Genomic DNA, 60,400 nt, shown 5'->3' with positions numbered 1-60,400 from the left:
TGACACTGGCTGAGTCAAAAGTGGGGTGGCAGGTGGCCTTTTTTTCCGCTTTAATTTGGGAGTGAGCCACAAGAGACTCCAACAGTAGGGAACTGTCTCGTGGGTAAGACGTTGGCTAAGGGCATGTGGCAATGACTAATGTAAAGGTGGGAAATACCATGTCAGAGACCAGTTGCTAATGGAGATCGTCAGAGGTGGCAGTGATTAATGGTTGCATTAGTGATCTGAAACAAATACTCAGGGCATTATGAATGGCATCTGTTGATGCAACAAAGGTAGGAGGCACCATCCATAGAGGAAAGAATTGATGATGCAGTCTGATGCAGTCTGCGAAGAACTGAGTGAGCTTGAGGACTGGAGTACTAATAAACATATGATGAAATTCAGTACTACAACGTTCAGGGTCTTGCAATAAGAAACTGATGGCAAAAACTTTATAAGCTGGGAACTCATCTGCTAGAATTGAGAGAAGCAGAGAAAGACCTGTGCATATGAGGTGATTATGGGATGATTACATGCTGCCAATGTGATGTAGCTGTGTAAAAATAAAACAGGGTCTTAAGCAGTGTCAGGAGAAATACTAACTGTTGTAGGAAGTGACAGTGAAATGTCATCTCTGTGGTATACAACTGTATACCTGCTGAAGATAGATGAACGTGCACTGGGAAAGATGCAGCAATCAAGGGGGAGGAAAAGCCATCTTCTAAGGGGAGGCTCTGAGCATTCTGCCTTGCACAGCCTGGCGCAATGAAGGAATATGACTCTTACTAAATAAAAGAATGGAATGAGAAAGGAGCAGGAAAGGCTGGAAGGACTAACCCTTGCTGTCTGCCCCTTGTGAGCAGAAGCTTTATTGCTCTGCTCTTGTCAGGATCATTAATAGTTGCCTATCTTTGACCTGTGATAACAGTTTATATTTCTGTGTAGAAGTACACTTAGAAAGCATAAATTTAAACAGAGAAAACAAAACATCCTATTCATCATGGTATAACTTTTTGCCATCTCTTAATGAAAAAGATACCAGTAGGGAGAATAGGGAAAATTCAGTTTTCAGAAGATTTGGGAAGAGAATTCTGCATTTGTTAGTCATACTAAAACATATGTTGTCAAGCTAGCGCTCTTCTCAAGATGCTTATATAAAATATAAATATTGAAAAAAACCCCCAACCTGCTTAGTTTTACATATGGCATCAATAAAAGACAGTGGTTTTCATGTAACATTTTGCATTTTAACTTCTCTGCCCAGCTTGAATCAATCAGATTTTTTGTCACTTAGGATTGCCTTAGGTCATGCAATCAACAGATTAAAAGTATTACTGTCAAATCCTCCCAGTTTTTATACATTAATTTTATTAGATGTCTTGTAACAAACAAAAAAATGTTAAACAAACTTGTAAGGAATTCAGTAGTCATTTTAACAGTCAAAAGTCTTTCACTTTTCTGTGAAAGTGGAAGTCTAACATTTGAATGAACATTTCCTTTAAACCAGTATGCCTTCAGGTTTGTTTTGCTGCTGCAGCTGTGAGACTGCTCCATTTTTCTGTCTCTGTGGAAAGTGACCTTTATGAAATACCTGTCACTCAGTAGCTTTTTACTTTTCACTTCCAGGCAGTTTGCATTTCTTTAGCCTTGCAGGCCATCAGGCTACGATTGCTCATGCATCCTAGGGCATAGCAGACATGCACATCATCTCTTTCTTCCCTAAACTACCTCCTCTTTAAGACACTAATCAAATCTCTGCAGAACAGCTCTTCACACTCCAGATATCTAGCTGAGATTGTTCTGTATTGACAGGAGAGATTTCTCATCCCATTCACTGGAGTTCGGAGGAGCAGATGATATTATTTCATCTCTTCTTATAATCCAGAGAACGCAAGAGCAAGGATGGCATTTGAATGCAGATAACTCTCATGACAGTCAAGTGTATGATAAATACGCTACTGAGGCAGATTCACACATTGCAAAATTAAAACAAACAGAAATACTCCAGAGATTGGGGTGAATATCTAAGATCTTGTTAGATGGAAAAATTTGTGTTCCGTGAAGAGGCTAACTGCATTTCCTGCCATATGCCAGCACATTTTCTGTCTATCAGAAAGACTTGGCTGGAACATGAATGGAATTTCCTTGTGCACTTCCAGTGGCCAAGATTCCTCTTTTAACTGCTCCCAGCACCCGCCCCCTTCTCAAATGTTTGTATATATCCACACCATGGAAAGCAAAGCTGCTGGTGATTTTCAAAGCTGCCCATCTTGATTTTTTTGCCTAACCTAACAGCTTATTTTATTACACAAAGGTGTGCAGCCATTTCCGATGGCCCGTGCCCAGGCAGAGTGGTTCCAGGTTTAGGCGTAGGAAGTGATTATCGGTGTCGATACCCACCTGGTTCTGTGCAGCCCCATCAAGCATGGGCAGCCACTGAAATCAGAGGAATTTCATACAAAGTTATCAACCTGAAATACATTTCACTATGAGCACCAGTGTGTAACAGTCCTGGTCTACATCCCCATTTCTTAATCTTACAGTGCAAAATTCAATATTGACAGTTATCCTCACCTGCTACACAGTACTCCCCTGTTCCTCATTTACCCAAATAATCTTTCGGTCCATTCCAAGTGCTGGGCAAAGGATTTACAAAATGACAGTAAGAAAGCACTTAGTTCTAAAAGCTCAAATGTTTACTTTTAAGTGAAAATGAAGAAAAAAATGTTAGCACTCAAAAAGTCTTTAAAATCCAAAATCTTCACATCCTTTATAGAAACTCCAGTGCTTTTCCATTACAGAGCATGGTAGAAACTCCTCTTTACGTACCATTACTATCTCACGGAATTGAAGAAAATGCGTCAGACTTTCCATTGAGTTGAACTGGACAGAAGAGCCTGTTGAAACACGAATGCAAATGAGTACAGAGTGTGTATTAGAGTAATGGAAAGCAATCACTGGCACTATCATCTACAGAGGTGCTAACAGCTCATTGGAACCACATAGGGGTTTGTGTCTTAGGACTCCTGTAGGTTCAGATCCCGGCCCTCTTATCGGTATCTCTCACATGCACCCAGACTTCAGTGAGATGAGGGCTGTACTACACTTCAGTGGTGCTCAGGGTGAAAAGGCAACTGTCCCGGCCATTTCCAATTATGCAACAGGAAAATGCAGTTGCTCTTCAGCATTGCTTGAATTTCACATCTTGCCCACACAGGCATAAATTCAGTGCACTTCCCCAAAATGAAGGAATCCCTCTCATAGGGAATTCCCTTCCTACAGTCGCAAAAAGACTATATAAAAAGGAAAGCGTACACCTGTATACAAGAAACTACAGGACTGAACAATGGATACTTGCAATCTTTAAGTATGTGCTGGACTGAAGTAACTATTGCTATGCATAATTTTAAGGCACTTGTGTCAGTGCAGGAGAAGCTGAACTTCTAATTTTCCCTGTTAAAATCAGTAACAAATTACCACTGTAAAGATCCAGCAGTAAGAAATGTTACAAGACATTCTCTCCACAACAGCACAGACTCCAAAGGGCACTTGGAACTGTAGTTTTCAGAGTTACTTGCTTCTGTTCATCTTTTTGTCCACGCTTTCTCCCTTTGGTACCCTTGCACAAAATATAAGAGCTGCTGAGCTGCCACAAGAAGACCAACACAGAAACCACCAGTGCGGGCAGAACTGTCACATGTAGCAGATGTTATCAAGCGAGGGAGGGCTGTCATGAAAGTAGGGATGGCCTCTGTTTTAAAAAAAACAACCAAACACCCAACAAAAAACAGCATTCAGACACCATTCAAGCATCTCAAGAAGCAAAACGGGATGGGTGTTTCAGGATGATTAGGTCAGTCAAGATAAATACTTGTCAAAACACAGAGAAAACATCTTTGAAGTGACACCAGTTGGTCATTTAGCTTGCACTTGTTTCTGGGCTACTATGTGCCATCCCAAGAGTTTGTCTTTTTCTGTTACCAGAGTTTTCCAGTTGTGTCACTTACACTGATTCCCAAATGCAAAATATATTCACTGAACTGACAACATCGGTAGGTCCCAATGCAAAACAATCAGTGTATCCTGTAGGTATCAAAAAAAGAATCTTACTTTTAAATGACTTGGTAATAGCTGCTTCTCTTTGAGTGCACAGCAATGTTTTCACAACTTCTGTTTGTGGCAAGGACAGGGTTTTTGGCTGCACGTTGCTTGTGTCAGAGCTCCCATGAGGCTGAGCAATGGAGACAGTAGCAGGACTCTGATGGTGCTGGTTATGGTTGCTGGGGTCCTTCGTGATAAAATTCTTTCCTGAGAGCATAAAATATCAAGACAGCTTTGTTCTAAGAACAGTATCATTTAATCCTGATAGTTTCATGGCTTAACTTCCAGAGCAGTTAGGCTTTTCATTTTTCTTCAAGGTAAATGCAGAAATTTTCACTTAGCCTTACTCCACCTAACGTATGTAAGGGTAGACCTTCCTCTGCTCCTCTACCAGCCCAGCCGCAGCTGCTGTAAGTTGATTGATACATTCTTTTAAAAATACCTGTCTTCCTTGGCAAAATTACATTAGATGCCATACAAATTTAACTTGAAAAGTAGCCTACTAAATATAAGTGTGTTTCACTGCCTGCCTCAAGGGAAACTGAAATATATGATATCACATATGATCACAGCACAGCTATTCTCATTTGCTTTCATGCAACCTTATTGAGCTCAGCTGCTCATTTTATGCTAGATGCCTGAAGTAACACTAACATAAACCTTCTGAAACAGCTCCCACAGTTCATTCATTAAGAAATCACCTGGATTCCCTTAAAAACACGTGTGTTTATTCCACACAACTTTAGGGTATTTCATGAACTAAAAGTGAGCAAGAGTTGTTCTAATCTTTAAGGTGGGTAAAGGTTATTACAGGCAGTAAGGGATTGCCAGAGCACAAGAATTGCATTAGTCATGTTGTTTTCCAAAGACCATCTTCCTGAAATAGCAATCTGCAAAATGAGTGTACATATCACGCTTGCTGTAACAACTGGATATGCTTTTATTTTAAGCCACTTTGCTAGGATGTCAATGTGAAACATCTAACACGAACATCTGCTCTGTGACTGACATCTGCTTGTCACCTGACAGCTGCTTCTGAATCCTTGTTATTCTTGGTCATTTTTAGCAAACATTATGTCATTATTACATGTATCAGAAAGCACAGAGGAAGAAATTCCAAGACATATAATCACTGTTTCTTCTGCTTTCCTATACACAGATATTCTAAAAGCACTGTTTATTTTCTTCATGTTTAGTTCTCACTCATAGACTTGAATCCAGTAATTCCTGCTTTCTGCTACTGTGATCCTGTAAGAGACTGAAGGCTCAGACTCAAAGAAGGAGCATAAAGTGAAATTTAGTTTGTATTTAGATGACTTAATTCCAAAATTGCAATCCTTAAAGCTTCTGTTAAACACCTGCCTTGGTCTGGGACTGCTTTCTACATGGGATCTTCAAGTTTCTGCATTAACATTCCTCAGGTACCTAAAAATCTGCTGCTACGCAAACCTTGAAGCACCTTAGTCTCAAGCTGAAAAGCTGGGACATTTCTTATGCTGGCAGCCACAGAACAGCAACTCCTTTCCCTTCCTTGACTTCGTAGAGGTTCTTAGGACATGCTTCCTACATTGGGCTCTATATATAAAGTTCAGTGGCACCTGCTTCTTTCTTTTAAAAGATGGCCAGATACAGCCATTGCCTGTATCATTTTCTTCCCAGTTCCCCATCCTCTCCATACAGTACCTAACTGAACACTGATCCAAGATACGGGAAGCTAGAAGGAGTGTGGGGGAGGGGTATTTAAAATGATAGCATTCTCCTCCAAAAACTCCTCAAATAGCATTATCCTCCTCAAATTATCAAGCTCCAGTCTTCTTTTTTAACAGTGCTCTGGGATGCTCAGAAAAAAATTCAATTCATTAACACAGAATGAAAACAAGATGATTAATTCTTTACAAAAGCAGGATAAATTTCTACTATAAAATACACACAGGCTGTAAGTATATTAGAAAGAAGAGTACCCGGGAACGTGCCCAGGAAAATGGCACCAAATAGCTAACATCCACACCAGCAAACTTTCAAGCAGGTTGGCTGCAGGCAAAGTGCCTGCTGGGAACTGCCCTTGGAACAAGCCAACTCCTAAACCAGCCCTGGAAACTATTCAGGAGCTGCCCAGTGCCAGTCACTGTTCTCATAATACAGCAGTGCAGGTTAATCCTCTTCCAGAACGATTTAAGGCACTGTTTAATTTCCTACTACGTATCTGTCCATATAGTATCTGAAACGGAATTGAAACCGTGAACACTCTGGCTTTCCCTCCCTCAATTTCTCACCTAGATGGCTCACCTCAATGCCTAATCATCAGGCATTACCATGATCTCAAATTACATGTAACAAAGAAACTTCTTTAAATATTATTTCCCTGGGCTATCTGTGAAAAACAGGAAAAAAATACCACTCACTGATCTTCCGGCTGCTTTTGTTTGCCAAGAGTATTCTTTGAATGAATTAATTTCTCTGTTTTAGAGGTTACAATGTTTATCATCAATTTTCCACAAGAGGAATAATTTACAAGAACTAGTGAGATATTCAAAAGCCTATTAAAAAGTTAGAGGAGACCAAATCCATTTTTAAGTCACTTACATCTGGTATAAGCTTAAGTTACTGAAGCAGGGCACTGTGAACTCATCATCTGGCTGCTCTTAGCCCGAAGCAAATACCAGTAGATCATAGTAGCCTGAATATCAAATTAGTTATTTTAATTATTATCTTTTAATTTACACTTAGAATGTTAAGAACAGACCAAGCCTGGTATCCTCATTCATGTGAGATGCAGTGTGTCATCAAATTAACAGAACCAATCACAAAAGCTGTTCAGACTCCAAGTGCAACTGCCTGTCAAAGGAACTTGGGTGTCCCTGGGACCGCACTACTTACCAAAATTAGGCTGAAGTTCTTAAGTCTGCCGGGCACTTCGGAAAAAAAATTGTTCAATATAATTTTGCAATATTAATGTGCTCTGTTTCATATGAATTTATTTTTAGAGACTAAAATATCCCCCTAGTTACTACTGCTGTTAGGCATACTGGGATTTCCACCAACAGACTATTGAATGTGATTTTAAGATGTACGTGCAATTAAAACTTATGCTAGTGTATCTGAGTTTCCAACTGAATAAAAAACTATTAAATTAGCTTATTAAAAACTTCACTATATATTAAATATTTTTAACATAAATATTTTTTATATAGCAGCCAAGTCACTAGTAACTATTCTCTTCACACAAACAATTTACATAAGAAAAGAAACACACTTCTTTAGAGATCAAGTCTGTGTTCTGGCACTATTTATTTTTCAAGCCCAAGATCTATGATAAGCATGTAGAATTTTGGAATTTAAGCTCTTTAGAAATCACTTTCTACTGGTTTCAGCCATGGCAGATACTAGATTTTAAGTGGTACATACGCAAAGGCTCTCTGTCTTGCGATGGTAATTCCAGGTCACTAGAAACTGGCACTTCTTCAACAAGAAATTTTGACAACTGTGTCCCAAGATATGTAACCTGTACAAAAAAAATCTAAATGGATAACTGGTCATTTTAATTAGTGTTTTTTTCTGATACGTGTAAAAATTTCACTTTTCTTATAAAACTGAGTTTATACACTTAACAGTCTAATCTGTGTCTGGCAAAATCAAACAGAAATTCTGCTCATGTGAATTCTAAATGAAAAAAAGCATAATACAACCCATCTGCAAAGCCATCTAAACTCTGCCGGTATTTTTCCAACATTTGTCCCTGACACCATGACATTTCAATAAGCTTGCTCCTTTTTACTCTAACTACTTTTCAGCTTTTTCCGTCAGTCTCTTAATCATCTTTAAAACTACACTTTTAAAGCACTAATAGCTTATAGAGTGGACATTCCACATTCTCTCAACACTTGTGATTAGTTCATCACTGTACAACTACAGCTATGTAGCTTGAACCTTGCTGCAGATTCATTAAAAGTACTTTTTTAAATTTAGGCTTGTACGCTCTTTTGCTTTAAGAAAGTAAGAAGATCCAGATTAGTGAAATTTGTTATTGCCATTTATTATTGCTATTTTTGAGACTAAAATCAGGCCTACCTTATTCCACACATACTTCCATGTCACAGAAATATCAGTTCCTAGTAGGTCTTTAACCCACTGAACTGGATTCTCCCGTATTTGTCTCTTACTGGTTCTGATCTTGCCATTCTTTAAGAGCGTGGCTTTATGACTAAATTCCTAAAAAAAGGAAAATTAAGAACTAATTTTCAACTCATAAATTAACAAACCTGAATTAACACCCTCAAAACATGAAAAAATGCTGAATATAGCTGAAAAATTGCACCTAATTCTGTTTTTCTCTGAAAAAAGTTCATTAATTTAATGTCACTACCATCAACTGTGGTATGTACAAGAAGGGGATTTATTCCATCAGAATAAGGTGTTTTGGCCACACTGGCATCACATATCTCTCTGTGTGTTTATCAGAACTGCATGTGCATCTTACTTCCCCTCAGACATAACAAGGCTGTGAATAAATTAATTTGCAACAGTGAACTCACAAATTCACAGAAGGCAAGCCTGTGCAACAAGAAACTTACTCAAATGCAATTTGCCTTACACATGTCAAACAAATGCATGTCACAGTGAAATTCCAGCAATGATTCAAAGATGAAAAATATTTGCATGAGAACTTCACCTGTGTCAAGGGACATCACTTACACATTGTAGGAGGAATCTGACAGCCTCATCTTACGCAAAATTAGGTATGAAAGAATTTATTGTTATTGCCCCTCTGATGCCGCTAATACAGCCTGCAAACACATAATGCACCTCCAGAACCAGGACTTATAGCTGTTTATACTTCAGTAACGGCAAAATTAGCTGCTGACAAACTGTGTCAGAACTTAGTAAGGTTGCTTAGCATGCATGAGGTTAAACAATCAGAATAAGAAAATGATCCACCAACAAATACTGAACCAACTACCATATCCACTGGCTTGGGGTGTCTACAAGAATCTAAATGAAAATGTTTGACCCAAATATTTTTGATGAGGACTTAATCCAGTTCACAGTTTCATAGATTATGTCAACAGCATCCAAAACCTCTATTCTGCTGGCCCAAAGCTAACCTCAGGTAAGAAGTACATCTCTATAATGATAAAAAAGGAAACTACTGATTGCCTCATCATTGCAATGCAACAGACACTGGCTTCTAAACTTCATTATCTACAGCACCATCCTCCAAGACAGAAATGAGTGTCATTTTCATTCTAGTAAAAATCACTGACTTCTCTACACTCCAAGCATCAATTCAATACAGGGTTATAATCCATTAAGATTCACATGCGTCAAGTCAGTATCACTGATAACCGCCTTAAGAAATTAGAGTAAGCATACTGAATCCTTCATCCTTCCGTTTAGTCATCTTAAGGTTCAGAGGAATATTACATGCCCCTTAAAGAAAAGAAACATGTGTGTCTACCTATGATATGGCCCAAACTAGAGGCTTGTCACTTGCTCACGCTGCCTTATGTTACAAAACGCAAGACCACGTGGAATGGCCACTCTCAGCAGAACAGCATTCCCAAGCAGGTTATAGGTGCAGAAAAAGGGGTCTTTTCTACATTAGCTACAGCTGCTGAGTTGGCTGAATACAACCTTTCCTGTTTTAATCAGTATGTTACCCTGGAAATTAACTAGCTTGCAGCCGGGAATTCAGTCAATAATTCCATCATTTGCTCAATACCAAGCCAGTCCCCTAGCAGCTGCCTTGCAAATCTGCTCTGTATTTGGAGGCACAGGGACATGCTTTTGTATTAAAAATAGGTGATGTGGGGGCGTTGTTTTGGTGGTTTTGTGGTTTTTTTTTCCAAATATGGTTCTTACTAGACTGTAAACTATAGAACCAGCTGGCATGTAAGTAATATTCATGTCTATCACAGCACTACAAAATCCTTGATGTTACACTTCTGTATTTGAGGGACTGGATAGTTGCTTCCAAAAATCACATTAAGTCATAAAACCCTTAATGTTCCCGCTCCTTCCAATATGAAAATCAGGTATTACACAATGTAGACCAACCAATGATTCCTCTCTGGTTCTAGCAGTAGGAAATATTAACAAACTGATAATGTCAAGTTAAACACAAATTTCACCTATGCAATATTCTGGGTGTTAAAATTATGGCCCACCAGAAGACGTCATCCATACCATTTTCCTTTAAAACTCATAAAAGATCATCTGCAACCAACGAATAAAAATTTTCAACACTAAGTGCTGAAGATGCAGATTAAGCCACAAAAACTGCTGTTTCCCCATTTTAGTGTTGGGGTCTTTTCGTTATATGCTAATATTAACATTATTATATCTCAACAGTTACCTGCAGTTTGAATTCTAAAACATTTTCTCCTGGCTTAATCCTTCCCAATTCAAGCAGATCTATCAACTGAAGCTTCTTCCTATTTCTTCTTCCATGCCTCAATTGGTTTTGTCCACATTCCTGATTACTATAGCTCTGGAAAGACTTTTCACTGAGTTTTACTGGATAATCTGTATTTGAGGTAAGATCTGTAAGGACTGAGTTGGCGTTAAATAAATTCTCACTACTCTGAAAGGTAACTTGCTGCAGAGTATTAGGGAAGTTCTTTGTAGAAGCTGACAAAATCACTTGCCGCTGGAAAGCTTCTTTCTTATTTACGTATCTGTATAAATCCTCATCTGTAAGAACCTGCTGGTAGTCACCGCCTGGCTGACAGCCACTGTTATTGACAACGGCGCTTTGGGGTTCCACAGTATTTAATGTGTTTGTCACTGAAGTGGGATTTAAAGACTTGATTCCTTCTTCTGCAATTGCTACACAATCAACGTCTTTTTGCAGTGAGCACTTTGTTTTAGCAGCAGAAACAGCAGGTTCTGAGGGCAGTGTCACCACTTCTACAGCATTTGTCAGCATTGACATCTTGTTGAAGGGATATTCTCTTACCCTGCTTTCAGATACCAAAGCATGATCAGAAGCCTCTTTGCTTCTAATTGCTTCTTTATTTGCTTCTGTCTCATCCAAGCAGGTGTGTGGATGTTGGCTGCATTCCTGAGATGAAAATCTATTTTCTAAAGAGAGATGTGCTTCTACTGTGTTTCCATTAGGCACGCTGGCACCAAGCCCCATACTAAATGTAACTACATCAGAACACATGCTTTCATCAGCAGTTAAACTTAGCCTTTTATCATTTCCACAGGAAATAAATGAGTTTGAGATTTGCTTCTCTGAACATGATGTACTGAGCACTCGCTTTGCTTTTCTGTAATTTTGTATTTTCTGGACTAACTTTTCCTGTGTTTGGGCAACAGTCAATAGATGCTTTTGCCTAGAAGCAAGGTGAACTAATTGTTTCCTCAATGCTCCTTTTTTAAAAGATTCCACTGAAGCCCTATGGAAAATAAAATTAAAAAAAAAAGTAATAATAATGACAGCAGAGTTACTCTAAGCGCAATATTAAAACAGTTTAATAGACATGTCCCACTAAGAACAGGAATGTTTCAAAGGACTCTGCCAACACCTACAATTTGAACATTAGATAAAGTTTACAGTTCGAATCCCAGGCTTATGCACAATAAACTGCAGGATCTCATCTAGAAGTAGGATGCAAAGCATCAAAACTTCAGTCATATCCTTGTCCTCCTCTACCACCCTTAATTCATAGAATCGAAACTGGGTCTGAATTACCACTGGCTGCTCTTTTATCACCAAAAATCACAATAGTTCGTTGAATTCAATGCCTTTGCGGGTCTAATTTGTAGCCTGTTAAAATGCGCTCACGATGAGCTACTGAAGGATGATACTATCAGAAATTTTTTACAGTGTATACAACATAACACTGTCTGAAGCCACAACTGTAATAATGATGACATGATCAGTAAGAAAAGAGGACAGAGCAATTTAGGATGTTGTATGTTAGTCTGGGAATGTCTCTCCTGTCCCTCCCGTCACAGAGAGGGAGACACTGCTCCCTCTCTGAGCTGGTGTCCCTGCCCTGTGACACTCCTTTCTTGGGGGATTTTACTTCCTTCCTGATGGAAGGGAACTCCTTATTTTCCCCAATTCCTCTGGCACACCAGCCTAGCATAATACTTTTCTCTCACTCGTGCAAGTGATTGCACGAGCACTCTGACACCCTGCTGGGAAGACAGGGGAGTACCACAAGGTGTGGGAAAAGGAATAGCAGGATGCTTTGCTTTTAACTCCAGCCACAGCAGAGGTGCCGCGCAAGTAACACCATCCCACTCTTGGAAGAGGGAGACTATTGAGGGGATCAAGACAGAGGTACAGCCAGAGTAGCTGGTGCAGAACAAGGACAGCCAAACCACGGCGTGACAGTACTGCTGTCTGTACTGTGACACTGCTTGCAATCACATGTGTTTAGAATCAATGATACAATCAACACGTCAGCATGTAATTGATCACTATTGTGAGGATGATTTGACAGCTACGGACTCCAGCACAGGCCAGTGAGGCCCCCCACACTTTTCCAGCAGTGCTTCTTCAGGGAAGTTTTGTTGCTTTGCTGCTACATGGGTACTGCAGAAGCTGCAACTGAAGAGTCAAAGACTGCAACTGAAGAGTCAAAGACAGTGTGACTTAAATGACAAAGGCAGAGTAACTTACAGCCACTAAAAAATACAATGGGTTTTTTTGCTCATTTTTCTTCTTAGGTGAGAGATACATCTTAATATCTTCAAAGGAACAGACAGAAATGGAAAAGTGTAAGTAGTATCTCTGCCAGGGCCAGCTAAATGAACAGGAAGATGGAAAATGGGATGATGTCTCCTGATTTTCTGTACATTTATGTAACACTTGACAAAAGCTTATACGCTAACTAGTTGAAAACAAAGTGTTCACCTTATAAATAATAAAAAGGAAATTTGATGTTATTTGGCATGTAGGTCATTATTGTTGACGGAGAGCTGTTGCAATAGCTGCAAGGTACCTGCAATACCAAGAAATATTTTTCACTTTGCTCTGGCAAGCTGACAGATAAATTTGTGTAGATACGAGTTTTACTCTTCCTATTTCTTCATTCAGTCACTATTTTGTACATAAAGATGACTTGGAACCCTAACCTCTCTTCGCACAAAACCCTCTCTTTTTTTTTAATTATCTAAGTAATCTACATATCTTACATTTCATAGCTGGCAAAACGGTCTGTGACAGAAACGTTTCAGTCTTTTTGCTCAACCAGCCTATGTGTTTTGCCATGGAACTACCTGAAAGCTGTACACTGTTGCATTTACATGATGAAACCAATACTGCTCACAGAAACACTATCAGATGATGACCCCATCAGACGGCCTAGAAGCATCCATTGACCACGATGCTACACTGTTAGCTGAGCACTCGCCACATGACAAGCAGTTAGGTCGTCCTTCTCAGAAGAGAAGGAAGTCAAAAGACGCTGGTGAGAGCTAGCAGCAGGAAGCTGATGATTCACATAGTCCATACTCCCACCAAGGTGAGCACTCCCAGCTCACCTTTGAGGCGTCCTCACAAAAAAGAAATGTCTGTAAACATCCTTCATGTTGGCCGAACACTCCCAATCTAGGGGTGCTAAAGAAACAAAACCGGAGACAGGACACTAAAAGTAGTGTCTGAATTGTCATTGCTTTCCTCCATAATGCTGCAAAAGTCAACTAATTGCTCAATACCTCCATTTCCTAGTATCTGCTTAGGTATTTTTCCACACTTCTTGTATGTTTACTACCTAATTTCAGTGCTCACTGTGTGCACGGTAACTGATTAGTATGTGTTAGCTAAACCTTGAAGTTTTTCCTTGATGTAAACTCTTACTGGAGGTAACTGAAGCCAATATGTATCATGCTTCTGCAAAATTTGAATGAAATCCACGTCGTTTTACTTTCACACTAGTGTATTCTACTTGTATTTTACTTACCTGTATTTTTTAGCCAGGGTATCCCTTTCCGTTTTCTGTATTGCAAGCATTTTATTCAAAGTATTTTGCATCTGAGACAGCCTTTGGATATACACATCTGTCCAATAATTTGATATAATCAAAATGATGATGGCAATAAGCAGTAGAAAATAATTACAGTAGTAACATTTTTGATGTAGCAAATACACAGCCAAAGTATGAAAATATTGTTACAGCAGTACCTTATACAGTCACGCATACTAACAGCTCTTCACAAATAAAGTACTTTTAATGAAATTCTTTATAGAAAAAATTAAATACAAGAGCCCAAATACTGGAAAACTTTTAAGTGCAAGTGCCTTGTCTAGGAAATTACTAAGAGAACAGGACAGACAAAAGAACTGTCCTACGGATGATAATCACTGAAACTTTTGAAGTTCTTTGTGTTGCAAGGAGATACATAACAAGAAAACTATATGTGAGGATACCTGCCAAAGCTACACAGCCTTAAGAAGGTGGCTAAAACCTTTATGGTTGAATTATTATAGAATAGTTGAATGAGCTTAGGCTGTTCCAAGTTACATAAAATGGTAAAAACATATGTACCATAGTTTTACATAGTTTCACATCCATATTAGAAAATAAAATGAATTATAAGTTGCCCCTTTTTGTCAGCTAGATTTTTCTAAAATAAGAAAAGCAATTATAAATCTTCTTTAGATGCCCTATCTTTCAGCAATATAACATAAGGGAGACCTCAGAAGTCATGACCGGTGGATAACACTGGGATAATAGGCTAAACATGTAATCTAATTCCAGGACAAATTCTAAATCAGGAAATACGAGTTTTCCATAATTATGAAAAGTGGGAAATTACAGGATTAGAAATAGCATTTATAAAATGTTTCCCCAAACCTGTTTCATAGTATTTACCAGTATTTACTTACTTATTAAAGTAGAAAACTACAAAAATATTGGTCTTATCAAGGCAGCTTAATAGGGAATTTGAATCTATTATTTACAGTAGGTTGTACTGCATGCAAATACCTTTACGATATTATTCTACATCATAAGTTTGTCAATGTACTTCTGAGTTCTTCTTCAGTCTTGTGCCTCTTCACACATTATAACTATGATTTAGTTTAAGAGATGCTAGATTATTAATGCTTTTTTCAGTAGCAGTAACAGATCACCGTGTTCATTTCTCTCATGTTTCTAAAGAGGAAAAGTCTGATAGTTTTATTTTGCTCATTTATGAAATTGCACCAATGTCTGCCTACAGGCTTCTGCCTGTTGTATCACCTACCTGTTTTTCAAACATTTTTCAAGAAAATGTATTTATTTTAATTAACAGTTCATATGCCATAAATGTGGGTTGGAAGTTATGTATCTGCATAATTCCACATCTCACATTTATTTTTAAAGGCGTAAATTGACTATTTTAAATATCATTTGAAAGCTCCACCCTATATTCAGGAAAATAAATTTAAAACCACCCCTTCCCTTCTGTCAGGATGCAAAAATGTTTCATGGGCACAAGCTGCTCCAAAGTAAACTGCCCTGCCTAGATGGCTGGGGAGAGAGACTTCAGTCAAAGGCGTTCCTGCAGCAAGCTTTGCCACTTGAACAGTTGTGGCACAGACACATAGACTCAAACTGCTACACAGCACCAGCATCGTGATTTCCTAGGAAGTCAGTGTCACTTAGCAGGCTCTGGAGATTAATCTGAACTGAGATTTGATAGCCTAAGACAAATTACACCTCTGAGCGCCAGCATTTCTGAAACTGCACATCATTGACAATGTCTGCCTTGAAGATTTCTTTTTCCCCTCATAAATTATTTTAGGCTCCTGAAAGTCAGCCACGCTAGAATGAAAAAGCTGCCTCTGTTACCTTATATACAGACATAGTTGTTCTTGATTATGGAAGGGCTTATGTACTTGCAACTGAATAATGATGTTGCCAACAGTGTGTATTCTTATCTAATAATCCCTTTTTATATAATTAGGTTGGCTTGAAACACATGCCTCCAATGAGATGCTTCCCTTTTCTGTAATCACATTAATTCCTTTGTAAACTGCAAGTACTTCAGGAACTGCACTTACCTGGGAGCTGTTATTAAAATTTTACTCTCTGAAGCTGTATTTTCCAGTGGAAGTATTCAAATGTATTACATGCAATACTATTTTTAAAACAATTACATCAGCAAAGATATTTACCTCCCCCAAAGAAGTGAAACAACTTGAATTTACATCTACCTGCATCTTTGGAAGTTCTCAATTCAAGTAGCAACAGTTCTTTTTGCTTCTCTTCTGCATCTTGTATGGCAGCAACAGAATCCTGTTAACAAACACAGAAATGACAGTAAGAAGTAGAGCCAAGAGCACCACATAAAACACAAGTCACAACGCATGGTCTGCAGGATAAGTATTGGTGGACTCAAGTCATTCCAGGAAGGGAATTACTGTGTAAAGGCAATGGGGGTACTGGTAGGACAGACAGACATAGTGCCAAGGGTATGCTCTCCAAGGGGCTGTCACAGCCTGGTTTTGCCCAGGCATTCAAACTAGCCCATGCTCAAAGTCCCACCCCTGAGCGCACTGCAGGGATTAGACTGAATTTCACCATGACAGCATCACCTAGACAATGTAGGTACAGCCAGCAGATACCAGCAAGAGCTCTCCTAACATAACAACTTGTGCAAAAATCTTGCTGGCTGTTTTGAATTAAGATTAAACAATTTCTAAATACCTTCATTATCATGAAGAAAAATCATTACTCTTTCAAAGAGTCATTTTAGAAATGTGATGAAAAGTCTCAGGAATCCATACCTTTTTCCTATTCATATAGGCAGTAAGAAATGTATGTAATTATTGACTAATCTTTGTATAGTAAATATAAGTACACAGGAACCACGAACAGAGAGAAGTCATAATATACAAGCTTATATACTGCAAACCACAATTTATACACTGTAAGCCTCTGCACGATACTGTCTGCATGATGCTGTTTTTTACAAAAATTCTAAAGGGTTAATTATTTAAATGATATTTTTATGTTACTCAGTCAGTAAATGACACTATGGAATACTACACTGTGAAGCAATTTAATAAAACCGTAGTAATACTTACAACACTGTATTTCTCATATTGTGGCTCCAAAGCTGCATCATCATTTTTACAGTAGTTGCAACAATGACTTTTTGATCTTCTTGATCTAGAAGGACGTTTCCTCTCTCCACAATTAAAAAAAAATTAATAGAATTCAAAATGAATATGCAGGAGCATAATAGATTAGCTTACCTAAAATAGGTTACAAAGATGCAATGGCAGATCACATCATAAAAAAAATATCTGGTATCTGCAAACGACATCAAATTTAGGTAACATAAGGAAGTAAGTCTTTAAAGCTTCCACTGAAGGTTAAGTATGGATAATAACAAAAATCTGAAGAGTCAAATGTGTCCTTATACTTCATTCTCTCAAGAAAAAAACCAAACTCATGTATCCTATTTTCTGAAAATAAATAAATAAATGAATAAATGAATGAATACTTGAATAAATGAATGAATAAATGAATGACTGAATGAAATTCAGTAGTTAATAGAGTTAAAAATATCACTGCCAGACAATACGCAGCTCTGCAGATCAGCAGCATTCTAGTGCACAATTTCTCCTTAAGACCACAGGGTAATCCTATGATTTACATTACGAAACAGGGGTCAATACTTGGTCCAGTCCTGTTCAACATATTCATCAGTGACCTGGACGAGGGGACAGAGTGTATCCTCAGCAAGTTTGCTGATGATACCAAACTGGGAGGGGTGGCTGACACCCCAGAGGGCCGTGCTGCCATCCAGTGAGACCTGGACAGGCTGGAGAGCTGGGCAAGGAAGAGCCTCGTGAGGTTCAACAGGGAAAAGTGTAGGGTCCTGCACCTGGGGAAGAAGAATGTCAGGCACCAATACAGGTTAGGTGTGGACCTGCTGGAGTCAAGTTCCAAACAGAAAGATCTGGGGGTCCTGGTAGACAGCAAAATGACAATGAGCAAGCAGTGAGCTCTTGTGGCCAGGAAGGCCAACGGAATCCTGGGCTGCATAGGGAAGAGTGTGGCTAGTAGGTCGAGGGAAGTCATTCTCCCTCTCTACTCTGCACTGGTGAGGCCACAACTGGAATACTGCATCCAGTTCTGGGCTCCCCAATTCAAGAGGGATAGGGAACTACTGGAAAGAGTCCAGCGAAGGGCAACGAGGATGATTCAAGGATTGGAACATCTCCCTTATGAAGAAAGGCTGAGAGAGCTGGGACTCTTTAGCCTGGAGAAGAGAAGGCCGAGGGGAGACCTTATCAATGCTTATAAGTATCTGAAGGGTGGGTTGAAGGAGGAGGGAGCCAGACTCTTTTCAGTGGTTGCCAGTGAGAGGACGAGGGGCAACGGGCACAACCTGGAACATAGGAGGTTCCACTCAAATATGAGGAAAAACTTCTTCACAGTGAGGGTGACAGAGCCCTGGAACAGGCTGCCCAGGGAGGTCGTGGAGTCCCCTTCTCTGGAGATTTTCAAGACCCGCCTGGATGCAGTCCTGAGTAACGTGCTCTAACATGCTCTAGGCAATCCTCAGCAGGGGAGCTGGACTAGATGATCTCTATGGTCCCTTCCAACTCTAAAAAAATTCAGTGAAATTCAGTGAATTCAGTGAAACCAACATACCTGTAACTTCAGTAGTCTCAACAGGAAGTGCAGAGTCTGTAGCACTGTAACACTTCAGCAGTTCTTTCATTTCATCATCACAAGCTACATCCAAAGCACTTTCCCCTGAATCACTCCTCTCACAGGGATTTGCTCCATATTCTAGCAGAATCCTGACTGCCTATTATATAGTAGTAGTGGTATTATGATTATTCCTGTTGTGGACTTACAATACAACTATATGTGTTATATCTATCATAAATCACAGATAATAAAGGTACCAATCAGACACTAAAACCTGTTATGCTTGCAATCTCAATTAAGCAAACAACTTTACTTGGCTATTATCAACACAGACTTGTATCTTACACTTCTAATTTTTCCATTGAAGTACACAAATAATTCACAATTTGACATTAAACCTACCATCTTCACAGTATTGTTATAGAAAGCAATTACAAAACATCACATATCTAAATTAAAAGGAACCGGTCAACTTTATTAAGACCAAAATACAGAAAAGAAGTGGACTTATTTCCTTTAATTACTTAATAGTGGGGTGGGTTTTTTTGGTTACATGCACTGATGATTTTTTTCCTAATTCCAAATCACTTGCAAGTCTGGCAAATTGTAAAATGTGGAAATGAGATTAGTGGTGTCAGTGGAATCATCTACCCCCTAAAATTCAGATCAGATGAAAGTGTTGATGAGGTCAGAGCTTAGATGGTAAAGAACTTTCATACGGATGATTTCTCATCTTTAGCATTTCTTCTTCCATCTTACATTCAGAGTGCTGTTAAGTATCAGAAAGTATCAGAAAGAGAATACTTTTTAGAAGTTCAGAATCTTTTCCATTGGTTTTCCCCCACCACACTAAATAATAGCTCACACGTTTTCAAGAACCCTACTGATAGTTTGGCACCAGGCCTGTGAAATCATCCCCTTCATTTTATCTTTGCTCACAGAAAAGATAAATGTGATGAAAAATCAGCTCTTCTGACAGGAACAGAAATGGCATGTTTGAGCCAATCTAGCATCACCTTTTTATGCTCAGTTCCACGGAATTCACTGTGCCAAATTTTACTTATTTGTGTGCAGTACTGGGCCCCACAATTTAAGAAGGATGTGGACGTCCTTGAAGGTGTCCAGAGGAGGACAACAAAGCTGTTGAAAGGGCTGGAAGACATGTCCTTTGAGAAGGTGCTGAGGACTCTGTGTTTATCTAATTTGGAGAAAAGGAGGTTGAAGGGCAACCTCATTGCTCTCTGCTGCTTCCTGAGAGGAGAAAGTGGAGAGGGAAGTGCTGATCTCCTATCCCTGGGATCCAGTGATACGACATGTAGGAATGGTTCAAAGCTGCACCAGGGGAGGTTTAGACTGGACATTAGGAAACATTTCTTTACCAAGAGGGTCGTCAAACATTGTAATGGGCTTACTAGAAAGGTGGTCGATTCCCCAGGCCTGTCAGTGTTTAAGAGGCGTTTGGACAATGCCCATAACAACAGGCTTTAACTTCTGGTCAGCCCTGAAGTGGTTGGGCAGGTGGGCTAAATGAACATTGTAGGCGCCTTTGAACTGAAACAGCCTATTTTATTCTATAGAACCACATAATGGTTTGGGTGGGAAGGCACCACTTAGTGAAAAAAAAAAAGGTTCATTTTTTAACAGCTGGCGTAGGGTTTTTTCTTTACAAAAAAGAACATTTTTGCAATGAGGGTGGTGAGACATTGGAATAGGATGTCCCGAGAAGTTGTGGATGCCCCATCCCTGGAAGTGTTTAAACTCGGGCTGGATGGGGCTTTGGGCAAGCTGCTCTAGTGAATGATGTCTCTGCCCGTGGCAGGGGGTTGGACTAGATCATTTGTCTGCTGGACTGAAAAAGTCAAGCAACTGTACAATTTCAACTGTCACTACTAAAAAATATTTCCTCTAATTTTGATCACTTTAAACAATTTGGGTTTATTTCCTAAATGCAAATCGCCACTAAAATTGTATTAGTAACTTTGACTTTCCTTATTTAAACAATGATTTTGCTTTGCTGACCCTCTGCTGGAAATCAGGCTCAGGAAATCAAATGTAAAAGAAAAATGTACCTCTAAATAATTGCCACTAACAGCATCATGTATTGGCAAAACACCATCCATATTTCTGCTGTTAACATCAGCACCAGCTTTCAGTAATTCTAAAATCACTTCAGTAAATCCCATATTGGAAGCTTCATGAATTGCTGTCCAACCTAATAAAAGCAAGATGACACATACAGCATGCATCTGATTTGGAAAGATCCACACAGATCACCAATTAGTGGCAGCAATACATCTCGCTGCGTTTCTCATACTATAAGCAACAGATCTATTTTTAAGACAAACCTTACACAAACAATCATCTAGAAAAGCCAAGGTAAATTATTTCCTGTTTAATTCAGTTTACTTTAGAGAAAAATATACCCAATATTAAGCTGAAAAATATTATTTACTTTTCTACTAAACTACTAAAAATAATAAAAAAACTCAAATCAATAGAGTAGAAATAGTCTAAAAACTCAGAAGAATAATATTAGTAGTCTGATTCCTAATCCCAGTGGCATTTTATAATTCAAGTCTGCCACGCATCCAGAATAGAATAGAATCCATCCTGAGACTATAAAAACAGAAATGTGTTATACATTTAGGCAGAAAAAAGAAAAAATAATTTTGTCGTCTGATTTTGTTCTCATTTCCTAAGGAAATAAGATTAGTGTGAATGTGCTCCGCATGTGTATATGCATAAGCATTAGCTGCTTTGGAAATCGAGGGCCAGGCATATGAGGATGGAGAGGAAGATCTATGCAGTGAGCTGCCCAGAGCCAGCCACCCACCCCCACGCCTTAGGACTTCCGCAACAAATAAAGAAGAAAAAAAAGAGGAAGGTAATTGTGGTGGGTGACTCCCTTCTGCGGGGAACAGAAGGCCCCATTTGCAGACCGGATCCATCCCACAGAGAAGCCTGCTGCCTCCCTGGGGCCAGGATTAAGGATATACAGAAAAATCTCCCTACCCTGGTCCGGCCCTCAGATTACTATCCATTAATAGTATTTCAAGTAGGCGGCGATGAGGTAGCTACCAGTAGTCCAAGGGCAATGAAGAGAGACTTTAGGGCCCCTGGATGGCTGGTTGAGGGATCAGGAGCACAAGTTGTGTTCTCCTCTATCCCACCACTTGCAGGAATTGATGAGGGGATAAACAGGAAGAGCCAGCAGATGAACTCCTGGCTCCGAGGCTGGTGTAACCGGCACAACTTTGGTTTCCTTGATCATGGGATGATCTACAGGACACCAGGCCTGCTGGCAACCGGTGGGGCAAGCCTTACCCAAAGGGGAAGAAGAATACTGGGGCAAGAATTAGCAGGGCTCATTGAAAGGGCTTTAAACTAGGTTTGAAGGGGGATGGGGATGAAACCAGAATTACTGAAGAGGAGCCTGGGAGCAGATTACCAGTGCTGGTGGGTAAAAGCGCTAGCAAGATCTTGTTGTCTCAGTAGAGGTCGGGGATGGTGACCCGTGTGGTGATGACATCAGGGATAGTGATAGGCTGGCAACCACAGAAGGGTCTGAGCATGGTCAGGGGGGTATTGGGGCTCAGCCCCCCATAAAAGTGGCAGGACAATTAGCCCAGCTAAAGTGCATCTACACAAATGCACACAGTACGGGCAACAAACAGGAGGAGCTGGAGGCCACTGTACGCCAGGAAAACTACGATACAGTTGCCATCACAGAAATGTGGTGGGAAGACTTACACAACTGGAGCACTGCAATCGATGGCTACCAACTCTCCAGAAGGGATAGACAAGGAAGGAGAGGTGGTGGGGTGGTCTTCTGTGTTAAAGACACATTTGAATGCCTAGAAGTTAATAATGACAGTGTTTATGGGTCAGAATCAAGGGGAAGGCCAACAAGGCAGACATCATGGTGGGAGTTTATTACAGACCCCCAAACCAGGACGTAGAAATCAATGAAACATTCTATCAGCAACCGGCAGAGCTCTCACAATCACTCACCCTTGTTCTTGTTGGGGGCGTCAACTTCCCAGACATCTGCTGGAAACATAACACAGCAGAGAGGGAACAATCCCAGAGGTTCCTAGAGTGTGTGGAAGAAAACTTCCTAACACAGCTGGTGAGCGAGCCAACCAGGGAAAGCACCCTACTGGACCTGCTGCTCGTTAACAGAGAAGGTCTTGTGGGGGATGTAAAGGTTCAAGGTCATCTTGGGCAGAGTGATCACGAGATCATAGAGTTTTCAATTCTTGCAGAAGCAAGACAGGTAGCCAGCAGAACTCCCACCTTGGACTTCTGAAAGGCAGACTTTGGCCTGCTTAGGAGCATGGTTGAGAGTGTCCCCTGGGAGACAGTCCTGAAGGGCACAGGTGCCCAGGAAGGCTAGTCATACTTCAAGGAGGAACTCTCAAAAAGTGCAGGAGAAGGCCATCCCCAGGTCCCATAAAACGAGCAGATGGGGAAGAAGACTGGTCTGGCTAAATAGAGAGCTTTGGATGGACCTCAGGGAGAAAAGAAAAGTCTAAGATCTCTGGAAAAGGGGGTTGGTTACTTATGAGCAATATCAAGGTGTACTGAAGATATGCAGGGGAAAAATTAGAAGGGCGAAAGCCCAAGCAGAACTTAACTTGGCTACCACAGTTAAAGATAACAAGAAGAGTTTTTTTCAGTATATCAATAAAAAAAGGAAGGCTAGGGAAAATGTAGGCCCACTGATGAATGAGGTGGGTCCCTTGGTGGTAGAAGACACAGAGAAGGCGGAGCTGCTGAATGCCTTCTTTGCTTCGGTCTTCACTGCCAAAGCTGCCCCTCATCAATCCCAGACCCTGGAGACAAGGGGGAAGGTCTGGAGAGAGGAAGACTTTCCCTCTGTTGGGGAGGATTGGGTTAGAGACCACTTGGCCAAACTGGACATCCATAAGTCTATGGGCCCTGATGGGATGCACCCACAAGTGCTGAGAGAACTAGCAGATGTTATTGCTGAGCCACTCTCCATCATTTATGAGAGGTCTTGGAGAACAGGAGAAGTGCCTGAGGACTGGAGGAAGGCAAATATCACACCAGTCTACAAGAAGGGCAAGAAGGAGGACCCAGGGAACTACAGGCCAATTAGTCTCACCTCTGTCCCTGGGAAAATAATGGAGCGACTCGTTCTGGATATCATCTCCAAACACACTGAAGATCAGGAAGTTACTGGAAGTGGTCAACACGGATTTACCAAGGGTAAATCATGCTTGACCAATCTGAGAGCCTTCTATGATGTTATAACTAGATGGCCGGATGAGGGGAGAGCAGCAGATGTCACCTACCTTGACTTCAGCAAGGCTTTTGACACTGTCTCCCATAATATCCTCATTAGAAAATTAAAGAAGTGTGGGCTAGATGAGGGGGCAGTGAGGTGGATTGAGTCCTGGCTGTGTGACGGAACTCAGAGGGCTGTCATTAACGGAGCAGGGTCAAGTTGGAGGCCTGTAACCAGCGGTGTCCCCCAGGGGTCAATACTCGGCCCAGTCCTGTTCAACATACTCATCAATGACCTGGACAAGGGGACAGAGTGTATCCTCAGCAAGTTTGCTGATGATACCAAACTGGGAGGGCTGGCCGACACTCCAGAGGACTGTGCCACCATCCAGCAGAACTTGGAACAGGCTGGAGAGCTGGGCAGAGAAGAACCTCATGAGGTTCAACAAGGGCAAATGTAAGGTCCTGCACCTGGGGAGGAAGAACCCGAGGCACCAATATAGGTTAGAGGTGGATCTTCTGGAAAGTACTACTGAGGAAAAGGATCTGGGAGCCCTGGTGGATGGCAGGCTCTCCATGAGCCAGCAATGTGCCCTTGTTGCCAAGAGGGCCAACGAAACCCTGGGCTGCATAGGGAGAAGTGTGGCCAGTAGGTCGAGGGAGGTCGTTCTCCCCCTCTACTCTGCGCTGGTGAGGCCACAGCTGGAAGACTGCATCCAGTTCTGGGCTCCCCAGTTCAAGAGGGATAGGGAACTACTGGAAAGAGTCCAACATAGGGCAACTAAAATGATTAAGGGATTAGAGCACCTCCCTTACGAGGAAAGGCTCAAAGAGCTGGGACTCTTTAGCCTGGAGAAGAGAAGGCTAAGGGGAGACCTTATCAATGCTTATAAGTATCTGAAGGGTGGGCTGAAGGAGGAGGGAGCCAGACTCTTTTCAGTGGTTTCCAGCGATAGGACGAGGGGCAACGGGCACAAGCTGGAACATAGGAAGTTCCATTCAAATGTGAGGAAAAACTTTATGGTGAGGGTGACAGAGCTCTGGAACAGGCTGCCCAGGGAGGTTGTGGAGTCCCCTTCTCTGGAGATCTTCAAGACCTGCCTTGATGCAGTCCTGAGTAATGTGCTCTAGGCAATCCTGCTTTAGCAGGGGAGTTGGACTAGATGATCTCTAGAGGTCCCTTCCAACTCTGTCAAATCGGTGAATCCATGAATCTTGACAAACTTTCGAGCCCACTTCCTGTCATATCTCTGAAAATGGGCTCTTTAGCAGAGGAGCAAGACCCGATTAATGCCCCTGCTGACAAAAAGGCTGCATTAGCTTCATGCTGAAACATAAAATCCAAGGATTCACTGATTGTGCTTGCACTCATGGTATGACTTCCTTTCCTTCTCACAATTATATCATCAATCAAGAATCCATAATCATATTAAAATTACATAAATAATATAAAAACATATAGACTATAAATTATATAAAATTGTATCATAAAATAAGCCCAAAAGAGAGTAATTTTCAAACCTGCGTAGTCCTGTTCATTGACACAAATTCCAGATGATATTAGAGTTTTCACCAAAGACAAATCTCCCCTCCTGGCAGCAATATGCAGCTGAGTTTCTCCTTTTGCATTTCTTCTAGTTTTCATCTTTCTCCTAGCTCTTGTATTATAGGTATCATGTAAAATTACATCTTCTTTTCTGGTAGACAGGGAGGATTCTAAGCACATACAGGGTGTTCATTAGGAACCACAAAAATGTTTCATTATAAAAAAGAAGTAAGCTTCATAACTCACTTGAATTCATGTAAATGTGTGCAATACTGTTGCCTTAATTATTCAATAATATTAATTGACTGCATCAAAAGGTTAAAGGTACTACGTAACAGCTCAGATAACAAACAGACGCAATGCAAAAGAATGTTTTATGGTCTAGATGACTTAACAATGGTACAATGGATTAGGGATCAACAAAAAAGGCAATAAGGCTGAAGTTTTATACTCTATAGAAGTAGGGAGTATGTTACATTTCTCCATTGACTGCTTTCAAGTTACCAGACATGACTGCTAAATATATAAAGTACACATATATAGGTATTTAAGGAACAACATAAAAGTGAAGACTTGACCAGCACCTCTTTTCCGTTTCTAATTCTGTATCAGGGAAGAGATAGGTTTCTACTTAAGATATTTTTACAGCTGTAATGTGAAAAAGTCCTGATTACAGATCTTTGATTAATGTCTAGTGACATAGCTGAACTGTCTTTTAATTAGATCTGTGCAGGATTGAACCCATAATTGTAAATAAACTTGATTTAATCCTTCTCTTATTGGTCCACAAAGCAAACAACATCCACTTCAGATTTTATCATGTGATCATCAGACAGGTCCTAATTTTAAGGCTTCAGTTAACAGACACATCAAACTGTAGAAGATATGAAGAAAAAAAAAACAGATTAAAAAAGAACTGATTCTATATATAGTGTAAGGACAACCCCTTCCTACAAACTGCTACCAAAAAGGCAGGGTGTATAAATCTTCAAAAGCTCTGCCATGCCTGTTAGCTTCTTTTTTTAAACTCATGTTCCTGCTGTTATAATACTGTGCTATCAGATTTTTTAAAAAGTTCACTGTGTTCTTTCTCAGATTTCTTGAAAATCTGTAATTTGTCCAAAAAACAAAGCTTGAGTAAGGTTTTAAGTAAGCATTTTGCAACTCTTACGCATGTTTTTTTAATTATTCATATAAACAACTACTTGGTGCATCCCAAACATTTCCTCTTCTCATCAGATAGGCTGTCTTCTCAGATATTTCCAGCTATCAGTATCCATTGCTATCAAACATCCTCCATGATTTGACAGCTGCCCTTCTTCAGGCTCCTCCTGCCTTCTGAAAAATCTGCTTTTCCAAGGTTTCTTTTAAGCTAACCTACTGAGCTTGTCATCCAAGACTGGAAGAACATAAAAGACATACTGCAACTATATTAAAGATAGATATGTAGTAAGGATATATCCATACTAATTTTAAACTAGCTTGTTCAGGCACTGCTGAAGCCAGACCATGGCAGGACGGAGCCCCCTGGAGGCTCTTCCAACCTGTCAGAAAACATTCAGGTGGCCCTCTTTGCATTGGGGGTGCTTGGCCCACACCGTATTGGCAACCAGAAGAGCTAAAGAGTTTCTTTTTTAAATGAAAATTGAGATTCTAGAGCACATGGAGGGGTCACAGTATTGAAATATTCCTCCAATCTGAGACCTACTTTTCTGTAAGATAAGGTACTGTGTTTTGTCTAAAAGCCTCAGGATCTCAACTCCCAAAACAATCATCCACTTTCTGGTTCTTCCTTTTCTTTGCCTTTGATTCACAAAAGAGTATCTTAGGGACTCTTTAGAGATGTGGGAGAAAAAAAGGTGCACAACAGCCCATTAAGCTAATGACCCTTAGCAGTATCTGTTGCAAATGAACAGAAATAATTGCAAAGTTTTCCAGTTAAGTTGTCACGCACAACAGTTTTCTTCATGGTTGCTGGGAAACATTTGCAAAAGCATAATGGGACATTGGTATGTGCATCACAAAATACTGGTTCTCTGTGGACCGCCCTGCCAGGTGGGTCATGAGCAGGAAAGATCAGGAACTTGGCAAATACAAAACCCATCAGCACATGTACAAAGATAAAATGGAGAGATCACAGTGACCAGCAATCAGACTACATCAGGCTTCCATACCTCAACAGCCTCAAGGAAAACCTCCTTCAAAAAGACATTTGAATACTTGAGCATTGATCTTTGTGTAATTCTTTCCACAGATTGAACTTTAAGAAAAGAAGCAAGCTGTTTGTCCCTTCCCTCTGTGTAGGCAGAATAGGAACACCGAGACCCTAGTTAAGTGACTGACTGTAGATGAAAGTGATACTGCGCCATTTAGGAAGAGAGGATTTTTATTCAAGACTAGAATAATATAAGAAAGACCACTGGGACACAGAAACAATCAGATGAGGTGCAAAAGCCAGTTAATGAAGAACAGGCACAAGACAGCAAAAAATATGAAAATCCCACAAGTCAGAAAACATCCCATCTTCCACTTTTTTTGTGCTGCAATCTGAATGCCATTGTCCCAGTCTCTAAAGCTGTACTGCCTTCAACTGTACGAAGGGCTATACTTTCTTGCGTAACCTCTCAAGCAGCAACATTCTCCTCGGATTACATGTTAGCTGACTAAAATATTACCTGAAGAACCTCTTTTATGGAAAAAAAGTAATTTGTGAAATGCTACTCCAGGAGACCAAAATGTAAGACACATATTTGGAATAAAGTTTTTTTTTAATCATAATCGTCTATATAGGAGGTAAAAAATATAAAGGACAAAAATCCAAAAATGTATTAATGTACATAGACCTTATTATAAATATTGAGCAGGAATACAGGATCTACAAAAAAGAACAACTCTAGGGAAAGGAATCATTTCTATGTTCAACGTTTATTCTTCCAACAATTAGCAGTGGATGATGACATATATCAGATATGCCATGAATTTTTTTCCAGAATGAAGTAAGAAGGCATTCCTACAACAAAAGGAACCAATTTGGAGATAGGAAAGCTAAGTACTGACACTGCCAAGTACTGGAAAGCAGTAAGTAACAAGAAGCACCTACTCCTTTCCTTCTCCCATCATCTTCCAAAAGAAAACACAAGCTTGCAGTCCAGAAACTCAAGAGAGCAGGAACTTACTAGGGGTTGAAAACTAGCAACCACCTGAGTCAGGAACAGGAAACAGCTGTGGGCAGAAGAGGACAAGAAGACTGGGACTATCAAAGAGAAAAGGGTCAGCAGGAACTTCACAGTTTCCTGGATGTTTTTTCTCACATGCTACAGGACATTGCGGAGATTGGCTGATCAGTCCTTAATTCAACTTGTAAGACTAATGAGCATCCAAAGTCTCCAAAGAGAAGGAGGGTACTAAGCAAACAACAAAACAACAAAAACAGGTAAATAAATGAGAATGTTGATAGTATGCGGGCAGATTTATTTGTGCATATTGTGTGCGTGTGTGTGTATGCGTGGGCGTACATATTTGTTATACATATTATTTGAAGTATACATGTTGTTATGTACACTGGTTTTAAAAGCATTTAATGGATGTAGAGCATGAATCCCATTGTTTTTCAAAATATATACAATCTACTTAATGCAAGCATTCATTTACATCCCACTCAAAGGCAACCAAAGTTTGACCACCAGATGGCAGCAACATATAACTGCAGTCCAAGGAAGAAACTAAAGTTTTTTGTTGCACATGGAAAAAAAAAATCAAATGTTATATCCACACAAATACACATGCATTCACACATACTTTTATAAACATATACATATTAAAACACACCTTTTCCTGTGTATGTATATACAAAGCATACATTTACAGTGACACAGTAGTTATTTGAAAGGGAAAATTTCACAAAGCCAGTAACAATTATAAATAAAAAACAGTTTGAAGAAAAAATGTCAGCAGAAAAATATGAATAATAGCTAGGAAGTATATCACAGATATCCCACACTCCAGATGAAAAGTTACATGGATTCAAAATCTAACGTGGCTTAAGAAGGGAATTAGAGAGCAACAATAAATGAGAAATGAAAAAATGGGAAGCGGTAGCAAATAAAAATAAGGAGTTGTAGAAAACTGCTGTGGAAAACTACAGAATACAAGGAAATAGTCACAGACAGCTAAGGTCCAAAAAGGTAGTATTTTAAAATCTATCAAAGCCAGAAAAAATACTTCCCAAACTCTTGATTACTACAGAGAAATGACAGAATTATCTATGATAATCAGAGAAGTCAAAATACTCTATGCTGTATCAAGGCAAAGCTACACAAGAAATTCCTATCATCTAATGACACATTTTTTTTCATTTCAACACAAGTTAAGGAGAATGCCAAATCATAGAATCACAGAATCATAGAATTGTCTAGGTTGGAAGAGACCCTTGGGATCATCAAGTCCAACCATCTACCCTACACTACAAAGTTCTCCCCTATACCATATCCCCCAACACCACATCTAAATGGCTCTTAAACACATCCAGGGATGGTGACTCAACCACCTCTCTGGGCAGCCTATTCCAATGCCCAACCACTCTTTCTGTGAAAAATTCTTTCCTAATGTTCAGTCTAAACCTACCCTGTTGGAGCCTGAAGCCATTCCCTCTCGTTCTGTCACTAATTACCTGTGAGAAGAGACCAGCACCAACCTCTCTACAGTGTCCTTTCAAGTAGTTGTAGAGAGTGATGAGGTCTCCCCTCAGCCTTCTCTTCCTCATACTAAACAGTCCCAGCTCCTTCAACCGCTCTTCATATGATTTGTTTTCCAGGCCCTTCACCAGCTTCGTTGCCCTCCTCTGCACTCGCTCCAGCACCTCGATATCTCTCTTGTATTGAGGTGCCCAAAACTGGACACAATGATATGAGGATAAACACTTTTGAATCATCAGTCCAGATGTACTATATTCAAAAGTTTTAAGAGAGCAGGGATCTCATCTGAACGACAGGTTTTGGTTTTAATAAGTCTTGAGTGCTATGGTTCTCTGGTTCCAGAAAGAATCAATGTACAAAAGATGACTGCCAGCTTTACAAAAAAGCAGCAAGTGAAAAATACCTGGGGCTTATGATGAGTAATCAGCTGGGCCAGGTCTCTACTATGATGGCAAGGCTATAAGATAAATGCAAGTCATAGACATGGGATGAAAATGTTAAACAGAAAGCTGTACATACAGGCTAAAGAGAATACAACTACCAGAGGAGACTAGAACCTTACTCTCATAGAAGTAGGTTTGTTTCTATATTACAGCTAAAACCAAATGTACCAGCACAATCAGAACCTATGCTGACTTGTGCCTGATGAGGATATAGTCTATAAAATAAAAGTGGGTATCTGTGTGCCAAATATACAGAGAGCCAGGTTTTCTTCTTTGATCTGTGGTACGTAAAACAGTTAACTGAGGACCAATTCAGTGTCATTTTAAACTATCGTTTACATAACACAGTTAACTAAAGATCAATGTAATATTATTTTAAGCTCTCAGTTATGATCCTGCATCCCCTCAACCACAATGCTGAAAGACTGATGAATGTAACATAAACAAAACAGAGTAAGTATGTGCATTCTGTAAAATACAGTACTGAAGTTCTGGAAATATTTCAAGTATTTGGAACTCACTGGAGCATGTGCTTAACATGCTACACATATTTTTCTAAACTTTCCCTCATGTATTACAAAAAGCCTTCTTCATGTACGTCTGGAAAAAAACTCCACTGTTTTTATAACATATTATTAAATTCTCACCTGATTTCTGGGGTGTTTGCTGTTCTGATGCCTGACTGCATTGTGATTGATTAGATGGAAGCCTGGTTTTTTTGCTATTGGAATAAGAGGCTGCCTTTTGGCTTGTCTCTGGAGGGTGTAATCTTACTCTTTTAGCCTGGACTACTTCTGTTTCAGTAAACTGTGAAAGCATGTTGGTCATTGCATTTCCTTCTTCTCCATTTTTTTCAGTGCCTTCTGTTCCACTTACTCCAGCAAACACTCCTTCATCTGTTTGTTTAATAAAAGAATTTAAGAGTATTTATGGCATAATAGTAATTTCAGAAATTATAACTGATATTAAAATGAATGTCAAAATGACTACCTAGTCTATGTTAAAAAATGCCTGCAGTAATACACTCAATTTTTGAAAATACTTTAACATAAGAAACCCTTTACCTACTATTTGCCGTATGTTAGCGTACTGAGATTGAATCAAAATAATTCAAAAATTCTTTTATGAAAATACGACCTTTATTGTTTCTTAGGTATTAAAAACAGTAAGGTACCTAAGAATTTCATTCTAATTATTGTGGCCACAGTTTGGTAAATACAACAGAGACCCGGACATAAAACAGCCCCCAAAAATACAAAGCAAAAATCTAGTTAATCTGGCATAGTGGACTGTACCACAACACATTCCACGTGTCTGCTATTTATTAATGGCAAAATACATTCCCTGAAGACCAACAGATGGGTTTTTTTTAATAAAATACAGAGAATGCTTACAAAAAACTCACAAAATCATTAGTTCCAAACAAAACATGGCACCTGTTTTCTGGGAGGTTTCCTTCTGCATGTTTTCCACCATCTGAAATGAATAAGGAGACTTGCTGTCTACATTAACATGACAATTCAAATCTGCTTTTGTGCTGGTCTCCTGAAGAACGTCTCTCTTTTGTGTAATTTGAAGTGTGCCCTTCTCAGGGAGTTGTAAAGCTATAGGCTCGATCGCTAACCTACTAGCATTTTCAGTTTCCATGTAACATCCTTCAACGCTTTCTTCTACATTAAGTAGGATCCTCCCTCCTTTCTGTGGCTGTGGAGCATTTTGTTCAATGGTGCTTTGTACAACACTGGTAGAATTATAAGGACTTCCAGAAACACTTTCTCCATTAGTAGCTGCTAAAAGCTCATGTGCTAACAGTGATTCTGCATTTGCTTGAAGTGTCTGTTCAGTGCAGCTGGTTCCATCTTCGGACGTATTAGTGTAAATGTTTTTCACTTCATTTACAATAATTTGTTGCAATATGTCTGTGCTGTCTGCACATACTGGTTCTGACTCATCTGTCTGTAAAGAAATCTGTTCAAACAAAGGTAAAGAGAGTTTTAAACTTAGAGCTGATCCATTAATTTTGTTTCCATCAACATCAGATTTAACTTGATTTGTCAAGTTTTTCAAAGAAATAATTTGTGCTGACGGTATTCTCGTATTGGTATTTAGAGTCCTGTCCCTTAAACTACTACTGTTTTTCTGCTTGAGACTATGTTGATCACTGTCATAACTCTTGACTTCCTGTTATAACTTTAAAGCAGATACATTATGAGAGGAAGTCAAAGCAAGTACATACTGACTGAGAATCAAGTTCTGTTGAACTAGTAGTCTGAGAATGCTGTGCAGACACTATTTCTCCAGAAGATATTGATGTGGGGCAAGGCAAACTGGTGATCTCCTCCCGTTACAACAGAAGTTGCTGAGCTTCCACCAGTTATGCCCCTTTCTTCTGTAAATGGATTTTCACTGTTGCCACTGTTGAATTCATGTTCCTGTTGAAATTCCGTCTGACTTAGTTTTCCTACAACATTAACTGGGATGCAACAATTATGATTAGAAAGAGCAACAGCTGTGGCCCATTTCATTAAGTCCAGCATCAGGGAAATACATCTTCTGTAATTTAACTGTTCCTTGACCTAACCATGAAGTGCCTCTAACATGAGACATTATTTCTGAATAGTTTTACTCTTGGCTGTAGTCTCTGCCATAAGAACAGCAGATCTATTTGTCTTTTTTGAACTTGTATTTTTTTTTTTCATTCAGTTTTCTGCCTTCAGAATCCTGAAGAATTTTATTTTTGTGTATTTTAACAAATTTGTTTTTCTGCTTTGCTCATTTTTAGCAAAACTTCCTTTGATGCTTTAGTATTATCATGTTGAACTGTGCCTTTAATTCTATCTATAAAACAGGCCATATACTTAATCTCATTTTCTGGTAAATTGCTTTATTATATACTAAAAGAAAACTGTGCTATTGTAAAATCAACTTATTTCCTCTGCCTGTGCAGCTTTATAAGACAGCAGGACAAAGAAATTAGGGATATATGCATATAAAAGCCTAAAAATTAATGGGTGAAATTCAATGATAAATATTACTCAAGTGCTTTACACTTTCATTTATTTCGGAAAATTGAACCGGTTTCAAATTAATGCTCTGCCTTTAAAGAATTAAAACTACATTGCTTCTGTAGTCATATACCAGAGCAACATTTTCACATTTCTGGCAAACCTCTCTGCAATGATTCCAGGAAATTATAAAGAAAGGGAAATAACACAGCAAAACCATGCAGAATTAACTCATGCCAATCTCACAATAAAACTGCTCCAAAGGCCAATGACTAACTAGAATTATCCTGTTGCTTACTTTGTAACTAGAGATAGAATCAGAACACAAACACCACAACAACTCAAACAACTACTGAAATCATCAGCTGCAAAGCCACAGAAATAGGTTTTTCCAATTAAATGTTTACAACACCTTCTGCTTGGAGAACATCCTTCATCAATCAACTAATTTTTTAAAGTGTAATCTAAGACTACACACCAGGAATGCTGCTATAGCATAACATTTCTAAGGACACTGGAGGCTGCACTACTGTGAGTAACAAGGACAGTTATCACAACCACAAAAATCTTTAGGAAGCAAGAATAAAGTGCTTGTGCACACTGTTTCAGATATTACCAGTTATCATTGCTCCAAGGGGAAAAAATGAGAGGGGGAAAGCACATCTTTTAATGCCAAAAGCTATTGTGCTATACGCAAACAATGACCCAAGTGAGTGATCATGGTGTCTTGTCTTCATGCGAGGCACCAGCCTCCCCATTTTAGTGAGGTCTCATGGCATAACTGTGCAACCCTGTGCAACAGCAGCTCCCCCAACCTTCGAAACACAACACAACCTACCAAACAGAGGCAAGAAGCCCCTACCCTACTGCTACAGGCCAGGCTACATCTTGCAGCTTCAGTCAGGTTACTGTAAGTACAAAGAGGCACTGATATACCATGCTTGCTGTAACTTACCTCTGCAGCACTTCCAAAAACTCAGCAAGAACCACTGTCTGTGAGAGGCAACTGATTGCCTCTGCCTTTCATCTCCATCTTATCCGAAGTACCAGTAAGGATCAGCAACTGCTTGCCAAAGAATTGGCTTAACACTGAATATCACTCTGTCTCAGTCTCTGCTAGGTATGAAGCATCTAGTACACTATGTGCTGGTTTTGAAGCACATTTCAGAAATAGTCATCTGCACACTGCTAGCAAGCCCTTAACAGTTCAGCATCAAACTAACATTAGGATTCTTTGTAAAGATGTACCTGGTGCAGGTTTCTATCCTCCACACTTTGAGTATTTAATATATTCTTTGAATCATCTCTACCTGAAATGAAAATGAAAGACAGAAAGAAATCAGAATTGAAAAGTGACCACAATTTTTTACTTTACGTGTTCTACAGTTTGGTATATAACATTACTTAGCACATTTAGCTATCCAGAAAAATTATCAAGCCATAAGGGTTTCATTAGAATCTAAACCATAACAATATATAAAATACATGAAAAACCTTGTAGTCTGATCTTTGTTGCAGATGGCAGCTTGTGCAAACCAGGACAGGTGAGAGTAAAGTATGACTTTATGATTCCATATTTTTTTGAAGATTAGTGACCTGAGCAATTCTTTCCGAAACTTAGAGGAGTCACATTTCCCTAGCCTCTCACAGGCTTCCCTGATCGTCAAGAGACTTTTCTGAAGCCAGTCCTGGTGGGATGACAACCTAGCTTACATCTTTCCCTGTATAGCATATTTGGGCTGGGAAAGGGATGGAGTAGCTAAAGCCAAGTCATTGATGTAAAAATAAGCAGGGATATTCCCCAGCACCAATTCAGTGCCTTGCTGGTCATTTGCTTTAGCTTTCCAGATACTCTCTATGCTGACAAAATAGCATGAAAAGGGTATAGCAGCTACCAAGACCTTACCCTCAATATTAATATACTTAATCCATGCAACTCCATGCATTTACTTCTGGCCAACATGTTCTTAAACCTAGACTAGCCACGCTACATTGAAAAAAAATCTAGCTCATCACCCTTCGTTATTTTGTACAGCAACATTAACCCCAACCCCAAGATTCACTAAAAACCCATGCTGGTACCAGCCTTAAGTTTAACGGTCATTTCACAGCATGGCAACTCTTTCTCCGCCACTTCAGGGAATCTGGCATGCCAGATGTTATCCCTAGCCTTAGCATCACTGTTAGTCCACTGCATCCTGCCAGTCTTAGTCCTAAATTAAGCCAAATGGCACAGCTATTGAGCACTGATTAAACCAAACCCTAGTCCAAACCATAATTTTGAACATATTTTTAGCCCACCAATCTTTGTAAGGCTCAGAATATCGAGGTCACTCTAATCATGGGATGTCCCAAATACAGTAGTCCCTCTCAGGCTAATCTCTTATAGTAGCCACCAAGTAGCCCACCAAGTTTCAGTAACAGCAACTAGGTAGTAACTTTCTAGCAGCATGCTGGCTTCCAGCTCCTCCTGTTTGCTGCCTACGCTGCATGCACTGGTGTAGAGGCACTTCAGCTGGGCTGTCAGCTGTGCCACCTTTTTAGAGGAACACACCTCATTCCTTTGAGGTATTTCCTTGGTGTTTCCCTGTTGGCTTCTATTACCCGCGGAGCTCCTGGCTCATCTCTGTAAGACTCCAAGTGTGCTCCAGTGTACCCAGCACAACTCAGAGCAACAGGCCGAGGGCCCTCACTAGCACCCCACGCCTATAACCTTGGTGTGTCATCCCACAGCTTGTCACAGGCAAGACTGATGTTATCCTCCTTCCCCTCCAATTCTAGTTGGAAGCTCAGTCAATGAGTGCCGCTAACTCATGAGCAAAACCCCTTTTTCCCCTTTGACAAAGGTAAATCCTATCCGACACCAGCAGGCCTGGTGCAGTGCAGACCATCCCATTATCAAAAACCCCAAAATTGTGGAGGTGACACCAGCCACGGAGCCGTGTACTAGTAGACTGGGTCCATCTACTTCTTCCAATGTCATTGCCAACAAATGGAAAGGGAGAAGAAAAAATCACCTGTGCACCAGATTCCCTCACCAACTCTCCCACAGCCCTGAAAGTCTCTTTTGATTGCCCTTGCACTATGTGTTGTGGCTTCATCACCAGCCACATGGAAGAGTAATAATGGGTAATAGTCTGAGGGCTGGGGACTCCTTCCAGACAGTCCACACTGGCCCACTGGTGTCCAAGAGTCTTAGTTCTAACACTAATCAAGGCTTATCATGTGGCACTTCCTTGTACCTGCTCATGACAAAGCAGCCTCTTCTGAACCTTCTTCTCAGTTTAGTTCCTAAGATGGTAAAAGATTCAACTCTTGCCTTTGCCAGAATGTTTACCTGCAACCCCTTGCAAACTCACTAGCTGTTACCTACAGTAATACTACCCTAGTCTCAGCCCTAATGCTAGCAAGTTAAGGATAAGCAGTTAAGGCTTGGCAACCCCTAAGATCTAGATCAAATCCTAGATCCTCCATTTTTTATCTTATGGATCCATCAAAATTCAGCCTCTGTGCCAGTTTAGAACCAAACTTTATCCCTAGCTCTAAGCCATAGCTCAACTACGAGCAAGTCCAGCTACGCCCCATCTTACATTTAGATAGGCTACAACTACTGTGCTTCAATTCTTCATTTCAAATTTAAAGGTAGCTCCAGCCTAAGGAAAAGGTGCACATCATTACCTTTTATACTTTCCCAATGCACAGCAACTGTGCTGGCTAAAGAGTGCTCACTGGTACTCAGGCATGAGACAATGAAGCCCATACTAGCAATTCTATATCCACTCCCAGCAAAATGGAATAAATCTATATATGAGCTTTGTGACCCACAGAACAATTCTACTCCATGAAGAAGGTGTTGAGTAAAAATAAAAGATGGAATGTAGATCTTTGAACTGGGTTTAGCAAAGCCTTGCATCAGCTCCTTAAACATTTATTATGGGACAGTTTTTTGTAGACTGAGAAAAGTTAAGGGAAAGAGACAGGGGAGGATCTTCTACTTCCTATCTTCCAGTTCTCAAACCAGCATCACCTCCGTAAGACCATTTTGATGGACAGCCTTAGTCTTCAACCATCTCCCATTATCAGAAGGCTGTCTGGGCCTAATTCATATACTAAATATGTGAACTAACATGCGAATTAGGCTTACTAAGACTGTTCTGCTCCCATTAAGCAAAATTATCTTACTTTAATTGGAAATCGAAACTCTCAAGGCTCTTTTAAACACTACCCAACCCAGAATATTGTGTATTTTTATAGAACTGGGTTTATTACGGGCACAGGATGTTGCATCAGGTTGTCCAAAAACTTTGTGCTATTAGGCTTTGATCCCGAATGCTTGAAACTCAACTAAATTTTAACTACATTGCTTAACGTTGCAATGTTTCAAGATGAATGATTTTTAACAGTATCATCTAGAAAACATTTTACTTGCATTTTATAGAGCCTAGTTCATTACGAAACTCTAGTAACTCCATATTCTGGAGCAAAAACTTGAAACCTGTTAAGGGGAGCATAAAAAACGCTCACTTAAGGGAAAGTACCTATTTCTTCCTCGGTGAAAAGTATCTGATACACTAATAAGCCCCAGAACAACTGAACCTGAAAATTGTTCAATTGATAATCATTAGAATTTAGCAACATAGGGGTTGCCAGGGTCACCGTGCATGCTCTAGACCAAGAAGAAACACAAGTTGTATTGCAACTGTTTTTAGCTCCCTCAAGGTACTGTGAATCAAAATTCAAATGGAGAGCAAAGACAGTATCTCTCCCATGCTGTCCATATCCTATGTGATGACATCCAGGAAATAAAAATGAGAAAAAAACCCACAACAGTTTAGGGTGTGGCAATGTCTTTGACACAGAGTATCACAAATGAAGCTGGATACCCTGAATTGCTTCAATCAAATTGTTAACAGCTGGCCACTATTTGTCATTCTTTTCTTTTGGTGCCCCAGATGAAGTAAAAATGCAAAATACCAAGTACTCACAGTTTTACAGAATCAAAGGAATGCTAAATTATGAAGCTACAGCTTCCTTTAAGATGCAAGGGACAAAATCAGAGTCCCTGAAAAATTAAACTGGAAAATCTAAATCTTGGCATGTCAAGTTGACCACTGAAATGGATAAAGAAAAACTTTAAAAAACAGTAAGTTGATTATTTAATTAAGGGACTGTTTTGTGATAGGCATGCACAGGATTGTTGAATTAAGGCTAATTAAACTTAATTGCATCACTTCGTAAATTTTTAAGTGTTTACTTTTTCTGCAAAATTTTCTAATATATTTTTATACCTAGGTCTATATATTTTCTCATGAACAGTTACCAAGTTAAACCAATCAAAATTTAATAATCTACTGACTAGTCACAAACCCACAGTCTTGTCGACTGCACAAACTCACCATAACTATCCCTCCTATTAACTGTTGAAAGCGAAATGGGGCAAACAGGATTTACAGAATTCCTAGGAAGGGCTTCTTGTCCTGAAAAATAATGCAAAAGATCTGTTGAACAGAAGAGTATCTTTCCTTTCTTACTTTGGCTTCACTTTGCGTTACAGTTAGTAAATAAATCTTCTGGAGAAACAATGGTCATTCAATCTAGTAGAAACTACTATCTCAAAAAAAAATTATCAATTAAATAACAATATCATTCAATAAAAGATGTCATAGTGAATTCCATAAGGAAACTCCAACTGAAATCCAACACACAGGAATATGACTTTGTAAAAGTGTGTTAAGTTTAGACCTTTTCCTTTCTAATGACGTTTTTGCAAAGTGCATTGTTGCCCACTGGATGATAAAACTTCTATTCTAGGTTGCAATTCATTACAAGATGAGCATTTCAATAGCTGGTTAGTTATTCAATAATTTCTCAATTCTTAGAAGTCAAACTTCTTAGCAGTCCTGTTGTACTCATTTATGTTTTAAAACTCTGCTTTGTGGGTAGGGAGTATTTACACTAGGATAGTGACTGAGACTAGTGCTATCAGGTTACTGTTCCCCGTTACTTCACAACCAGCTCAGCTTAGCCATTTCTGCAATGAGCAGAGTTGTTTGGGAATATTAGGCCTAAATGTAAAACATAAAATGTAAAAGATACTGGTTTTATTTTTTAGTTTATTATTTTACAGAACAAATGCTATTTCCCCTTATGCACTCATTAGTTTTCCATTTGGGTGAAATTGTTTCCAACACATAAATGAGCTGTCCTGTACTTCACTAGCAGTGCGATCCCAGCATCCCTTTATAAAGTGGAGAGGGGCATCCAGGCTACTGCCTCTTCCGAAAAAGAAGGAGGGAAGAAAGAAGGGAAGAAGGAAAGCACAGGAGGATCATCTGCAGGAGAGCACAATGCATGGCCTCGGCCATTAATTGATATACTAATGAAAAACCTTGGGTTTGCAGGGAGAAACAGGCCATATACACTGCCCTTCTCCACAAGCTGTAGCAGATGTGGCTCACTGACCCTAAAATTCCACCTAGGTGTCAGGAATTTTAAGTATGACCTTAAAATACAGTTCTCCTAGAGCCTGATGTCTCTGTTGTTTTGTGCACAGTGATATACTGTGAGCTCAACTAATTTCCAGCTTTCTTAAGTTCTTGACTCTGTATGGATTTTTAGAATCTAATAGACACAAGTTTACCTGGGACCTTCCTTCAGCTGAGCACACGGACAGTCCCCCTCCTCTACCTCTCCAGCCTTGCAGGACCTTAATCGTTTAAGATACTGCAGTCCCCAGTCAAAGCTGGTTTAAATGAGCCTAGCAGTTCAGGAGGGATTAAACCGCACAGACATACACAGAACAAGGCGCAGTTCTATGTTACACCTGACCCAATTTAACTTGTTACTTCAAGCAGACCTATTTCCCATCACGTCTAGCTTGCCTTCCCTACCACCTTCTGTCTGACCTTGTGCAAAACAAGTGATGCTTGCTGATCCAAAACGCAACCTTTTGTGGGGCTGTGTTTTCTGTAAATTATCAAACTAAGCTGACTCACAAACTCATGATAGCTAGGTCTGATGCTAAAGGGAGGTAATCCAAACTTGCTAGTTTGGATTAAAACAAAGCTACCTATATTGGCAGTGCAACTGATTCTGCAGAAATCATGCTAAAAAACCAACAGCTTGGTTTTTTAGTGGAAGCTAGTAAGTTAATTAGAAATAGATGAGCATGTAGGCATACAACTTTAAATCTTAAAAAAGGGTGCCTCCACTAGGAATAATTAAAACTCTGCAAAAGAGAAGGGTTGTTAACTGGAGGTAGAATTATTCATATTTTCTAAGATCTATAATGTAGCTGTTACAGTTCAAGTATTTCCAAACTTTGGAACCTTTTAAATGATTGTAAGTGCACAGATAAATCCAGACTGAGTGGGCTTAGTTTAAAAACCCCCACCTTTCAAGACCCCAAACCTAATGGGGCCGGAGTGAGCACTTAAGCAAGGAAATTCTGTATTCTCCTACACACTTCCTCTGCGAGGCAAAGAATTTCTCTGTATGCGTATTCAAAGGACAAAAAATAGCAATCCTTCTTTCTAACAAAGCACATTGCAAGGAAAAATACTTCAAAGAGTGCTCCATGACCGTGGTAGTGACAGCTCTATAATCCTATATTTAAAACAGGATAACAACAGCAGCCATTCAAAACACAATGAGCTGGTCTGTATAGGTCAATTCTTGGGGATGGCACTGCCCTCAGAATGATGTTGCATACAGCACACCACATTATAGAAGGATATATAAATGTGTATCAGGATCTACATTTTCACTGTGCATGAAAATATTTTTCTTCTGCTCTTCAGAATACACTATAATTTTTTCATATATAACACTGATAAAAATCCTAAAAAAAATCATGATTCTTAATGAGTTTATGCAAACAAGTAAACTGTTAGGTTGCTAATATGTAGGTTTAAACAAGTGAGGGAAATTATCAATAACATTAATTATTATAATGAGTGTTTCTATCACCTTTTCAAAAGAAATCCATGCCACAAGATATTGGGAAGATTATAAATTATATTTGATTCAGTATAGTTCTTCAAATAAAAAATAATCTGTATGATAAACATCAGAAAGTATCTTACTACGTTTGTTTTCGATTCTCTTGCTTCTTCTTCTCTGGTCAACTTTTCTATCCTCATTCAGAGTTACTTCTTGGCGTATGTTGGTTTCTAGATCCTGCTTGTCTTTAGAAGTAGATTTCTGAATTTTGCTGACAAGAGAGATTTGCTTAGCATCAACAAAATTATTCTTCTCTATATCAATTGATGTTTATAGTAAAGAATATTAATATATTTGATTGTAAAAGGAGGTCTGTAATAGCATGCAAGTATATGGTAAAGAATATGAATATATTTGATTTTAAAAGGAGGTCTGTAATAGCATGCAAGTATATATTAAGTTAAGTAGTACTGAATAAAGAGTAAATCCGGAGAGTAACTAACTTTCAGATCTTTAAATAAAAGGTAAAACCTTTACCTTTTCATCATTTAAAGTCATTCATACAAGGAATGAGTACAGTATGCATTGCACTTGTTACATTAAGTAAAAAAAATAATTTAAGAATATTATGCATGATTTTATCATACTCAAAATCCTTAGCTTTGTTTCCTGTTGTACTGCCACTGTGAGACATTGCCTGCTGAGTCTCATCTAGTATTTGGCAATGACCGGAAATATGACCTCTGCACTTTCTTGAGGGTGTCTCTCTAAACTGCATCACTGTCCTTGATGTTGTTTGGACTGTTTCTGCACATGCTGCAGCCTCCACCGACTGTGAACTTGCCTCCTCAGTTTGCTTTTCACTAGAGGTGGCATTGCAGTAATCTGAAATTGCTTCTTTCTCTCTCTGCTGATCAACCACAGCCTGTGACAAAAAAAGAAATATTACAAGCAACTGGAAGCATGCAGTTAAAGCACGGGCTGTGTATGTAACAGCTCCAAAAATATTGCCTTGTAAATTGTATGTGTGCTTACAGACAATGAAGGGGTTGCTAAAGTGAATAACTGGAATTATACAGATATGAGAGACAGAGGTTGCCATATGAGAGGCACTCCTAAAGTAGTGTGTCACACCACGTGCCCCTGGCAGAATTAGAGAAGGGAATTAGGATACTCACAATCACAACTTAAATAACGAATCTAGGCTGGCTGACAGCAAACAGAAGTTGCTACTATCTGAAAGTTGTTTGGTTGGGCATATATGAAATGACTTAACGGACTCACTTCAGTCTCCTATGGACATGAGCTCCTGCCCTAAAAAATAAAGTGATGTTGAAGATGTCTTAAGACAGTCCATTTTATCTCCCTTTTGCAGAAGCCTAGAAACATGCACAAGATCAAGAACCATCTTTCACCTGACATTCAGTAACTCCCAGCTGAGAAGTCTTCTGGAGACACACCATCCCTGAGGTACAGCCACCACAGATGAGGTTCATTTCACTTGCCTTCTGCCTTCTAAAAGCCAGGCATCTAGATGACACTAGGCATTACTGTCACCCCTACCACTGGCGAAGAAGAGCTACTATCAGAGATGACAGTGATTCACCTCGTCCTAAGTTGTGCAAAGGGGAACCTAAATGACTGGTGTATACCAGAGGCTTATCTCTAACAGTTAGGGAGAGAAATCCCACCCTAAAGATATGTCATCACATGGGAGTTAATTTGAATTACTTGAGTTTATTCACTGTTCTAGTCAAGTGAGTGTGACGTGCTGCTGAGTATCACTCAAGTTGCTGGAACCTGGGTACTCACTAGCTTATTATACACTTGAGTAATGCTGAAAGCTCTCAGCGCACACCCTCAGCACACAACACACACATTTTTTCACAGTAACATGGGAGAACTTGTTAGTCCTTTCTCAGGACACAGATGGAAATGGAGGATCCCCTGATTTTTTTTTTTCAATTAACATATTAGGCAGAGAGGCCACTGAAGAGGTGAACTACATTCCTAGAAGTGGTCCCTCCAGGCCAAGAGATGATGCTTATTAACATGGCAGTTGCGGAAAACCAAATATTTCAGTTTACGAAAGTATCAACGTAATACTTTCCATGGCACTGCATCTGCTATGGGAGGAGGGTCAGAGAAGACGACAAAAACATTTCCAAGAGAATAAAAAGCAACTCACTTTATAAGGGACCATATATTAAAATAAACGGGTTACCCAGCATCCTGAATGCATCAGGATGGTACAGGCTCTCCTCTTTTGGGTACTTGTTTCACCACAATAAGGATACGCTGAAGGAACAAGGATGAGACCAGAACAAGGTGAACAACATACTGTTAGAATGCAACAGTTACTAAAAAAATTAACTGGGATTTCTTCCTCATTAAATTGCCTCCCTAACGTCTGTGTTCAAGAAGAGCAGATGGAAGCACAAAAAAATGCTAAAATCAACATGAGGTTATAGATTCCTATTCCCACAGGGCCCTGCTTCACAATCTTAACTGCAATATTGAGTAAATCTATACATTAAGCTTCACACAGCTCTGCTACAAATTTCAGAAATCAATGCTTCACTGAAAGAGCTTTGTAAATTGCTATGTTGCTGAGACAATTAGCCTAGAGAACTTTCGGCACCTTGAAATTAGCTACCTTTGTGGCACCTTTTATTATGTACTGTTATATGCAGTTAATGCTACCAGCAACAGACACAATTAACTGATAGTCTTCGGATGCTTTATGCCACCATGGGGCAGCTCCAAATTATTCAAAGACAACACAGAGCAGAGAATCTGATTTCAGGTTTACAATGGATGTCTACTACCCATAGGATAAACATACATCTCCTACGTGCCTTTCTCTTTCCCTTATTATAACCTAAACAGCAGGAGACTAGAGCATTGCTTTCCCTTCATGTTCCTCTCTAGATTTCTGTATTTGTGTTGTTGAATCCAAATGACCTATTCCAGATCACCTTTCCAGAGAGAACAGCATAGGGTAAGAGAAGAAAACAGAAAGAAGGATCATGTGTTGTTTCCATAAGTACTAGCTTCTTCAAGGGAGGACACAAACATAAAACCATGCCTCAGTTTTTTTAGTAAGTCTAACATAGGCAGAACTAAACAAAATAAATGCACTTCTAAATATGGGTATAAAAAATGCCCATAAGTAATCTTTCTAGTCTACAGGAAAGACATAGCTATAATTTCTTTTGTAATACTTGCAAAGCATCAGTATGCTACAGCAGTGAGAATTATGATAGCAGAAAACAGCATACTACAGTCCGGAGGAAAAACAGAACCAGATGGGGTAGGAACCTAGAGTTGAAATTGCATGGTATATGCCAATGTGCTACAATGAAATACCAGAACAGTGGTTTGGAACTTTCCTTGGAGAGAATATGAGACACAGAAGACGTACAGAGGATCCAGTTTTTGAAACTCCCATGCTGATTCTAGATTTCCTTGTCAGTCACTGAATTAACTTTACTGGGATTTTCCATCCCAGCAAGCTCAGACATTTTCATAACACGGATGTATCAAAACAGAAAAAAACAATATTAGTCTTTAAAAAGTACTAAACGTGAAAATTATTGGTGACAGCTTATTCTTTAGTAAGATTCACTCTCCAAGTAATTTGGCTATTCTATAAAATATTTTATCACAAACATAAATTTTCAATTAATTAAACTGTGTATATACTTGCTCATTTGTTGTCCTCTGCAAGTTAGATCCTGTTAAGGCTTCAATTCTTACCTGAATTGTAGCAAGCTGAGGCTCAATCCCATTTGTTATTTGTGTACAGTCACCATCTAACTGTGGAATACCAGATTCTGAATTTAACTGCTCTCCCTCGGTGTTAAACTGTCTCTCATTTGGCACTACAGGAGTGACAGGTTGTACTACAGATGCTGACAAGACATTCAGAGCTGTCACAAGCTGTACCGGCAGGGCATCACTGCTCTCCTTTGCTGATGGATCAATGGAAGAGGCACAACCCTGACACTGTAACTTGTCAGGCAATGGGTTTATCATCTTAAGACTCTCAGAATGACTGGGGGACCTCAACAAATCACTGATCTCAGATTCACCAGTCTCTATATTCTGTTCAGTGAATGCTTCCATGAAAATCTTCCCTGGGCATGTCAGTGGAAGATCTGTATCATTATTAGGGGAATGCTCTGTTACTCTGTTATCTGTGTCCGTAACGGTCATGCAGGTTCTCTGGCCATCTTCTAAAACATCCAGAAATATATCTTGTGCTGTCTCTTCCTTTTCAATTGTTATTATATCCTCCAGTAGGACATCCAGACAGAGGTTTACTTCTGGAGACAGATCTTCATTACTTAATTTCTGTGAAGTCTAAACATTTTAAAAAAAATTACAGGAAGGAATGAAACAACTCTTTTAAAAAACATGTAATTAATATTCACTTTAGAAGTCACCCATATATAAACATATATATTTTATTTGCAATTTTTTCATAAACTACAAGACTCAAGGCCTTCCCTAAGAAGTCATACAAATTCTTAACACAGGTTAGACTGAGGCCTCAGCTTCAAAAGTAGCACACTTCATCTGTTGACTTCCCTAGCAGTGAAAATTCAGAGTAAGAGAGACTAAGTCTGTTACAAAGTCAAAGATAAGCTATTGACAATGACCTGGAGGTGCTAAATGGCTTTAAAAGAAAGAAGAAAAAATCCAATCCTGTCACCCAGACACAATGAAAGCCGGCATATTCATCATAATATAAAAAGCCTATTTAGTAAAACACAATATATGAGTTTTGATTATACATTTTTGTGGATCCCACATAGGTATGGAGCATTTGTGCCTCACAAGTTTCAGTTTAAAATCTTAAGAGTATGTTTGGAGGCTGCACATTTGAGTTTCCACACTGAATACAAAACCACAAAATCATAGCTGTTCTTGGAAAAGTAATACTGCTGTTTTTCTAATCACTTTGAGCTGCCTTCAACACATGCACCCACTTTTATACCAATTAATAGCTTTCTCTTTTTTTTTTTTTTAACCTGTTTCAAATGCTTCTGCAGGATAAAATCAGATGCCTCAGCAGACCTAAACCATTTTTTTTCTATGTAACATTTGTGTGTAACAGTGGTGTTGCTTAGTAATACTAGATCTTAAGATAATCTCTTCCAAAACATTTTTAGACTCTTGCTGCCAGCACGTGGCAATACTGGGCAGTGCAAGAATCCTTTAACCATTCGTAACATACTTTTGCTAAAGCTCACAAACAGTAAAACAGAAAGAGCAGAACTCAGTATTGACTCACGTTCAGTTTATAAACTGTTATAAATCCCTGATTCTTTGTTGAAAAATTATTTCCCAGTGTGCTGCTTCCTATCTTGTATGTTTGCAGCTAATTGTTCCTTAATACTGACTACTTTTTAGTTTGCTGTATTGATTTACAGTTTCTTTTTAGATCACTACTCTAATTTGTGCAGACTTTAAATGATTGGGAAAAAAACCCACTGGCATAACTTTCTGTACTTGAAGAACTGTGGTATAAATAGCGTGTATGTCTATTAAAGATTTCCTAAGAAAAAGGCTTGGTGCGTTTGCTGAAGGGCAGAGGAAACTTTCATTTATATTAATGTAGAATGATCAGGCAGGCATAAATGACTAATTTTGCAAGATATTAAAAACCCAAATGTGAACTGAAATTCAACACTTAAAATTGACTGGTGTTCACAATGCCCCCCATCCAACTACAGGTACCTAAATTTCTTTAGCACTCATTTCTGTTGGCAAAATCCACAGGACTTGCTCTACTAGTAATTAAGATGTGCAAAACATAATAAAAGTCAAAACCTTCCCTCCCCAAAACCCATCCTCAGCTTTCACTCATCCTAAAAGACACTTAAAGCCCCAGTACCTTCAATTATCTGTTGAAAAGGAACAGAGGAGCTGCTGAAGGAGCAGGGCTGAGCCAACTGGGAACTGAAGTGAAAAACAGAGTTCTCTCTCTTGTGAACCACAGTGTCGTAAGTACAGTTCAAACACAGGTAAGTTTCACTCAAAGGAGGAGCAGGATTCCCCTTCAGTCAGTAGCTTAGCAGTAAAATATCAACATTGTGTAAATATAAGGTCAGGTCCATCCTCCACCAGAAGAGATGTGCCTCAAGCAACTCATTTCAAAAAGGGGGTCCTATGTAAGAATGCCAAAGAAAGAGTTATCTCTTTGGCATAAGGATGCTAATTCTTTTTAGGTTTGAATGCCAACCATCTTATGGCATCTGTGCATCTCTTCCACTGAGCATGAGCACACTACTTCGAAAGCTTTGATTAAATCCCACTATCCTCAGGTCTCAATTATTCCCAGTACAAATTCAAATCAAGGTGCTCCTTAATCCAGGCACAAATCCTGCTGATCTTCTAGCATCAGCCCAGAATCTCATCTCACCATGTTAACATGTTACCCAGTAAACACACACTGGGTAACAGCTGGGCCTAGCCACAGTCAACTCCAGCCTCATCTAATTCAGAACCTTGCACCACAGGAAGCAGATGGACAGGGAAGTCAAGCAGAGGTCCTATCTAAAAAAAAAAACAACCTACTTGACCATAGATATAAAAACTGTGTGTTAATAAACTCACTGCACCAAAGGCCAGTGAGCAAGACAGGCTTAAGCAAGCCTTCGATGTCTCCCTGTGCGCCACATGGGCAAACTCTGGCCTGCCACCTCCAGCAGAAGGCATTGCATTCACATCACCTTGGTGAATCTTGATGTGCAAGGATTATTTTTTTTTCCACATTTGAAACAAAAAGTTATCACGAAATTGGTGGCTACTTGGTGTCACAGACTGTGGCTTGTAATGTTACAAAACTGGACTGAATAATACCAAAGCATAAATAATAAGAGTGGATTGGAAATCTTAAATGGACTCCTGTATGTGTTAGCTCTGAGTCAAACAACAGCAGAGAAGTTCAGCCTTTCGATACGTACATATAAAAGCATCACTACAAAAGAGTTACAGCTTCAGGAGGATCAACATTACCAGCTTCTGTGAGAATGCTGAGCTGAAGATTACTGCAATATACTGGGACATGAGGGATGCAGTGAATCACAAACAGCTGAGGTTGGAAGAGACCTCTCAAGATTAGCTAGTCCAGCCTCACTGTCCAAGCAGTGTCAGATGCAGCAGGTTGCCCAGGACCACGTCCAGTCAAGTTCTGAGTATCTCCACAGCTGGACAATGCACAACCTCTCCAGGCAACCTTTTCCAGTGCCTGACTACCCTCACAGTTAAAAACTGGGGGGATTTGTGTTCATTGCTTCTTGTCCTATCAGTGGGTACTACTAAGAAGCCTGGCTCCCTCATCTTAATTCCCTCCTGTCAGGTGTTCATACACATTGGTAAGATGCCCCTGAGCCTTCTCCAGGTCGAACAGTTCCAGCTCTCTCAGTCTGTCCTCATATGAAAGATGCATCAGTCCTTTAATCATCTTCGTGGCCCTGTGCTGGACTCACTTCAGTGCATCTCTCTCTTTCTTGCACTGAGGACCCAGAACTGGACACAGTATTCTAGATGTGGCCTTACCAAGTACAGGAATACTTCCCTCAACTTGCCAGCAACAGTCTTCCTAACTCTGCCTGGAATACTGTTTGCCGTCTTTGCCACATGGGTGTATCACTGGCTCGTGGCCAGCTTGTTGTCCACCAGAGTCCCCAGGTCTTTCTCTGCAGAGCTACTTTCCAGCCAGTTAGTCCCCAGCACATAACGGTGCCTGAGGTTACTGCTGCCCAGATGCAGGACTTTGCATCTCCCTTTGTTGAACATAACGAGACTCCTCTCTGCCCAGTTCTCCAACCTGTCTCTGAATGGCAACACAACTACCTGTTGTTTCAGTCACTCCTCCCAGTACCGCCTCTGAACTTCCTGAGGGTGCATTCTCTTCCATTTTCCAGGCCATTAATGAGAATGTTGACGAATACTGGCTCCACTATTGACAAACTAACCACAACAGGAATCAGAGCTGCTATGCCATCAAAATCAAGAAAACAGAGCAAGACTTACTGGTGTCAGGACTTCTACACAGAGACTATGCTAATTGATTAATTTCTCTTGTACTTTCAGGAATAGATATACAAAACTAACATGCCTAGTGACTCACTTCTGGTTGCCAACGTGTCTCCCTTCAAATCAGTACACAAAAGGCTGGGATGGCCTTTGGTTCCTCTCACAAGAGGTCTTCCTGTAGCACTCAGATCTTGCCAGTGCCAATATCAGCCAATTTTCAAAAAGTATAACTCACTTTCAAAAGGGATTAATTCCAATCTTCTTAGTCCAGACTCTTAAAATTTCCTCTCTGGAGACATTCTCAGTGCACTCAATCCGCCTACTCTCCAGAGGCTATTAATCATAGGTAATCTTTGTTTCAAGGCATTTTGATTTTTTTTGTTTTTAATTAATTCTGTACAGAGAATGTTTCACCTAATAAACCTGGCATTGTATTTTTATATTGGTAGTTGTACATTTTTCAGAAAGGAACACCCTAGGGGATTTCAATTTTTTTCCTTTGTTCTGAGACAAGGGATACCTGACCATGTAATCAATCATATTTGCTACAAGACATGAACCATTCACCATACTGGTCTCAAATCTGGTTTTGGTGAAATAGCTTTAGGAGTACTGTTTTTTCTCCATCATTAATCTCAACCAAAAAGAAGTAAAATTGGTTTATAAAGAATTCTAACTTTTTACTTATAGGTCCAAATCTACTGCACTAAATGAAGCAGTCACAATGCTTTGGCCTCTGCATTAAACAGGTTATTTCAGCAGATTACACTGCATGTTGCTGTAAATTGCTCCACACTGGAAAGTCAGAGAAGAAATACTGGGAAGTAGTATCCTCTTCTAAGTTAATGTGAGGTTTCTGAAGAAGCTGCAGATGGCAGCAAGCCTTACATGTACCCAATATAATCCCCTCACTTCTCTTGGACTCATGCACTTGATGTCACTAGTGCTGCAGAAATCCCCCAAACTGTCCATGACATTGCAATAGGAGTTGGTAATAGCAGTTACTTGTTGCTGCAGAAACAGCAACAGAGCACATTTCAGTGACAGTTTCGTTGTCCAGCATCCATAGACCTGAAAGGAATGAACCAGTCAGGGATGAACTGAGACTAGAAATCAAAAAGCGCAAAGAGGGCATTGTGCCTCAGAGGGGCAATAAAAATGCAGAGGTAGCACAGCAGACACAAGTAACGTCGTGGTTGCAGATGACAGCATACAGACACATGATACACAGGCAAAGGCCAAATACTCCTTCATGAAATGCTGCCAGTACTTAACTGTGGCTTGGACTTCACTGACTGCAAGAATGGAGGGAGTGCTAGAAGGAAAAAGGGGAGAGGGGAAGTGGAGAGGAAGAAAGTGAACATTTGATCACTGGATGTTTATGTCGGTGGTTGCAGAACCTTCAACTCTTGTTCAAGATAGGTCTGAGTTGGACAGCTCACATGGATATATTGTTGAATTTTTGCTACTGTGTTTTCAGGAAGCTGTCAGGGAATTCCTTCTCCCCTCCAAGGTTTTCTTTCTTTTACATGCAAAAGCACTGCTTGCCAGCAGATAATTACTAAAATAATCAGTATTGTTTGTGAGATACACTTACAACATTCAGGCTGCATTAAGCTTATCTAAATTAGGGTTGGTACAGTCCCTGTCCTTCCACCTGCCTTCAGCTATGCATTTCTACACCCTCTCTTGTGCTGCACTGACACTTAACTAATCTTCTGGGGAGCTGGACTGAAAAGCTAATGTGGCTGAAAACTAAGCCAACAAAAAAATAACTGAACAGCATCTGACTGTTGTTCCTCAAAACCTGCTGCATTCTGTAGTCAAACAAGCACTAGTGTTGGCCCAAAGGAAGCAGCAGAAACTCATGGCAAAGAAAAGGGGCAGTACCTTGCAATACCCAAGCAGACAGGCTCACACAGTAGAGGAATCACCCCCAATTCAGTATCACTGAGAAAGAAGCTGACAAATAAGGGGAAAAGTAGCTCCAAAGCTATTCTCTGACTTTCACCTCATCAGCAGTGAAACCAGTCCCTCATGAGCAGCTTTAGGATTACCAAAAAGACGTATCAAAGAGACTGGTAATACCTATTTTTGGCCACAAGTCATTACTCTCAATGAGAAGGACAGTTACAGATACTCTGTTCCTCCTCAAAGATCTCCCTAATGACTCTCACATAATTTTCATTGCTGGAAAGCATGTCTAAAGCTACTAAAGGTCTTCATTACTTTAGCTTAAGTAGTAGCCCTTGTAGATTCTGTGTCATGATGATGTCTTTCCTACTACACTTTTATTGCCATGCTTCTGCCCTTGAGCCTTGCAAACTTAGTAACTGCACTTCCTACCCAAAAAGCAGAAAGGTTAGCTCTTAAGTTGTTTTCACCTAATGAGCACAGCGTCACTTTCAAAAGCTATGTGCCTGCTTTTTAAAATGAAAGAACCACATATTTTTCAGTAAAATATTCTCTAATGCTAATTAAATGATATTTTATATACATTCAGTTGTAAAAATACACTAACCTTTTCTTCTGAATCTTTTTGAACTCCATTCAAATTGATATCTAAATTTAGGAGAGTAAACAAGTATTTCAGTTGTACTGTCACTGAATTCCACTTCTGAAAGTTATCATCATCTCTAATAAAATAGCCTCACTTCCCAATTAAGGTTGAAGTTTCAACCATTCTTAAAAATTTCTGTAGTCATGTTCTCTAAGCAGAGTTGACAGTAAGATTTCTAGTTAGGCTCTGTTAGTCACCAAATCGTATTCCAGGGCTATTTTGTCACATTTCTTCACTGTAGTTTAGAGGCCTGTGTTTCCAAAGACTATCAGCAGATGGAACTGCTGCCCATTCCACAGGATGATACCTATCCCCTGCCCTCTGTAATTACGGTGCAATTAGACAATACAGCCAAATCAATCAGTAACTTACTGCCGCTGAAAAGGGATGTCCCCACCCCCCCGGGTGCTCCCACCACTGTGTTTTGACCTTCATGTGACTCCCTGGGAATTTCCTAATAAGAAATAAAGTGAATGGGTTTCTATTGGGTTGGTAAAAATTAGCTCAAAAGATGGAGCAGGCCTACACCGCTGGAAGCACAGAGGAAGGGCAATACAACAGAAGCAGCAGCTGGTGACAGACAGATCTGGGGAATGACCAGTAGCATTTTTGTTTCTTCTTTCTTACAGATGTCTTTGATTCTTGGATATGTTAGTAAGAAGTGTGTAGGAACCATCCATGACTCTTATATCCACGCTTACCTTACACATCCACATGGCACTTCAGTACTATGTGGCCTGTAACTTTTGTCAGAAAATTCCACAGCAATGAAATAATTTTAAGCTGGAAACATAGAACTGGCTTAGGAAAACAGTTATTTTTTCGGTCAATGCTAACAGAATGTTTACAAAAACGTAACTTGTAGTCCAAAACAACTATGAAAACCAAACAACTATTGTAAAGGTCACATATAGTCAGAGTCTAAATAAACCTATGCAGTTACTCATCTTCAGCTTCTCAAATGAATTTGCCACAGCTAGAGCAACTTTCAGTTTTGTACAAAATACAACATACCTACAGAATTATTTTGCTGTCCCTCTACTGCAGCATTTAGTGCAAAACCAGGCTTAGAAATATTTTCAGGAAGTGACTGAAAGTTAATCCAACCCCTAGAATTAAACAATACAGGAAAATGTTCTTATTCAGGAAGAACTGTTACCTGCTCAGCTTAAGAAAATTTCTACAGTACTTTATTTATGCGGTTTTGCACTTACAATTATTTGTGGAAACAACTGTAGTTATTTTAGAGGCATACTTCTGTTTACAAGGACATAGAGTAACTAAGACTTCCAGATTTCCTAAGTGGAGCAAGGTACGTTTATACATTCATCTCTAAGTGAAAAAATGGCCTTTCCCATTTTTTATTACTTCTTTCAGCATTTCTATTATAAATCCATCTTCTATAGCTTCTACGAATAAAATGTCTAATATTATTTATTACAGTTTTTTGTTTATTTGTCTAGTGGTTTTCCCTGAGTAGTTTACTGTCATTCCTGTTGCTTATTCCCTTATACCATTAAAGTAACATCATCAATAAAAACAAATAAGGTACGGTTTGACCCATATTGGACACAGAATTACCCCAGACATAAATATAGATCCTTCACTAACCAAACAAGAAAACTGCATCACAGTAGAACATTGAGAATAAGACAACATACAAATGGAGGTATAACAGAATTGTTTAATTACAGTATGCCTGACCAGAATTCCTATGTGACGCATTATACTCACTGCAGTAGAGACTCAGACTGGTTAGATGCGCATGCCTCTTGAGCTACCTGAATGGAAAAAAAAAATTAACCACTTAGTAAACATTTTTCTCAACTTTACTACATCCTTATCTTCTTCCATCTCATTTCCCTTTGAGCTGGGAAATGGAATTTTTAGATCTGATCTTTACATACATTACTAGTAAGACACAAAAGCTATTCCACTTAGATCTTTTTTTTACGTGTCCTATTTGAGAAAAACATTGAAAAATAGATCAAGTCTACAAAAGACAACACTCACCCAGAAGGAAACCACACCTATGCAAGTAAGACATGACTGCTTTAAACTTTAGGTGTTTTATACATCAAAAGACCAAAACACAAGGTGTTTTTATTTCAACTCCCAGTTTTTGTCTTATTTTTGTAACAATTCCCTCTTTTAATTAAAAAAGAGAGGGTGCTGCTCCAGGGACTGTGGAGTTTTGTACACAACTATTGATATCGCTGCAGAAAGCAGAATTAAGGAACTTGGCTGACAAGACCTGCACATCAGAAAGCTCTAAGTGGCAGGGCTGCTACATGCAGACACAGGAAAGGGCAATGGAGGTAAGCAGAGAGCTACTGCCAGAGCAGGAGCCAAATTCAAACTCTTTAGTAACAGGAGCCTGGATCTGCTTTATACACCTCCAACTGTACGTACGGAAGAGACCTCCTCTAGTATGGAAAAAGAAGCCTTTATTTCAAGTCCAAGGCAACCGAGGAACCATTAAGATGATGTGAACCATTAAGATGCAAGTGAACTGCAGAACAGTTCTCTTCCAGATGAGCTGAAGACTGGGGATTACTAGTGGACTATCGGCATACTGGCTGCCATTTTAAGCAAATCATTGACGTACAGTGGAGAACATTCACAGCATTAGGAAAACTCTGGGAAAGAACATCTTGGTGTGGACACCAAGTGATGGCTTATTTGGCTTGCACAAGGTATTAGCAAGACAGTAAGAACAACCATTTTAGAAATTACATGGAGAGCAACAGGTGGAGATTGCCCAGTAGGAAGGACTGCTAAAAGGTTTCCTGGAATGGAACAGATTCTTTAGAAACAGTTTGTGCAACAATTATTGACTGATGTAGTTCCAAAATATGGCAATGGGATAGTTGGCAGAAAGTTGTTGACCTGCTGAATACACTCTTTGTACGAATCAGCTTGGGTATTTACACAGACCACTATCCAGAGACCAAGCGAGGTCAGGAGGATAGCAGAACTACTAAATCTCTTCAACTGGCTAACATTGCTCAGGTAGACGCTTAAAGCTCAGTTGTTTCTCAGAAGACGGAGGAGCTATTTTGTTTGCTAAAATATTAGGTTCTAAGCAAAATCAGTGTACTGCTGATTGGTTGACAGGTGTTCTCAAGTCATAGAAATTACACAAATAGCATTTATGACCACTGATTGCAAGTACTGGGAATCCTTTTGTCCTGCTCTCTTCTTTTTGGCAAGGAAATTCATGCAAAACTCAACTGATTTTTCTTGTTTGAGCACTTATTTATACAGCCAACTATCCGAGGGGACTGCGAACATGTTCCAAAAAAAGACTAATGCTTAAAAGCGGCAAGTGCCACCTAACAACTTTAGGTGCACTTCAACTAACTGGGCAAGCAAAAAAAAAAGCCTGAAAAAGGTGAAAGCACAAACTTACAATCATAAGGCCTGCCTGAAAAAGCCATGGAGTAGGCTGTTAACAGAAAACGGAAACAACTTGTCAGTTGGAAAGAACCTGAATCCTAAAAAATCTGTCTGTATACCTAATGCATCTCTGGTGGAAGAAAAGTCTTATTTACAACCTCTAGTAGAATCAAGGATAGGACTCATATCCCAAGCTTCCCCCAACCCACGTGAAGTACAGAGAAAGCCAAGACTCGTTGGAACAAATGGAAGAGATGCTAAATTTCCTGAAAAAATTCTGCCACTCCAGGCTGCATGACCCTTGTATCACATTGCATCAAGATGCTGTATTCACGTAAGATCATTTCTGAGGACACAATAGATGTGAAAGCTTCTATGTAAGCACGTTCCATGTTAGGTCTCAGAGTGGCTAAAGAGCCACACTGGCGCAATCTACACATGCAAGCATCACACATGACAGCCCAATAGCGTTCCTTAGAGCATTTAGTAAAGATTTAAATTTTATACTGTCCCCATGCTGTGCATGACCAAGCTGCCAGTGAAGTGCTATACAGGCCTCACCAAAAAAACAAAAACTAAAGAAAAAAAAAATTTAGTTATCCAAACTATTTGGTGAAAAGTATTACATTTCTTTGTTTTTCTGACTTTTCCTTTTGTGGACAGGGGGTTTGTCCTTACACTTGAAAGAATCCCTTACTGGGATTGCAGACTGGCTACTCTTGTGAGAGCCATGAAGCCAAAGACTTTGGCTGGCAGTAGATGGTCAGATCAGCTCCCAGAGGACAGAAAGAGAGAGTAAATGGCACTTCCCTCATTCCCTCTGATCTTAGAAAACTGTAATAAACTTCAGTCAAGACAACCCTGGAACATGCAAGCAGCAAAATAAACTTATGGAGAAAAGCCCTTGAAACAGTGTCTTTTTGATCTTGCTCACTGTTCCCTGCACTGTCATTTGAGACAACTGATTTGTAATTATGTAATGCTCTGTAAAAACATTCCCTTCAGTAGAAAGAGTGTCTTTTTTTTTTTAGTGCTGTTTCTGTCATCTAGGAAACAGTTTAGTTCTTTTAAAAAACACCTCTCATACTGGAATAAGGATACATAGATAGTGGTCTTTGGAATGGTGAATCCACAGCGCTGAAAAGAGTGTTAACAGTCCCAGGCTTTAAAACAGCCTCAGTTGGAGTAGAGACCTGTTTGTTTCCAGTTATTTCATGAGCATGTCCTATGCAGGTGGAAAGCTGATTGCTCAATTGTACAGCAGTTTATGGGCCAGCTACCAACTGTGGCAAATATATTAAAATGCAGGCTAATTAGTAGATTAGAGAATACATAGAGTAGAATTAATTACCCCATCATCATGCAAGCAGACATTTTATTTTGCAATTCAGATTATTATCTCTTTCTTTTTTAAAGAAACAACTGTCCAATCGCTGGATAACAGCTAATCTCATAATGAGTAACCAAGGGTGTATTCTGGCACGGTTAATCCACATGGTTATCTTCCAGCTCCTGAAGGGAACATACGAAAAAGTTTGTGGTCCACGACTTCTTCATCTTTGTTATGTGCTTGCTTCTCAAATTTGAAAGGTTATACCCTCGTGAAACATCATGGAAGAGCTTCTGGCACCTTCCTGGAGAGAATGTGTTACACACATGAGAACTATCTTCCCATAAAAATCATTTCAGCTGCAAGCCACCATGCTTGCACATAAAGAATGGGAGGCCCACTGAGTTTACTAATAATTAATAGTTAGATATGTGTAGCAAGAGACATACCATTTCTGTATCTACTGGATTTATCTGTTCTTCCTTCTGACTGTATGTGGGATCAAAAAATTTCTGTATAAAACAGATTTCTGGAGAGGGAGCTCCTAGGAAAAAAAAAAACCAACCACATGGAAAATACAGTAATTAAAGAAGTTTTGATTGCCTTAATTTCTACGTAACTTTCTGTAACTCCATAAATTTCTACATAACTCAGTAATTGAGGCATATGTATCAAAGCTTCTGATATGCAATGGACCTAAGTGGTTAAACAGTCTATCTAACTAGATTTTGAAATTACAATATGGGAGAAGTAAGAAATTAATAAAACCAGCTGGAGGGAGAATTTATTTCACTTGGTGTTCTGGAATCCTCCTTGAGTTCATGCTGGAGATTAAGTCTTTCATCTGATTTTTTAAACTAACAACTGGAATTTTGGTAAGCTGTTTGATCCATTTGAGTAAAAATATTTGTAGTCCTATATGGAATACTTTCTTTAATGACTATGCAAATGAAGAACTTGTCTCTGGAAAAAAAACATAAAAATCCTTAAAGTTTGACCCTTAAGTTTCAAAACTAGAATGCTGTTACTGACATTAATAAAATACCCATCAAATTAATATTTATGTTACAAATCTCATCACCAAATTGCTACTATACAAGTAAGCACAAATACATGAATAATTAAATACTCATTTCACCTTACGGAATATAAAATGCCGCAGGCATAATGCTAAAAATATCATAATCTATTGCATTTACAGAAACAAAAAAACCAAAACCACTCAGCCCTCAGACAAATCCCCACTCCACAAGCTGAACAATGACTCAAATAAACATGCCTTAAACCATGTATGTTGAATGTTCCCAGGTCTTAATTCCAGTGGATAACCACAGGTAAGTTTTCAAAATGGGATGCTGCTTCTTTCCTCAGACAAAACTGTTGAGCAACTATGAAAGGTTTAGCATCAGGAAATCATACCCATAGGAAAAGTTTTTGCATATTTCAGTGGGCTGTAGATATGATTTATATTAACTTATGTAACTATATTAACTGGTAGCAGTAAAACTATTATGTAACTACAACACGCTTGCTCACGCAACCTGAGTTATTAGGAAAGATTTTAAGGCTCTAAATGAGTGTGCATGCATTTATTTTTAAAGTAATTTAATAATACACTTCAAATAATGCCCTTAAGTATCCTTATCCAACTTTTGTATGTTAAAATTTTGTATATTATAAGGTTTTTCAAATACTATCTGCAACTAGAGTTACATATGACTATTATGTGTCTAGATTCTATTTATTTTGTTCTGCTGAAATAAAATACACACCTCTAAACAAAAAATATATCCCTATATATAGTTCAAACACTTCTCAAGACAGGTATTCTCAGTTATAGTACACAGGAAGAATGGAAAAATTAAAAGCGAACCTATTTTTCAAATATTAAAAAGGTGCTGAACATTCTTCTAAAATACAAGCTAAAACTATGGATATAGCAAAAATGCACATACAGTTCATAAGAATGAACTTTGTGCAAAACTGAAGTTTAAAGGAGGTCCACAGCAACAGTTCACAGAAACTGACTGAAACAGACTGAAAAACAGATCTGTCCTACCTTCATTAATTCCTACTCCAGTTGTTAAGGTCATGTCCTTCTCAAGAAAAAGCAACCTTTGTGGCAAAAAAAAAAAAAGGCCATTAAACAGTTGTATGCTCTGTTTTTCAGTCCTATAAACTCAAAAGGGCACTTGATGACATCCATCTCAGCCTCTGCTGTCAAGACACTGCTAACTGCACGCTGGGGCAAGTGCACCTCTATTGCCAACACCAACAGCGTAGGACCCCAAAACTGTGAGGATCTACCCCATATTCTGCACAGGAAACCTTCAGTACGGAGGTACATCACCACTTTACGTACTTCCAAGCAACACTGAGCCACACCACCAGTACAAAGAAGTGCAGCTGCTCTGTAGTTTCAGTTCTTTGCCATGTCTTATCAAGTTAAAGTTGGGGAGAAATGACATCAGCCACAACCGCATTTAAAGTGTTTTTTTTATTTTCTCTGAGTTGGGTTCTGGTTATGTTTCACCTCCACTGACGAAGATGTTATTCAGGAGGGCCTGGAGGCACAAACTGGGAGGCCCACAAGGTGGGTCAGCGAGTGGGTGGGTGTAGGGGTGTCTGTAAAATCAACGGGGGACCATTTGCAGAGCTAAGAACAACTGAGTCTAAGGGTATACAAAACTGGTCTGAACAGAGAAACAAAAAAAAGATTAAAAAAAAAAGGAAGAAAACCCCAAAACTAAAAATACACATTTAAGAAATAATCGAGCTGTTCCGCACTCCGGGCCCGCCTTTCCTCAGGCAGGCCCCTCAGTCCGCCGCCGGCGGCCCCCGGCTTTTCCCTGCGCCGCACCTGCCGCCGCGCTCGCCCGGGTAGGCGCAGCTCAGCGGCACACCGCGTTATCACCTCCTCCTACGGAACTCTTCTTCCTCCACATCGCTCTCTGTCACAGAGCCCTCCACCACGGTCTCGTCGCTGTCGCTGTCGTCCCGACCCCCCATGGCGCCGCCGCTCTCCAGGGCGCCGCCGGCGGCCTGCCCTCCCCTCAGCGTGCCGCGCAGCTCCCCTCAGCGGTGGCGGCGGCCATTTTGTGGAGGCCTGAACCCCGCGGCGCCCTGCAGCTCCGACGGGGGTCAGGGCGAGGCAGAGCGGGAGAGGGGACCTGGCCCGCAGCAAGCGCTGGGCCCCGAGGATGAGCAAGCTTGCAGGTGGCTGGTGGTGGAGGTTCAAGGCAGCTCTCCCTTCAGTGCCATCAGGATGAGCCTCCCTCAGCACAGCTGGCCTCAGCCTGCTTGGGGATGGCACTTTTGGCAGGGGTTTGTGCCTCCTTACTGGCCTTGGCCTTCTCGCTCAGGCCCTGCTGCCCATATCATCCAGCAGAGCCACAAAGCACTTAACATACTTAAAACCGGCCTATGTGTCATACACAGTTGCTCCCTTCTCCTAATTGGTGTACTTCCACTGCCATGTTTAACTTAATGTG

The 60,400-nt window shown here is 39.7% G+C and overlaps 1 protein-coding gene across 1 annotated transcript; it reads right to left on the bottom strand.

Moving 5' to 3' along the window:
• Window positions 1-2,727: 2,727 nt before the first annotated feature.
• Window positions 2,728-59,918, bottom strand: ANKRD31 (ankyrin repeat domain 31). The gene is made up of 25 exons (XM_074166333.1): window positions 59,824-59,918; window positions 58,969-59,024; window positions 57,374-57,453; window positions 53,915-53,961; window positions 53,195-53,289; window positions 52,142-52,182; window positions 45,277-45,927; window positions 42,219-42,496; window positions 41,715-41,842; window positions 39,027-39,107; window positions 38,056-38,125; window positions 34,879-34,999; window positions 32,062-32,593; window positions 31,273-31,521; window positions 25,464-25,658; window positions 20,762-20,904; window positions 18,690-18,849; window positions 17,114-17,214; window positions 16,238-16,319; window positions 14,001-14,097; window positions 10,436-11,483; window positions 8,152-8,292; window positions 7,489-7,585; window positions 4,093-4,290; window positions 2,728-2,879 (listed from the first exon to the last, which is right to left on the bottom strand). The coding sequence occupies exons 1-25, from the start codon at window positions 59,916-59,918 to the stop codon at window positions 2,728-2,730; spliced, it is 4,938 nt and encodes a 1,645-aa protein (XP_074022434.1).
• Window positions 59,919-60,400: the final 482 nt, after the last annotated feature.

The sequence above is a fragment of the Numenius arquata genome, chromosome Z (assembly GCF_964106895.1).
Source record: "Numenius arquata chromosome Z, bNumArq3.hap1.1, whole genome shotgun sequence".
Taxonomy (NCBI): Eukaryota; Metazoa; Chordata; class Aves; order Charadriiformes; family Scolopacidae; genus Numenius; species Numenius arquata.
The sequence above is the reverse complement of the archived record's forward strand: the minus strand, read 5'-3'. Positions and strand labels throughout refer to the sequence as shown.

What these genes read in the sequence shown, in the direction of transcription:
- ANKRD31 (XM_074166333.1), bottom strand. Translation starts at nt 59,918, where the DNA reads ATGGGGGGTCGGGACGACAGCGACAGCGACGAGACCGTGGTGGAGGGC. An exon ending in AGAGGACAACAAATGAGCAA is followed by an intron (nt 42,497 to 45,276) that starts GTATATACACAG and finishes TTTTTGTCACAG; the next exon opens with GCTGTGGTTGATCAGCAGAG. An exon ending in GAGAATCGAAAACAAACGTA is followed by an intron (nt 39,108 to 41,714) that starts GTAAGATACTTT and finishes ATTATTTTTCAG; the next exon opens with GACAAGAAGCCCTTCCTAGG.